Below are 72089 nucleotides of genomic sequence, written 5' to 3'. Positions count from 1 at the left end.
CCTGTCTGTTACTGTATATAGTCTAGTGGGAGGAGGTTACCTGTCTGTTACTGTATATAGTCTAGTGGGAGGACCTGTCTGTTACTGTATATAGTCTAGTGGGAGGTTCTGTCTGTTACTGTATATAGTCTAGTGGGAGGACCTGTCTGTTACTGTATATAGTCTAGTGGGAGGTTCTGTCTGTTACTGTATATAGTCTAGTGGGAGGACCTGTCTGTTACTGTATATAGTCTAGTGGGAGGACCTGTCTGTTACTGTATATAGTCTAGTGGGAGGTTCTGTCTGTTACTGTATATAGTCTAGTGGGAGGTTCTGTCTGTTACTGTATATAGTCTAGTGGGAGGACCTGTCTGTTACTGTATATAGTCTAGTGGGAGGACCTGTCTGTTACTGTATATAGTCTAGTGGGAGGACCTGTCTGTTACTGTATATAGTCTAGTGGGAGGTTCTGTCTGTTACTGTATATAGTCTAGTGGGAGGACCTGTCTGTTACTGTATATAGTCTCTGTTACTGTGGGAGGGGACCTGTCTGTTACTGTATATAGTCTAGTGGGAGGACCTGTCTGTTACTGTATATAGTCTAGTGGGAGGACCTGTCTGTTACTGTATATAGTCTAGTGGGAGGACCTGTCTGTTACTGTATATAGTCTAGTGGGAGGTTCTGTCTGTTACTGTATATAGTCTAGTGGGAGGACCTGTCTGTTACTGTATATAGTCTAGTGGGAGGACCTGTCTGTTACTGTATATAGACTAGTGGGAGGACCTGTCTGTTACTGTATATAGTCTAGTGGGAGGACCTGTCTGTTACTGTATATAGTCTAGTGGGAGGACCTGTCTGTTACTGTATATAGTCTAGTGGGAGGTTCTGTCTGTTACTGTATATAGTCTAGTGGGAGGTTCTGTCTGTTACTGTATATAGTCTAGTGGGAGGTTCTGTCTGTTACTGTATATAGTCTAGTGGGAGGTTCTGTCTGTTACTGTATATAGTCTAGTGGGAGGACCTGTCTGTTACTGTATATAGTCTAGTGGGAGGTTCAGTCTGTTACTGTATATAGTCTGGTGGGAGGACCTGTCTGTTACTGTATATAGTCTAGTGGGAGGACCTGTCTGTTACTGTATATAGTCTAGTGGGAGGTTCTGTCTGTTACTGTATATAGTCTGGTGGGAGGACCTGTCTGTTACTGTATATAGTCTAGTGGGAGGACCTGTCTGTTACTGTATCTAGTCTAGTGGGAGGTTCTGTCTGTTACTGTATATAGTCTAGTGGGAGGTTCTGTCTGTTACTGTATATAGTCTAGTGGGAGGTTCTGTCTGTTACTGTATATAGTCTAGTGGGAGGTTCTGTCTGTTACTGTATATAGTCTGGTGGGAGGACCTGTCTGTTACTGTATATAGTCTAGTGGGAGGTTCTGTCTGTTACTGTATATAGTCTAGTGGGAGGTTCTGTCTGTTACTGTATATAGTCTAGTGGGAGGACCTGTCTGTTACTGTATATAGTCTAGTGGGAGGACCTGTCTGTTACTGTATATAGTCTAGTGGGAGGACCTGTCTGTTACTGTATATAGTCTAGTGGGAGGTTCTGTCTGTTACTGTATATAGTCTAGTGGGAGGTTCTGTCTGTTACTGTATATAGTCTAGTGGGAGGTTCTGTCTGTTACTGTATATAGTCTAGTGGGAGGTTCTGTCTGTTACTGTATATAGTCTAGTGGGAGGTTCTGTCTGTTACTGTATATAGTCTAGTGGGAGGACCTGTCTGTTACTGTATATAGTCTAGTGGGAGGTTCTGTCTGTTACTGTATATAGTCTAGTGGGAGGTTCTGTCTGTTACTGTATATAGTCTAGTGGGAGGACCTGTCTGTTACTGTATATAGTCTAGTGGGAGGTTCTGTCTGTTACTGTATATAGTCTAGTGGGAGGACCTGTCTGTTACTGTATATAGTCTAGTGGGAGGTTCTGTCTGTTACTGTATATAGTCTAGTGGGAGGTTCTGTCTGTTACTGTATATAGTCTAGTGGGAGGACCTGTCTGTTACTGTATATAGTCTAGTGGGAGGACCTGTCTGTCTTTTACTGTATATAGTCTAGTGGGAGGTTCTGTCTGTTACTGTATATAGTCTGTGGGAGGTTCTGTCTGTTACTGTATATAGTCTATAGTGGGAGGACCTGTCTGTTACTGTATATAGTCTAGTGGGAGGTTCTGTCTGTTACTGTATATAGTCTAGTGGGAGGTTCTGTCTGTTACTGTATATAGTCTAGTGGGAGGTTCTGTCTGTTACTGTATATAGTCTAGTGGGAGGACCTGTCTGTTACTGTATATAGTCTAGTGGGAGGTTCTGTCTGTTACTGTATATAGTCTAGTGGGAGGTTCTGTCTGTTACTGTATATAGTCTAGTGGGAGGACCTGTCTGTTACTGTATATAGTCTAGTGGGAGGACCTGTCTGTTACTGTATATAGTCTAGTGGGAGGACCTGTCTGTTACTGTATATAGTCTAGTGGGAGGTTCTGTCTGTTACTGTATGAAAGTCTAGTGGGAGGTTCTGTCTGTTACTGTATATAGTCTAGTGGGAGGTTCTGTCTGTTACTGTATATAGTCTAGTGGGAGGTTCTGTCTGTTACTGTATATAGTCTAGTGGGAGTGTTCTGTCTGTTACTGTATATAGTCTAGTCTAAAATATAATGGGAGGACCTGTCTGTTACTGTATATAGTCTAGTGGGAGGACCTGTCCAATGTATATAGTCTAGTGGGAGGTTCTGTCTGTTACTGTATAATAAATCTTTTCCCTCTAGTGGGAGGTTCTGTCTGTTACTGTATATAGTCTAGTGGGAGGTTCTGTCTGTTACTGTATATAGTCTAGTGGGAGGACCTGTCTGTTACTGTATATAGTCTAGTGGGAGGTTCTGTCTGTTACTGTATATAGTCTAGTGGGAGGTTCTGTCTGTTACTGTATATAGTCTAGTGGGAGGTTCTGTCTGTTACTGTATATAGTCTAGTGGGAGGTTCTGTCTGTTACTGTATATAGTCTAGTGGGAGGTTCTGTCTGTTACTGTATATAGTCTAGTGGGAGGACCTGTCTGTTACTGTATATAGTCTAGTGGGAGGTTCTGTCTGTTACTGTATATAGTCTAGTGGGAGGTTCTGTCTGTTACTGTATATAGTCTAGTGGGAGGACCTGTCTGTTACTGTATATAGTCTAGTGGGAGGACCTGTCTGTTACTGTATATAGTCTAGTGGGAGGACCTGTCTGTTACTGTATATAGTCTAGTGGGAGGTTCTGTCTGTTACTGTATATAGTCTAGTGGGAGGACCTGTCTGTTACTGTATATAGTCTAGTGGGAGGTTCTGTCTGTTACTGTATATAGTCTAGTGGGAGGTTCTGTCTGTTACTGTATATAGTCTAGTCTAGTGGGAGGTTCTGTCTGTTACTGTATATAGTCTAGTGGGAGGACCTGTCTTTACTGTATATAGACTAGTGGGAGGTTCTGTCTGTTACTGTATATAGTCTAGTGGGAGGACCTGTCTGTTACTGTATATAGTCTAGTGGGAGGACCTGTCTGTTACTGTATATAGTCTAGTGGGAGGTTCTGTCTGTTACTGTATATAGTCTAGTGGGAGGTTCTGTCTGTTACTGTATATAGTCTAGTGGGAGGTTCTGTCTGTTACTGTATATAGTCTAGTGGGAGGTTCTGTCTGTTACTGTATATAGTCTAGTGGGAGGACCTGTCTGTCTTACTGTATATAGTCTAGTGGGAGGACCTGTCTGTTACTGTATATAGTCTAGTGGGAGGACCTGTCTGTTACTGTATCTAGTCTAGTGGGAGGTTCTGTCTGTTACTGTATATAGTCTAGTGGGAGGTTCTGTCTGTTACTGTATATAGTCTAGTGGGAGGTTCTGTCTGTTACTGTATATAGTCTAGTGGGAGGTTCAGTCTGTTACTGTATATAGACTAGTGGGAGGACCTGTCTTTTACTGTATATAGACTAGTGGGAGGTTCTGTCTGTTACTGTATATAGTCTAGTGGGAGGACCTGTCTGTTACTGTATATAGTCTAGTGGGAGGACCTGTCTGTTACTGTATATAGTCTAGTGGGAGGTTCTGTCTGTTACTGTATATAGTCTAGTGGGAGGACCTGTCTGTTACTGTATATAGACTAGTGGGAGGTTCTGTCTGTTACTGTATATAGTCTAGTGGGAGGTTCTGTCTGTTACTGTATATAGTCTAGTGGGAGGTTCTGTCTGTTACTGTATATAGTCTAGTGGGAGGTTCTGTCTGTTACTGTATATAGTCTAGTGGGAGGTTCTGTCTGTTACTGTATATAGACTAGTGGGAGGACCTGTCTGTTACTGTATATAGTCTAGTGGGAGGTTCTGTCTGTTACTGTATATAGTCTAGTGGGAGGTTCTGTCTGTTACTGTATATAGTCTAGTGGGAGGTTCTGTCTGTTACTGTATATAGTCTAGTGGGAGGTTCTGTCTGTTACTGTATATAGTCTAGTGGGAGGACCTGTCTGTTACTGTATATAGTCTAGTGGGAGGTTCTGTCTGTTACTGTCTATAGTCTAGTGGGAGGGCCTGTCTGTTACTGTATATAGTCTAGTGGGAGGTTCTGTCTGTTACTGTATATAGTCTAGTGGGAGGTTCTGTCTGTTACTGTATATAGTCTAGTGGGAGGTTCTGTCTGTTACTGTATATAGTCTAGTGGGAGCTTCTGTCTGTTACTGTATATAGTCTAGTGGGAGCTTCTGTCTGTTACTGTATATAGACTAGTCTAGTGGGAAGACCTGTCTGTTACTGTATATAGACTAGTCTAGTGGGAAGACCTGTCTGTTACTGTATATAGACTAGTCTAGTGGGAAGACCTGTCTGTTACTGTATATAGACTAGTCTAGTGGGAAGACCTGTCTGTTACTGTATATAGACTAGTCTAGTGGGAAGACCTGTCTGTTACTGTATATAGACTAGTCTAGTGGGAGGACCTGTCTGTTACTGTATATAGACTAGTCTAGTGGGAAGACCTGTCTGTTACTGTATATAGACTAGTCTAGTGGGAGGACCTGTCTGTTACTGTATATAGACTAGTCTAGTGGGAAGACCTGTCTGTTACTGTATATAGTCTAGTCTAGTGGGAGGACCTGTCTGTTACTGTATATAGACTAGTCTAGTGGGAGGACCTGTCTGTTACTGTATATAGTCTAGTCTAGTGGGAGGACCTGTCTGTTACTGTATATAGTCTAGTGGGAGGACCTGTCTGTTACTGTATATAGACTAGTCTAGTGGGAAGACCTGTCTGTTACTGTATATAGACTAGTCTAGTGGGAAGACCCGTCTGTCTTTGTCTGTCTGTCTGTCTGTGTCTTCCTCTAACCTATGATGTCATTGTGTTCATCCAGTGGGCGGGGGCAGTGACCTACGGTTGTGGACTGTGAACGGCGATCTGATTGGCCACGCCACTGTCGTGAGATCATCTGCTCTGTGGCGTTCTCCAATCAGCCGGAGGGAGTGTCTGTCAACGTCATTACAGGGGACTGGAGAACGGCGTGGTCAGTGAGCAGCTTCCCAGTCTGTCTCTCTCTGTGTGTACGAGTCTCTCTCTCTGTGTGTCTGTCTCTCTCTGTGTGTACGAGTCTGTCTCTCTTTGTGTACGCTGAGTCTCTCTCTCTCTGTGTGTGTACGAGTCTCTCTCTCTGTGTGTACGAGTCTGTCTCTCTCTGTGTGTACGAGTCTGTCTCTCTCTGTGTGTACGAGTCTCTCTCTCTCTGTGTGTACGAGTCTCTCTGTGTGTACGAGTCTCTGTGTGTACGAGTCTCTCTCTCTCTGTGTGTACGAGTCTCTCTCTCTGTGTGTACGAGTCTCTCTCTCTCTGTGTGCGAGTCTCTCTCTCTCTGTGTGTACGAGTCTCTCTCTCTCTGTTTGTGCGAGTCTCTCTCTCTCTCTCTGTGTGTGCGAGTCTCTCTCTCTGTGTGTGCGAGTCTGTCGCTCTCTGTGTGTGCGAGTCTGTCGCTCTCTGTGTGTGCGAGTCTGTCGCTCTCTGTGTGTGCGAGTCTGTCGCTCTCTGTGTGTGCGAGTCTGTCTCTCTGTGTGTGCGAGTCTGTCGCTCTCTGTGTGTGCGAGTCTGTGTGTACGCTCTCTGTGTGTGCGAGTCTGTCGCTCTCTGTGTGTGCGAGTCTGTCTCTGTGTGTGCGAGTCTGTCTCTGTGTGTGCGAGTCTGTCTCTGTGTGTGCGAGTCTGTCTCTCTGTGTGTGCGAGTCTGTCTCTGTCTGTGTGTGCGAGTCTGTCTCTGTGTGTGCGAGTCTGTCTCTGTGTGTGCGAGTCTGTCTCTCTCTGTGTGTCTCTTTTCTATAATAATCTCCTCGTGTTCAGAGCCTTCAGACAGTATTCACACCCCTCGACTTGTCCTCATTTTTGTTGTTACAAAATGTAAATTATGTTATTTCAAGTTAAAAACTGAAATGTCTTGAGTCAATAAGTATTTAACTTCTTTGTTATGACAAGCCTACATAAGTTCAGGGAGTCACAATGTGTTAACAAGTCACATAATAAGTGTCGTGGACTTGGTGTGCAACACTAGTGTTTAAAATGATTTCTGAATGACTACACATCTCTCACGTACAAGTATCTGTAAGGTCCCTCAGTCCAGCAAAGACCCAGAGGTTTTCCAATACCTCGCAAAGAAGGGCACCTATTGGTAGATGGGTAAACATAAAAAGCAGACATTTAATATCCCTTTGAGCCTGGTGAAGTTATTAATTACACTTTAGATGGTGTATCAATACACCCAGTCACTGCAAAGATACAGGCGCCCTGCTTAACTCTCAGTTGCCGGAGAGGAAGGAAACCTCTCAGGGATTTTCACCATGAGGCCAATGGTGACTTTAAAACAGTTACAGACTTTAATGGCTGTGATAGGAGAAAACTGAGGATGGATCAACAACATTGTAGTTACTCCACAATACCAACCTTAATGACAGAGTTTAATGGCCGTGATGGGAGAAAACTGAGGATGGATCAACAATATGACAGAGTGAAAAGAAGGAAACCTACATAATATATAATGTAATATATATATATATATATATAATACAAATATTCCAAAACATGCATCCTGCTTGCAGTAAGGCATTTAATTAAAACTGCAGAAAATGTTAATTTCTTAACTTATGTCCGGGAATTCAGAGTATTATGTTTGAGGTAAATCCAATACATCACTGAGTACCACTCTCCATATCTTCAAGCATAGTGGTGGCTGCATCATGTTATGGGTATGCTTGTAATCGTTAAGGACTGGGGAGTTTTTCAAGATTTAAATAAACTGAATAGAACTAAGCACAGGCAAAATCCTAGAATACCTGGTTCAAGCTGCTTTCTACCAGACACTGAGATTAATTCACCGTTCAGCAGGACCAGAACCTAAAGCACAAGGCCAAATATAAAGCGGCAGAGTTAGTTTTGACTTAAATCAACTTGAAAATCTATGACAATACCTGAAAATATCTCTCGCAATGATCAACAACCAATTTGACAGAGCTTGAAGAATGTTGCACAATACAGGTGTGAAAAGCTGTTAGACTTACCCAGAAAGACTCTCAGCTCTTAGAGCCTTACCCAGAAAGACTCACAGCTCTTAGAGCCTTACCCAGAAAGACTCACAGCTCTTAGAGCCTTACCCAGAAAGACTCACAGCTCTTAGAGCCTTACCCAGAAAGACTCACAGCTCTTAGAGCTTTACCCAGAAAGACTCACAGCTCTTAGAGCCTTACCCAGAAAGACTCACAGCTCTTAGAGCTTTACCCAGAAAGACTCACAGCTCTTAGAGCCTTGCAGAAAGACTCACAGCTCTTAGAGCCTTACCCAGAAAGACTCACAGCTCTTAGAGCCTTACCCAGAAAGACTCTCAGCTCTTTACTTTACCAATACTTCCTGAAGGAACTGTAGTCTACCCACACTGTCTCTGTTGGCTACACTGTCTCTGTTGGCTAGAGAGAACGTACCAATACTTCCTGAAGGAACTGTAGTCTACCCACACTGTCTCTGTTGGCTAGAGAGAAACGTACCAATAGAAGGAACTGTACTACCCACAGCTCTGTTGGCTAGAGAGAACGTACCCAGAAGGAACTGTAGTCTACCCACACTGTCTCTGTTGGCTAGAGAGAACTTACTTCCTGAAGGAACTGTAGTCTCCCACACTGTCTCTGTTGGCTAGAGAGAACGTTACTTCCTGAAGGAACTGTACTCCCACAGCTCTGTAGAGCCTTACTTCCTGAAGGAACTGACTCACAGCTCTTAGAGAACGTTACCTTCCTGAAAGACTCACACTGTCTCTGTTGGCTAGAGAGAACGTACTTACTTCCTGAAGGAACTGTAGTCTACTCACAGCTCTGTTGGCTAGAGCCTTACTTCCTGAAAACTGACTCACACTGCTCTGTTTAGAGCCTTACTTCCTGAAGGAACTGACTCACAGCTCTTAGAGAACGAACTGTAGTCTTACACCTCTGTTGGCTAGAAAGACTCACACTGTCTCTTAGAGAACTTACTTCCTGAAGGAACTGACTCACACTGTCTCTGTTGGCTAGAGCCTTACCCTGAAGGAACTGACTACCCACACTGCTCTGTAGAGCCTTAATACTTCCTGAAGGAACTGTAGACTCTCAGCTCTTCTACTGTTAGAGAGAACGTACAATACTTCCTGAAGGAACTGTAGTCTACCCACACTGTCTCTGTTGGCTAGAGAGAACGTACCAATACTTCCTGAAGGAACTGTAGTCTACCCACACTGTCTCTGTTGGCTAGAGAGAACGTACCAATACTTCCTGAAGGAACTGTAGTCTACCCACACTGTCTCTGTTGGCTAGAGAGAACGTACCAATACTTCCTGAAGGAACTGTAGTCTACCCACACTGTCTCTGTTGGCTAGAGAGAACGTACCAATACTTCCTGAAGGAACTGTAGTCTACCCACACTGTCTCTGTTGGCTAGAGAGAACGTACCAATACTTCCTGAAGGAACTGTAGTCTACCCACACTGTCTCTGTTGGCTAGAGAGAACGTACCAATACTTCCTGAAGGAACTGGAGGTAGTCTACCCACACTGTCTCTGTTGGCTAGAGAGAACGCACCAATACTTCCTGAAGGAACTGTAGTCTACCCACACTGTCTCTGTTGGCTAGAGAGAACGTACCAATACTTCCTGAAGGAACTGTAGTCTACCCACACTGTCTCTGTTGGCTAGAGAGAACGTACCAATACTTCCTGAAGGAACTGTAGTCTACCCACACTGTCTCTGTTGGCTAGAGAGAACGTACCAATACTTCCTGAAGGAACTGTAGTCTACCCACACTGTCTCTGTTGGCTAGAGAGAACGTACCAATACTTCCTGAAGGAACTGTAGTCTAGTCTATCTACACTGTCTCTGTCTCTGGCTAGAGAGAACGTACCAATACTTCCTGAAGGAACTGTAGTCTACCCACACTGTCTCTGTTGGCTAGAGAGAACGTACCAATACTTCCTGAAGGAACTGTAGTCTACCCACACTGTCTCTGTTGGCTAGAGAGAACGTACCAATACTTCCTGAAGGAACTGTAGTCTACCCACACTGTCTCTGTTGCCTAGAGAGAACGTACCAATACTTCCTGAAGGAACTGGAGGTAGTCTACCCACACTGTCACTGTTGGCTAGAGAGAACGTACCAATACTTCCTGAAGGAACTGTAGTCTACCCACACTGTCTCTGTTGGCTAGAGAGAACGTACCAATACTTCCTGAAGGAACTGTAGTCTACCCACACTGTCTCTGTTGGCTAGAGAGAACGTACCAATACTTCCTGAAGGAACTGTAGTCTACCCACACTGTCTCTGTTGGCTAGAGAGAACGTACCAATACTTCCTGAAGGAACTGTAGTCTACCCACACTGTCTCTGTTGGCTAGAGAGAACGTACCAATACTTCCTGAAGGAACTGTAGTCTACCTACACTGTCTCTGTTGGCTAGAGAGAACGTACCAATACTTCCTGAAGGAACTGTAGTCTACCCACTGTCTCTGTTGCCTAGAGAGAACGTACCAATACTTCCTGAAGGAACTGTTCTACCCACACTGTCTCTGTTGGCTAGAGAGAACGTACCAATACTTCCTGAAGGAACTGTAGTCTACCCACACTGTCTCTGTTGGCTAGAGAGAACGTACCAATTCTTCCCGAAGGAACTGTAGTCTACCCACACTGTCTCTGTTGGCTCGAGAGAACGAACCAAGACCAGAGTGAGAACATTCATTATAAACGGAAAACATTTGAGATGGAATCCCATTTTAACTTGTATTTTTTATTCGGTACATTGGAATGCAAATTATTTACTTAAAAATCATACAATGTGATTTTTGTTTTAGATTCCGTCTCTCACAGTTGAAGTGTACTTGTGATAAAAAATTACAGACCTCTACATGCTTTGTAAGTAGGAAACCCTGCAGAATCGTCGGCGTATCAAATACTTGTTCTCCTCACTGTATGTGTTTCTGTTCACTACGTCATCACAGCCTTGTATCTGCAACAAATCAACATGATGAAAAAAACGTCTCTTCTGGGAAAATGCTCATATTGTTTATATGTTTTAATATGCTCATGGAATAACTGTCGCCGATTGGCTGGAAACCTGGGTAGTGACATAAAGATGTTCTGAATACGAATGGGTGTGGCTTCCTGAATAAATGTTACATAACAAATGTTTTAATATGCTCATGGAATAACTGTCGCCGATTGGCTGGAAACCTGGTTATGACATAAAGATGTTCTGAATATGAATGGGTGTGGCTTCCTGAATAAATGTTACATAACAAAGGGCCTCCTCCTTTTTCATCATTCAGGCTGTGGAGCACGTGGGACTTGAAGCCAGTGAGAGAGATCACCTTCCCCAAGTCGAACAAGCCTATCATCAGCCTGACATATTCATGTGACGGTCATCACCTCTACACAGCTAACAGCGAGGGGACGGTCATGGCCTGGTGTAGGAGAGACCAGCAGAGGATGAAACTGCCCATGTTCTACAGTTTCCTCTCGAGCTACGCTGCCAGCTGACAGACTAGGGCCTTGAACGACTACACTACCCACAATCCTCCTGAGAGACATGATTACAATACCCATAGTCCTTTTCCGACGCATGGCCCCAGACTACCCTGAGAGACCGCATGAGGGACAGAACTACAATACCCACAGTCCTCTACTCTTATGGCAGCCCCCCAGACCTGCTGGCATGTTGAGTCAGAACTACAATACCCATAGTTATCTTCTGACACATTGCTCCAGACTACCCTGGGACAAAACTACAATAACCACAGTTCTCCGGGCGGACAGAACAGCCTGAACCAGTCAGTCCCCTTCTCTGCCCAGAGGCAGACATGTCAACATGCTGCAGACGACCAATCGAAGCCCTCAGATCAGACCCTAAGACCCACCTCCTGTAATCTACAGCCATTTCCGTGCGAGCAGACGAGCGGCTGTTAACATGAAGCTAAGATATGATTTTAAAGAGATCTAGATATAAATTTCTTTGCTTTTGGAATGTTTTGGTTTTGTTGTCATGGTAATAATGTTCCTTCCTTCTGAAATGTGTTGCTGATGACTTGATTGGTTGTTTGGACTGTCCTGGTGAGCTGCTGCTGCTACATAACATCTGACCAATCCCAAGTCAGACCAGAGTGCTGAAGGCCCCGCCTCTGCTAGTGTCTGACCAATCCAAAGCCAGAGGAGAGGGTTGAAGACCCGTCTCTTCTCGACGGCCAACGCATGTGTCTCTCTGCATGAGTCACCTGACTGACGGCTTTTATTCCTGAGAGACCAGGACAAGCTGCAGTCACACTGCATATCTGTCACCTACCTGGTCCTGTGGGGACTGAGATACCCTTCCTGTCCACTCTGAACTCTAGACTACGTAAACCAGCGAGGGGGATCTGGGATGACGTGGATTGTGTTGCCTGTAATGTCCTGGTCTGTGCCCTAAAGGCCTCTTCTTGCATGCTGGAATTAAGGAGACTGCGATGGATGGATGGATGGATCGATGGATGGATGGATGGATGGATGGATGGATGGGTGCAGGTGCGTGTGTGGGTGGGTGTGTGATAGCTTGAAAGCACTAACTACATTGTGTTCCTGCCTTGTATCAATCCTGTTTCCTGCCTTGTATCAATCCTGTTTCCTGCCTTGTATCAATCCTGTTTCTTGTGTCATTTTGTTTTCACTCTTTGTTTTTGCATTGGCTTCCTTAAGGTGTTGTTGTTATTTCTTATTATCAATGAAAGCTGAGAATGATTTGCTGTTGAGTTTTGTCCTTGTGTTTACTGGTCTGAAACGGTTCCCTCTCCAATGCACTGCAGCCATCAACTGATTCTTACAGCCATCAACTGATTCTTACAGCCATCAACTGATTCTTACAGCCATCAACTGATTCTTACAGCCATCAACTGATTCTTACAGCCATCAACTGATTCTTACAGCCATCTACTGATTCTTACAGCCATCAACTGATTCTTACAGCCATCAACTGATTCTTACAGCCATCTACTGATTCTTACAGCCATCAACTGATTCTTACAGCCATCTACTGATTCTTACAGCCATCAACTGATTCTTACAGCCATCAACTGATTCTTACAGCCATCAACTGATTCTTACAGCCATCAACTGATTCTTACAGCCATCAACTGATTCTTACAGCCATCTACTGATTCTTACAGCCATCTACTGATTCTTACAGCCATCAACTGATTCTTACAGCCATCAACTGATTCTTACAGCCATCAACTGATTCTTACAGCCATCTACTGATTCTTACAGCCATCTACTGATTCTTACAGCCATCTACTGATTCTTACAGCCATCAACTGATTCTTACAGCCATCAACTGATTCTTACAGCCATCTACTGATTCTTACAGCCATCAACTGATTCTTACAGCCATCTACTGATTCTTACAGCCATCTACTGATTCTTACAGCCATCTACTGATTCTTACAGCCATCAACTGATTCTTACAGCCATCTACTGTGTCGTACAGGGAGAGAGAGAGCAGTGTAGTCTGTCCTCTGAGCTCTCCTCTCCTCTCACAGCCATGTTAAAGTAGTGGCTTGATCCAGACAGCGGTGTAGTCTGTCCCCTGATCTCTCCTCTAGTCTCCCACTCTAGCTCCTGCTGCCAGGATTACAGACCTCTGGGGAGCTGCTGCAACATCCCAGGAGACATCAAAACACCCTGGTAATTAGCAAGTAATTGAATGAGTGTATATCTCCACTACTACACAATCAGAGAGAGGAGAGGCACGAGAGTGAGAGAGGCACGAGAGGGAGAGAGAGGCACGAGAGGGGCACGAGAGGGAGAGGCACGAGAGGGAGAGCGAGGCAATTTCATTAAACCCCCCACCCCCTTTAATAAAGGAATATCCCCTGTGCACTGATGTTAGAGATGTTAGTTCTGTTTGTTGTGCCAGAACTTCTGGGGTTTTCCACCCCTCCTCTCCCAGCAGACCGACAGGGGGGTTGAGGACAGACAGTTAATGCAACAGGGAGATGCCACGGGGTTGTTGATTATCATCAGCACACTCCCTCTATATGACACTTGGGACAGGAGTCACCTCCACCTGGCCAGTCTTGACACCACTGCCTGTGGCAGCCCCTCCCCAGTTCTTCCGGACCCACCTCTCCAAGCCCAGGTACACCCCCAACATTTTAAACCCTTCACAACCCCACTGCAAACCCCATCTCCCCATGCCCCACATAACAGAGCTTTGGTCTTGACCCAGTTTACATTAGCTGACGAAGCTCCTTGTACACCTTCAGACTAGCCTCTAGTGCATATCCCTGACCATCACAGAAACCTCATCTGCATACCCTGACACTGCCATGCCTGTCACCACACCCATGCCTGTCACCACACCCATGCCTGTCCAGCACACTCCCTGCCATCTCTTGCGTAGCAGGCCCAAAAAAGGCTCAATGGCTAGTGTATATAACTGCCCTGATAGAGGGCATCCTTCTCTAATGCCCCGTCTCACCCAGACTGGCCTACTGAGCCCCCCCCCTCCCACCATTACCATACATGACGCCCCAACATACATCTTCACACAGGTCAACAACCTTTCCCCCAAACCCAAACATCACATTAAACAGATACTCATGGTCCACTCTATCAAAAGCCAACTCTTGGACTAAATAGACCAGTCCAGAGTTAACATTAGAAACTCTTGATAATCACATTTTATTGGTCACATACACATAGCAGATGTAATTGGTCCATATTTAACAGATGTTATTGGTCCATATTTATCAGATGTTATTGGTCCATACACATATTTAACAGATGTTATTGGTCCATATTTAACAGATGTTATTGGTCCATATTTAACAGATGTTATTGGTCCATACACATATTTAACAGATGTTATTGGTCCATATTTAGCAGATGTTATTGGTCCATACACATATTTAACAGATGTTATTGGTCCATACACATATTTAGCAGATGTTATTGGTCCATACACATATTTAACAGATGTTATTGGTCCATACACATATTTAACAGATGTTATTGGTCCATACACATATTTAACAGATGTTATTGGTCCATACACATATTTAACAGATGTTATTGGTCCATACACATATTTAGCAGATGTTATTGGTCCATACACATATTTAGCAGATGTTATTGGTCCATATTTAGCAGATGTTATTGGTCCATATTTAACAGATGTCATTGGTCCATATTTAACAGATGTTATTGGTCCATATTTAACAGATGTTATTGGTCCATACACATATTTAACAGATGTTATTGGTCCATACACATATTTAACAGATGTTATTGGTCCATACACATATTTAGCAGATGTTATTGGTCCATATTTAGCAGATGTTATTGGTCCATATTTAACAGATGTTATTGGTCCATATTTAACAGATGTTATTGGTCCATATTTAACAGATGTTATTGGTCCATACACATATTTAACAGATGTTATTGGTCCATACACATATTTAACAGATGTTATTGGTCCATATTTAGCAGATGTTATTGGTCCATATTTAGCAGATGTTATTGGTCCATATTTAACAGATGTTATTGGTCCATATTTAACAGATGTTATTGGTCCATATTTAACAGATGTTATTGGTCCATATTTAACAGATGTTATTGGTCCATATTTAACAGATGTTATTGGTCCATATTTAACAGATGTTATTGGTCCATACACATATTTAGCAGATGTTATTGGTCCATACACATATTTAACAGATGTTATTGGTCCATACACATATTTAACAGATGTTATTGGTCCATACACATATTTAGCAGATGTTATTGGTCAATATTTAGCAGATGTTATTGGTCAATATTTAACAGATGTTATTGGTCCATATTTAACAGATGTTATTGGTCCATACACATATTTAACAGATGTTATTGGTCCATACACATATTTAACAGATGTTATTGGTCCATATTTAGCAGATGTTATTGGTCCATATTTAGCAGATGTTATTGGTCCATATTTAACAGATGTTATTGGTCCATATTTAACAGATGTTATTGGTCCATACACATATTTAACAGATGTTATTGGTCCATACACATATTTAACAGATGTTATTGGTCCATATTTAACAGATGTTATTGGTCCATACACATATTTAACAGATGTTATTGGTCCATACACATATTTAACAGATGTTATTGGTCCATATTTAACAGATGTTATTGGTCCATACACATATTTAACAGATGTTATTGGTCCATATTTATCAGATGTTATTGGTCCATATTTAACAGATGTTATTGGTCCATATTTAACAGATGTTATTGGTCCATATTTAACAGATGTTATTGGTCCATACACATATTTAACAGATGTTATTGGTCCATATTTAACAGATGTTATTGGTCCATATTTAACAGATGTTATTGGTCCATACACATATTTAACAGATGTTATTGGTCCATACACATATTTAACAGATGTTATTGGTCCATATTTAACAGATGTTATTGGTCCATACACAATTTTAACAGATGTTATTGGTCCATATTTAACAGATGTTATTGGTCCATACACATTTAACAGATGTTATTGGTCCATACACATATTTAACAGGGGCACTGCGTTCATCCACCTCTGGCCTGCTCGCCTCCCTACCACTGAGGAAGTACAGTTCCCGCTCAGCCCAGTCAAAACTGTTCGCTGCTCTGGCCCCCCAATGGTGGAACAAACTCCCTCACGACGCCAGGACAGCGGAGTCAATCACCACCTTCCGGAGACACCTGAAACCCCACCTCTTTAAGGAATACCTAGGATAGGATAAGTAATCCTTCTCACCCCCTAAAAGATTTAGATGCACTATTGTAAAGTGGCTGTTCCACTGATGTCATAAGGTGAATGCACTAATTTGTAAGTCGCCTGATAAGAGCGTCTGCTAAATGACTTAAATGTTATTGGTCCATACACATATTTAACAGATGTAATTGGTCCATATTTAACAGATGTTATTGGTCCATATTTAACAGATGTTATTGGTCCATACACATATTTAACAGATGTTATTGGTCCATATTTAACAGATGTTATTGGTCCATACACATATTTAGCAGATGTTATTGGTCCATACACATATTTAGCAGATGTTATTGGTCCATATTTAGCAGATGTTATTGGTCCATACACATATTTAACAGATGTTATTGGTCCATATACATATTTAACAGATGTTATTGGTCCATATTTAGCAGATGTTATTGGTCCATATTTAGCAGATGTTATTGGTCCATATTTAACAGATGTTATTGGTCACATACACATATTTAGCAGATGTTATTAGTCACATATTTAGCAGATGTTATTAGTCACATATTTAACAGATGTTATTGGTCACATACACATATTTAAGAGATGTTATTGGTCACATACACATATTTAAGAGATGTTATTGGTCACATACACATATTTAGCAGATGTTATCAGTCACATATTTAGCAGATGTTATTGGTCCATACACATATTTAACAGATGTTATTGGTCCATATTTAACAGATGTTATTGGTCCATACACATATTTAACAGATGTTATTGGTCCATATTTAACAGATGTTATTGGTCCATATTTAACAGATGTTATTGGTCCACATTTAACAGATGTTATTGGTCCATATTTAGCAGATGTTATTGGTCCATACACATATTTAACAGATGTTATTGGTCCATACACATATTTAGCAGATGTTATTGGTCCATACACATATTTAACAGATGTTATTGGTCCATACACATATTTAGCAGATGTTATTGGTCCATACACATTTAACAGATGTTATTGGTCCATACACATATTTAACAGGGGCACTGCGTCATCCACCTCTGGCCTGCTCGCCTCCCTACCACTGAGGAAGTACAGTTCCCGCTCAGCCCAGTCAAAACTGTTCGCTGCTCTGGCCCCCAATGGTGGAACAAACTCCCTCACGACGCCAGGACAGCGGAGTCAATCACCACCTTCCGGAGACACCTGAAACCCCACCTCTTTAAGGAATACCTAGGATAGGATAAGTAATCCTTCTCACCCCCTAAAAGATTTAGATGCACTATTGTAAAGTGGCTGTTCCACTGGATGTCATAAGGTGAATGCACCAATTTGTAAGTCGCTCTGGATAAGAGCGTCTGCTAAATGACTTAAATGTTATTGGTCCATACACATATTTAACAGATGTAATTGGTCCATATTTAACAGATGTTATTGGTCCATATTTAACAGATGTTATTGGTCCATACACATATTTAACAGATGTTATTGGTCCATATTTAACAGATGTTATTGGTCCATACACATATTTAGCAGATGTTATTGGTCCATACACATATTTAGCAGATGTTATTGGTCCATATTTAGCAGATGTTATTGGTCCATACACATATTTAACAGATGTTATTGGTCCATATACATATTTAACAGATGTTATTGGTCCATATTTAGCAGATGTTATTGGTCCATATTTAGCAGATGTTATTGGTCCATATTTAACAGATGTTATTGGTCACATACACATATTTAGCAGATGTTATTAGTCACATATTTAGCAGATGTTATTAGTCACATATTTAACAGATGTTATTGGTCACATACACATATTTAAGAGATGTTATTGGTCACATACACATATTTAAGAGATGTTATTGGTCACATACACATATTTAGCAGATGTTATCAGTCACATATTTAGCAGATGTTATTGGTCCATACACATATTTAACAGATGTTATTGGTCCATATTTAACAGATGTTATTGGTCCATACACATATTTAACAGATGTTATTGGTCCATATTTAACAGATGTTATTGGTCCATATTTAACAGATGTTATTGGTCCATACACATATTTAACAGATGTTATTGGTCCATACACATATTTAGCAGATGTTATTGGTCCATACACATATTTAACAGATGTTATTGGTCCATACACATATTTAGCAGATGTTATTGCGGGTGTAGAGAAATGCCATCTTACGTCGTCATGTCCCTGATTTGAAGAACAGGTGGTCCCTGATTGAAGAACAGGTGGTCCCTGATTGAAGAACAGGTGGTCCCTGATTGAAGAACAGGTGGTCCCTGATTGAAGAACAGGTGGTCCCTGATTTGAAGAACAGGTGGTCCCTGATTTGAAGAACAGGTGGTCCCTGATTGAAGAACAGGTGGTCCCTGATTGAAGAACAGGTGGTCCCTGATTGAAGAACAGGTGGTCCCTGATTTGAAGAACAGGTGGTCCCTGATTTGAAGAACAGGTGGTCCCTGATTTGAAGAACAGGTGGTCCCTGATTTGAAGAACAGGTGGTCCCTGATTTGAAGAACAGGTGGTCCCTGATTTGAAGAACAGGTGGTCCCTGATTTGAAGAACAGGTGGTCCCTGATTTGAAGAACAGGTGGTCCCTGATTTGAAGAACAGGTGGTCCCTGATTTGAAGAACAGGTGGTCCCTGATTGAAGAACCCGGCACACAATACATCTGGTCCTTGTGTACTATAGAGTCCAGATAGGACTTCAGTCTATTAGCGAGGTCATTGGTAAATCTTGTAGTCCGAACAGAGCAATGCCACAGGCCTCCAGTCTTAAGTTCACACATGTCCCCTTTCTTGGGCAGGAAAGTCAGAGCCTCCTACACCAACGCACAAACGCAACAGGCAAAAGACATTCTGTCCAAATTTTTTATAAAACTCCACTGGAGTCCATCGACCCCCGGTGCACGACCGGGGGACATCTGGGTTACGGCCTCTGCCAGTTCATGGGACAACAGAGGAATGTCCATTTCATCCCTCTGTGCCAGAGAGAGCTTAGGGAGTTCTGCAAACAAGACCTCAGCACACATAGGATCACACAGTTCTGCCCTATACAACTCAGTATGGAAGTCCACAGTCTGCTCCCCCATCTCCCCCACCACAGAGGTCCCCCGCCCATCAGACAGCCACATCTCCCCCACCACAGAGGTCCCCCGCCCATCAGACAGCCACATCTCCTCCACCACAGAGGTCCCCCGCCCATCAGACAGCCACATCTCCCCCACCACAGAGGTCCCCCGCCCATCAGACAGCCACATCTCCCCCACCACAGAGGTCCCCCGCCCATCAGACAGCCACATCACCCCCACCACAGAGGTCCCCGCCCATCAGACAGCCACATCTCCCCCACCACAGAGGTCCCCCGCCCATCAGACAGCCACATCTCCCCCACCACAGAGGTCACCACAGAGGTCACCACAGAGGTCACCCGCCCATCAGACAGCCACATCTCCCCCACCACAGAGGTCCCCCGCCCATCAGACAGCCACATCTCCCCCACCACAGAGGTCCCCCGCCCATCAGACAGCCACATCTCCCCCACCACAGAGGTCCCCCGCCATCAGACAGCCACATCTCCCCACCACAGAGGTCCCCAGCCCATCAGACAGCCACATCTCCCCCACCACAGAGGTCCCCACAGACAGTCTCCCCACCACAGAGGTCACCCGCCCATCAGACAGCCACATCTCCCCACCACAGAGGTCCCCCGCCCATCAGACAGCCACATCTCCCCACCACAGAGGTCACCCGCCCATCAGACAGCCACATCTCCCCCACCACAGAGGTCCCCCGCCCATCAGACAGCCACATCTACCCCACCACAGAGGTCCCCCGCCCATCAGACAGCCACATCTCCTCCACCACAGAGGTCCCCCCCCATCAGACAGCTACATCTCCCCCACCACAGAGGTCCCCCGCCCATCAGACAGCCACATCTCCCCCACCAGACACCAGAGGTCCCCCGCCATCAGACAGCCACATCTCCCCACCACAGAGGTCCCCCGCCCATCAGACAGCCACATCTCCCCACCACACAGAGGTCCCCCGCCCATCAGACAGCCACATCTCCCCCACCACAGAGGTCCCCCGCCCATCAGACAGCCACATCTCCCCCACCACAGAGGTCCCCCGCCCATCAGACAGCCACATACCCCCCACCACAGAGGTCCCCCGCCCATCAGACAGCCACATCTCCCCCACCACAGAGGTCCCCCGCCCATCAGACAGCCACATCTCCCCTACCACAGAGGTCCCCCGCCCATCAGACAGCCACATCTCCCCCACCACAGAGGTCCCCCGCCCATCAGACAGCCACATCTCCCCCACCACAGAGGTCCCCCGCCCATCAGACAGCCACATCTCCCCCAGAGGTCACCACAGAGGTCCCCCGCCCATCAGACAGCCACATCTCCCCCACCACAGAGGTCCCCCGCCCATCAGACAGCCACATCTACCCCACCACAGAGGTCCCCCGCCCATCAGACAGCCACATCTCCTCCACCACAGAGGTCCCCCGCCCATCAGACAGCCACATCTCCCCCACCACAGAGGTCCCCCGCCATCAGACAGCCACATCTCCCCCACCACATCAGACAGCCACATCTCCCCCACCACAGAGGTCCCCGCCCATCAGACAGCCACATCTCCCCCACCACAGAGGTCCCCCGCCCATCAGACAGCCACATCTCCCCACCAGAGGTCATCAGACAGCCACATCTCCCCCACCACAGAGGTCCCCCCCCCATCAGACAGCCACATCTCCCCCACCACAGAGGTCCCCCGCCCATCAGACAGCCACATCACCCCCACCACAGAGGTCCCCCGCCCATCAGACAGCCACATCTCCCCACCACAGAGGTCCCCGCCATCAGACAGCCACATCTCCCCCACCACAGAGGTCCCCCGCCCATCAGACAGCCACATCTCCCCACCACAGAGGTCCCCATCAGACAGCCACATCTCCCCCACCACAGAGGTCCCCCGCCCATCAGACAGCCACATCTCCCCCACCACAGAGGTCCCCCCCGCCATCAGACAGCCACATCTCCCCCACCACAGAGGTCCCCCGCCCATCAGACAGCCACATCTCCCCACCACAGAGGTCCCCCGCCCATCAGACAGCCACATCTCCCCCACCACAGAGGTCCCCCGCCATCAGACAGCCACATCTCCCCCACCACAGAGGTCCCCGCCATCAGACAGCCACATCTCCCCACCACAGAGGTCCCCCGCCATCAGACAGCCACATCTCCCCCACCACAGAGGTCCCCATCAGAGGTCACCCCACAGAGGTCCCCGCCCATCAGACAGCCACATCTCCCCACCACAGAGGTCCCCCGCCCATCAGACAGCCACATCTCCCCACCACAGAGGTCCCCCGCCCATCAGACAGCCACATCTCCCCACCACAGAGGTCCCCCGCCATCAGACAGCCACATCTCCCCACCACAGAGGTCCCCCGCCCATCAGACAGCCACATCTCCCCCACCACAGAGGTCACCACAGAGGTCCACCGCCCATCAGGCAGCTACATCTCCCCCACCACAGAGGTCCCCCGCCCATCAGACAGCCACATCTCCCCCACCAGAGGTCTCCCGCCATCAGACAGCCACATCTCCCCACCACAGAGGTCCCCCGCCCATCAGACAGCCACATCTCCCCACCACAGAGGTCCCCCGCCCATCAGACAGCCACATCACCCCACCACAGAGGTCCCCCGCCCATCAGACAGCCACATCTCCCCCACCACAGAGGTCCCCAGAGGTCCACCGCCCATCAGACAGCCACATCTCCCCCACCACAGAGGTCCCCCGCCCATCAGACAGCCACATCTCCCCACCACAGAGGTCTCCCGCCATCAGACAGCCACATCTCCCCCACCACAGAGGTCCCCCGCCCATCAGACAGCCACATCTCCCCCACCACAGAGGTCCCCCGCCATCAGACAGCCACATCTCCCCACCACAGAGGTCCCCCGCCCATCAGACAGCCACATCTCCCCACCACAGAGGTCCCCGCCCATCAGACAGCCACATCTCCCCCACCACAGAGGTCCCCCGCCCATCAGACAGCCACATCTCCCCACCACAGAGGTCACCACAGAGGTCCACCGCCCATCAGACAGCCACATCTCCCCACCACAGAGGTCCCCCGCCCATCAGACAGCCACATCTCCCCACCACAGAGGTCCCCCGCCCATCAGACAGCCACATCTCCCCCACCACAGAGGTCCCGCCATCAGACAGCCACATCTCCCCCACCACAGAGGTCCCCCGCCATCAGACAGCCACATCTCCCCCACCACCAGAGGTCCCCCGCCCATCAGACAGCCACATCTCCCCCACCACAGAGGTCCCCCGCCCATCAGACAGCCACATCTCCCCCCCCAGAGGTCCCCCGCCATCAGACAGCCACATCTCCCCCACCACAGAGGTCCCCCCGCCATCAGACAGCCACATCTCCTCCACCACAGAGGTCCCCCGCCCATCAGACAGCCACATCACCCCCACCACAGAGGTCCCCCGCCCATCAGACAGCCACATCTCCCCCACCACAGAGGTCCCCCGCCCATCAGACAGCCACATCTCCCCCACCACAGAGGTCCCCCGCCATCAGACAGCCACATCTCCCCACCCACAGAGGTCCCCCGCCCATCAGACAGCCACATCTCCCCCACCACAGAGGTCCCCCGCCATCAGACACCACATCTCACCACAGAGGTCCCCCGCCCATCAGACAGCCACATCTCCCCACCCCAGAGGTCCCCCGCCATCAGACAGCCACATCTACCCCACCACAGAGGTCCCCCGCCCATCAGACAGCCACATCTCCTCCACCACAGAGGTCCCCCGCCATCAGACAGCCACATCTCCCCCACCACAGAGGTCCCCCGCCATCAGACAGCCACATCTCCCCACCACAGAGGTCACCACAGAGGTCCACCGCCCATCAGACAGCTACATCTCCCCCACCACAGAGGTCCCCCGCCCATCAGACAGCCACATCTCCCCCACCAGAGGTCCCCCGCCATCAGACAGCCACATCTCCCCCACCACAGAGGTCCCCCCGCCATCAGACAGCCACATCTCCTCCACCACAGAGGTCCCCCGCCCATCAGACAGCCACATCACCCCCACCACAGAGGTCCCCCGCCCATCAGACAGCCACATCTCCCCACCACAGAGGTCCCCCGCCCATCAGACAGCCACATCTCCCCCACCACAGAGGTCCCCCGCCCATCAGACAGCCACATCTCCCCACCACAGAGGTCCCCAGAGGTCCCCCGCCCATCAGACAGCCACATCTCCCCACCACAGAGGTCCCCCGCCCATCAGACAGCCACATCTCCCCACCACAGAGGTCCCCCGCCCATCAGACAGCCACATCTCCCCCACCACAGAGGTCACCACAGAGGTCCCCGCCCATCAGACAGCCACATCTCCCCCACCACAGAGGTCCCCCGCCCATCAGACAGCCACATCACCCCCACCACAGAGGTCCCCCGCCCATCAGACAGCCACATCACCCCCACCACAGAGGTCCCCCGCCCATCAGACAGCCACATCACCCCCACCACAGAGGTCCCCCGCCCATCAGACAGCCACATCACCCCCACCACAGAGGTCCCCCGCCCATCAGACAGCCACATCCCCCGCCCACAGACCCACATCTCCCCACCACAGAGGTCCCCCGCCATCAGACAGCCACATCTCCCCACCACAGAGGTCCCCCGCCCATCAGACAGCCACATCTCCCCACCACAGAGGTCCCCCGCCATCAGACAGCCACATCTCCCCCACCACAGAGGTCCCCCGCCCATCAGACAGCCACATCTCCCCACCACAGAGGTCCCCCGCCATCAGACAGCCACATCACCCCCACCAGAGGTCTCCCGCCATCAGACAGCCACATCTCCCCCACCACAGAGGTCCCCCGCCATCAGACAGCCACATCTCCTCCACCACAGAGGTCCCCCGCCCATCAGACAGCCACATCTCCCCCACCACAGAGGTCCCCCGCCATCAGACAGCCACATCTCCCCCACCACAGAGGTCCCCCGCCCATCAGACAGCCACATCTCCCCCACCACAGAGGTCCCCCGCCCATCAGACAGCCACATCTCCCCCACCACAGAGGTCCCCCGCCCATCAGACAGCCACATCTCCCCCACCACAGAGGTCCCCGCCCATCAGACAGCCACATCTCCCCACCACAGAGGTCCCCCGCCCATCAGACAGCCACATCTCCCCCACCACAGAGGTCCCCGCCCATCAGACAGCCACATCTCCCCCACCACAGAGGTCCCCCGCCCATCAGACTGTACACACTCCATAGAGATAAATATGTACACTCCACAGAGAGAAATATGTACACTCCACAGTACACATGGTCCCATTCTCTACTGATCAGTATTTGTATACCTGTTCCATGCTCTTCCTTGACGTGGCTCCTGAACTGGAACCTAATGTGTGTAACATGGTTCCTAAGGCATCGTTAGCAGGTGTAACATGGTTCCTAAGGCATCATTAGCAGGTGTAACATGGTTCCTAAGGCATCGTTAGCAGGTGCAACATGGTTCCTAAGGCATCGTTAGCAGGTGTAACATGGTTCCTAAGGCATCGTTAGCAGGTGCAACATGGTTCCTAAGGCATCGTTAGCAGGTGCAACATGGTTCCTAAGGCATCGTTAGCAGGTGTAACATGGTTCCTAAGGCATCGTTAGCAGGTGTAACATGGTTCCTAAGGCATCGTTAGCAGGTGCAACATGGTTCCTAAGGCATCGTTAGCAGGTGCAACATGGTTCCTAAGGCATCGTTAGCAGGTGCAACATGGTTCCTAAGGCATCGTTAGCAGGTGTAACATGGTTCCTAAGGCATCGTTAGCAGGTGCAACATGGTTCCTAAGGCATCGTTAGCAGGTGCAACATGGTTCCTAAGGCATCGTTAGCAGGTGTAACATGGTTCCTAAGGCATCGTTAGCAGGTGTAACATGGTTCCTAAGGCATCGTTAGCAGGTGCAACATGGTTCCTAAGGCATCGTTAGCAGGTGCAACATGGTTCCTAAGGCATCGTTAGCAGGTGCAACATGGTTCCTAAGGCATCGTTAGCAGGTGTAACATGGTTCCTAAGGCATCGTTAGCAGGCGCAACATGGTTCCTAAGGCATCGTTAGCAGGTGTAACATGGTTCCTAAGGCATCGTTAGCAGGTGCAACATGGTTCCTAAGGCATCGTTAGCAGGTGCAACATGGTTCCTAAGGCATCGTTAGCAGGTGTAACATGGTTCCTAAGGCATCGTTAGCAGGTGTAACATGGTTCCTAAGGCATCGTTAGCAGGTGCAACATGGTTCCTAAGGCATCGTTAGCAGGTGCAACATGGTTCCTAAGGCATCGTTAGCAGGTGCAACATGGTTCCTAAGGCATCGTTAGCAGGTGCAACATGGTTCCTAAGGCATCGTTAGCAGGTGTAACATTGTATGAATTATGTATTTTGATTTTTAAAAAGGCAATATGACTAAGAAAAAATAGCAGGTGTAACATGGTTCCAACAGAGTCCTTCCCTATATGGTACACTACTAACAGAGTCCTTCCCTATATGGTACACTACTTAGCAGGTGTAACATTTCCTAAGGTACACTACTAACAGAGTCCTTCCCTATTCCTACAGGCACTAACAGAGTCCTTCCTATATGGTACACTACTAACAGAGTCCTTCCCTATATGGTTCACTACTAACAGGTCCTTCCCTATATGGTACAGGTACAACAGAGTTTCCCTATATGGTACACTAGGTGCAACAGGTTTCCTATATGGTACACTACTAACAGGTCCTTCCTAAGGTACAGCAGGTGTAACATTGAGTTTCCCTATATGGTACAAAGGCACTAACAGAGTCCTTCCCTATATGGTACACTACTAACAGAGTCCTTCCCTATATGGTACACTACTAACAGAGTCCTTCCCTATATGGTACACTACTAACAGAGTCCTTCCCTATGGTACACTACTAACAGAGTCCTTCCCTATATGGTACACTACTAACAGAGTCCTTCCCTATATGGTACACTACTAACAGAGTCCTTCCCTATATGGTACACTACTAACAGAGTCCTTCCCTATATGGTACACTACTAACAGAGTCCTTCCCTATATGGTACACTACTAACAGAGTCCTTCCCTATATGGTACACTACTAACAGAGTCCTTCCCTATATGGTACACTACTAACAGAGTCCTTCCCTATATGGTACACTACTAACAGAGTCCTTCCCTATATGGTACACTACTAACAGAGTCCTTCCCTATATGGTACACTACTAACAGAGTCCTTCCCTATATGGTACACTACTAACAGAGTCCTTCCCTATATGGTACACTACTAACAGAGTCCTTCCCTATATGGTACACTACTAACAGAGTCCTTCCCTATATGGTACACTACTAACAGAGTCCTTCCCTATATGGTACACTACTAACAGAGTCCTTCCCTATATGGTACACTACTAACAGAGTCCTTCCCTATATGGTACACTACTAACAGAGTCCTGGTCAACAGTAGTAGAAATGGTAGTATAAGTGGTAGCAGCTGTCCCTATATGGTAGTAGTAGTAGTAGTAGAGTGGTTCCCTTATGGTAGCAGCTGTAACAGAGTCCTTCCTGTAGTAGAAGTGGTACAGTAGCAGCTGTAGTAGAGTCCTTATATATGGTGGTAGTAGCAGCTGAGTCCTAGTGGTGGTAGTAGCTGTAGTAACAGAGTCCTTCCTGTAGTATGGTAGTACAGCTAGTAGAGTGGTAGTATAAGTGGTAGTAGCAGCTGTAGTAGAGTGGTAGTAGTAGCAGCTGTAGTAGAGTCCTTCCAGCTGTAGTAGAAGTGGTAGTTGTAGCAGCTGTAGTAGAAGTGGTAGTAGTAGCAGCTGTAGTAGAAATGGTAGTAGCAGTAGTAGAGTGTAGTAGTAGCAGCTGTAGTAGCAGCTGTAGTAGTGGTAGTAGTAGCAGCTGTAGTAGAAGTGGTAGTAGTAGCAGCTGTAGTAGAAGTGGTAGTAGTAGAAGTGGTAGTAGTAGAAGTGGTAGTAGTAGAAGTGGTAGTAGTAGAAGTGGTAGTAGTAGAAGTGGTAGTAGTAGAAGTGGTAGTAGCAGCTGTAGTAGAAGTGGTAGTAGCAGCTGTAGTAGAAGTGGTAGTAGTAGTAGCTGTAGTAGTGGTAGTAGTATTAGTGGTAGTAGTAGCAGCTGTAGTAGAAGTGGTAGTAGTATAATTAGCAGTAGATGTGGTAGTAGTAGCAGAAGTGGTAGCAGTATTAGTAGAAGTAGCAGCAGCTGAGCAGTAGTAGCAACAGTAGAAGTGGTAGTAGTAGAAGTGGTAGCAGTAGTAGTATAATTAGCAGTAGATTTCGTAGTAGATGTGGCAGTAGTAGCAACAGTAGAAGTGGTAGTAGTAGAAGTCGTAGCAGTAGTAGTATAATTAGCAGTAGATTTCGTAGTAGATGTGGTAGTAGTAGCAACAGTAGAAGTGGTAGAAGTGGTAGTAGTATAATTATCAGTAGAAGTGGTAGTAGTAGCAGAGTGGTAGTATTAGAAGTAGCAGCAGCTGAAGTAGTAGCACAGTAGAGTAGTAGTAGCAGTAGTAGTATAATTAGCAGTAGATTTCGTAGTAGATGTGGTAGTAGTAGCAGTAGCAGTTGTATTAGCAGTAAAAGTGGTAGTAGTAGCAGTAGCAGAAGTGGTATTAGTAGACAAAGTAGTAGAAGTAGCAGTGGTATTATCAGTAGAAGTGGTAGCAGCAGTAAAAGTGGTAGCAGTAGCAGTTGTATTATCAGTAAAAGTGGTAGTAGTAGCAGTAGCAGAAGTGGTATTATCAGTAGAAGTGGTAGCAGCAGTAGAAGTGGTAGTACTAGTAGCATCAGTAGTAGTATTAGCAGCAGTAGAAGTGGTAGTACTAGTAGCATCAGTAGTAGTATTAGCAGCAGTAGCAGGACCTAAGCTTTGGATTTCACATGACTGGGCAGGGGCGCAGCCATGGATGGGCCTGGGAGGGCATGGGCCCACCCACTGGGGAGCCAGGCCCAGCCAATCAGAATGAGTTTCTCTACAAAAGGTTTTTATTGTAGACAGAAATACTCCTCAGCACCCCCTCAGACGATACCACAGGTGAAGAAGCCAGATGTGGAGGACCTGGGCTGGCGTTGTTACATTTGCTCTATGGTTTTAAGGCCAATTGGACATTCTGTAAAACAATTTTGGAGGCGATTTATGGTAGAGAAATTAACATTCAATTCTCTGGCAACAACTCTGGTTGACATTCCTGCAGTGAGCATGCCAATTGCACACTCCCTCAAACTGCACATTTTAGAGTGGTATTTTATTGTCCCCAGCGCAAGGTGCACCTGTGTAATGATCATGCTGTTTAATCAGTTTCTTGATATGCCACACCTGTCAGGTGGATGGAATATCTTGGTGAAGGAGAAATGCTCACTAACAGGATGTGGAGAAATGCTCACTAACAGGATGTGGAGAAATGCTCACTAACAGGATGTGGAGAAATGCTCACTAACAGGATGTGGAGAAATGCTCACTGACAGGATGTGGAGAAATGCTCACTGACAGGATGTGGAGAAATGCTCACTGACAGGATGTGGAGAAATGCTCACTAACAGGATGTGGAGAAATGCTCACTGACAGGATGTGGAGAAATGCTCACTGACAGGATGTGGAGAAATGCTCACTGACAGGATGTGGAGAAATGCTCACTGACAGGATGTGGAGAAATGCTCACTAACAGGATGTGGAGAAATGCTCACTGACAGGATGTGGAGAAATGCTCACTGACAGGATGTGGAGAAATGCTCACTGACAGGATGTGGAGAAATGCTCACTGACAGGATGTGGAGAAATGCTCACTGACAGGATGTGGAGAAATGCTCACTGACAGGATGTGGAGAAATGCTCACTGACAGGATGTGGAGAAATGCTCACTGACAGGATGTGGAGAAATGCTCACTAACAGGATGTGGAGAAATGCTCACTGACAGGATGTGGAGAAATGCTCACTAACAGGATGTGGAGAAATGCTCACTAACAGGATGTGGAGAAATGCTCACTAACAGGATGTGGAGAAATGCTCACTGACAGGATGTGGAGAAATGCTCACTGACAGGATGTGGAGAAATGCTCACTGACAGGATGTGGAGAAATGCTCACTGACAGGATGTGGAGAAATGCTCACTGACAGGATGTGGAGAAATGCTCACTGACAGGACGTGGAGAAATGCTCACTGACAGGACGTGGAGAAATGCTCACTGACAGGATGTGGAGAACTGCTCACTGACAGGATGTGGAGAACTGCTCACTAACAGGATGTGGAGAACTGCTCACTAACAGGATGTGGAGAAATGCTCACTAACAGGATGTGGAGAAATGCTCACTAACAGGATGTGGAGAACTGCTCACTAACAGGATGTCAACACATTTCGCATGTGGAACCTTTCTGGGATCTTTTATTTCATCTCATGAAACCAACACTTTTCATTTTGCGTTTATACATATTTTTTCAGTGTATTTTAAATGCTATACTGATATTAAATGTAGCAATTACATGACAAGGTAAAAACATTTCCACCACTTTCATTGACAATAATTACATTTTCCCCATATTCTTGATAAATAATGTTATTAAACTCACTGGATAGAGACCACATCATCAACCATAATGGCGCGGCTAATAGCGCTATATTAAAAACACTGTTATTGAAGATAGATTGTTAAGAGATTAAATTATTAAAATGTAAATTCATTATAATTTCTACCTGGTTTAAGTCGTTTAACTTAAGGCTGGATTATTCCTATTTATTTAATTCAGACACCCATCGCAACCTGCCGACCCACCCATCGCAACCTGCCGACCCACCCATCGCAACCTGCCGACCCACCCATCGCAACCTGCCGACCCGCCGTTCGCAACCTGCCGACCCGCCGTTCGCAACCTGCCGACCCACCGTTCGCAACCTGCCGACCCGCAACCTGCCGACCCACCGTTCGTAACCTGCCGACCCACCGTTCGTAACCTGCCGACCCACCGTCCGCAACCTGCCGACCCGCCGTTCGCAACCTGCCGACCCACCGTTCGTAACCTGCCGACCCACCGTTCATAACCTGCCGACCCACCGCGCTTCTGCCGACCCACCGTGCGAAACCTGCCGACCCACCGACCCACCGTTCGCAACCTGCCGACCCACCCACCGTCCGCAACCTGCCGACCCACCGTTCGCAACCTGCCGACCCACCGTTCGCAACCTGCCGACCCACCGTCCGCAACCTGCCGACCCACCGTTCGCAACCTGCCGACCCACCGTTCGCAACCTGCCGACCCACCGACCCACCGTTCGCAACCTGCCGACCCACCGTTCGCAACCTGCCGACCCACCGTTCGCAACCTGCCGACCCACCGTCCGCAACCTGCCGACCCACAACCTCCGCAAACCTGCCGACCCGCCGTCCGCAACCTGCCGACCCGCCCTGCCGACCCACCGTCCCTGCCGAAACCTGCCGACCCACCGTCCTGCCGAACCTGCCGACCCACCGTCCCTGCAACCTGCCGACCCACCGTCCGCAACCTGCCGACCCGCCGTCCGCCGAACCTGCCTGACCCACCGTTCGCAACCTGCCCTGACCCACCGACCCACCCTGTTAGCAACCTGCCTGACCCACCGAACCCACCCCACCGTTAGCAACCTGCCGACCCACCAACCCACCGACCCACCGTTAGCAACCTGCCGACCCACCGTTCGCAACCTGCCGACCCGCCGTCCGCAACCTGCCGACCCACCGTTCGCTGCAGTGGACCATCAACCTGCAGCGTATCAGACCTATTCAAAATAATTAAACCCCCCTTTCTGACCACCAGACTTCTAACAAGCGTCCTAAATGGCAACCTGTTCCCTATATAGTGCACTATAATTTAGTATATAGGGTGCCATTTGGTATGCACTTCACATATTATTATTATTATTATTATTATTATTATTATTATTATTATTTTTATTATTATTATTATTATTATTATTATTATTATTATTATGAATGGGAGTAAGGGGTGGTTTTATCTGATTGTTGTGTACGTTTTGTGGCCTCTGATTCAGCGAGTTTCCTATGCCGTTCCCTTTCCAAGAAGGACCGACATGAGAAACCCGTGATGATGTCAAAGCGGATCAAACCGGGATTCCGCTCCCGTCCCCAGCGCGCTCTGCTCTGTTGCTCTACAGCAATACTGAGGCAAATAGAAAATGCGGCAGGTGCCATTTTCACACGCATGGGTGCAGAGTACTAATAGTTGAGGAAATATGGACGGTGTTAAATTTAGGTGTTTCATCCACAATACAGTACAAGCAAACACAGCACATTTCCTTGTCATAGCGAGGTCTCCCCTCTGCTGCTTAATTCTCTGCTCTCCAGATCCAGCTGCTCTCCTACTGATGGGGCTCTGACAGTACAGACGGACCCAACGCGACCGCGACACAACCATCCCTCCTAAAACGGAATATGCGTAAACGCACGGCACATTTTGGGGAGAGACGCCGCACAGTCACAGCAAGCGACTAATGAGACAATAGCCTATTTCTCACCATCAACCTAAAATACATATCGTGCTTCGTGGTCGGTCTGGAACGTTCCGGGGTTTCCTTTTCGAGAGCGTTCGTCCCCCCGGTGTGATATTTGACAGGTCTCTTTGTTGGGTGGAGTCAAGTCCGGAATTCTCGATATCGGAATCATCACTGGCATCATTTCAGGTGGGTGAAACAAATCGCGTTCTTTACGCTGTTTTCATGGTTATACTCCTACACGCGTTACGACATGTTCAAATATTGCATGTGAATTTTGAAATGTTAATGATGAGATATGACTGGGGTTATCGCTTATTGGCCTTAAAGTATTATAGAATCATTGTAGGCTAAGGAAGGGCGAGTGGCTGTTACTTTCTGGCAGAACATAACCCATATTACCATGTTGATAACCATTTTCAGCGCCCCAGCCGCACGGTTAGATATGTCGAATGAGTCCCATAATAAGCCCTATAATTAAACCTATGTTTAGTGTTTATAGTGTCCGGATATAAATGTGTGTGGGGTTATCAAACCGTAGATGATGGCCGGGTCTGAAACAACGTTATCGGTTACCACCGGGTTGGGCGCACCCACAATGGAAAATAATTACATTCAATCACCTAGTAGCCTAGTCTCTCTCTAGTATCCAACCCCGGCCGCGGCAATACTGGGCCGTGAAGGCCCTCTAAAAAAGACCTATACATTATACTGAATAGACAGAAGGCTCCACCTCAAAATATCTGGCCTTTATTTCCAAATTTGAATAGAGAAAAGAGTCCACTAAGAAGGTATATGGAGCAGCGGGGGCTCGGTGAGGGTGAGCTTGAATGTACTGTAATGGTAGGATGGGCTGTTTCCCAGTCACGAGGGTGAGCTGAATGTACTGTAATGGTAGGATGGGCTTTTTCCCAGTCATGAAGGTGAGCTGAATGTACTGTAATGGTAGGATGGGCTGTTTCCCAGTCATGAGGGTGAGCTGAATGTACTGTAATGGTAGGATGGGCTGTTTCCCCAGTCATGATGGTGATGAACGGGTCTGTAATGGTAGGATGGGCTTTTTCCCAGTCATGAAGGTGAGCTGAATGTACTGTAACGGTAGGATGGGCTGTTTCCCAGTCATGAGGGTGAGCTGAATGTACTGTAATGGTAGGATGGACTGTTTCCCAGTCATGAGGGTGAGCTGAATGTACTGTAATGGTAGGATGGGCTGTTTCCCAGTCATGAGGGTGAGCTGAATGTACTGTAATGGTAGGATGGACTGTTTCCCAGTCATGAGGCTGAGCTGAATGTACTGTAATGGTAGGATGGGCTGTTTCCCAGTCATGAGGGTGAGCTGAATGTACTGTAATGGTAGGATGGACTGTTTCCCAGTCATGAGGCTGAGCTGAATGTACTGTAATGGTAGGATGGACTGTTTCCCAGTCATGAGGGTGAGCTGAATGTACTGTAATGGTAGGATGGACTGTTTCCCAGTCATGAGGGTGAGCTGAATGTACTGTAATGGTAGGATGGACTGTTTCCCAGTCATGAGGGTGAGCTGAATGTACTGTAATGGTAGGATGGACTGTTTCCCAGTCATGAGGGTGAGCTGAATGTACTGTAATGGTAGGATGGGCTGTTTCCCAGTCATGAGGGTGAGCTGAATGTACTGTAATGGTAGGATGGACTGTTTCCCAGTCATGAGGGTGAGCTGAATGTACTGTAATGGTAGGATGGACTGTTTCCCAGTCATGAGGGTGAGCTGAATGTACTGTAATGGTAGGATGGGCTGTTTCCCAGTCATGATGGTGAGCTGAATGTACTGTAATGGTAGGATGGGCTGTTTCCCAGTCATGATGGTGAAGAACAGGTCTGTAATGGTAGGATGGGCTGTTTCCCTAGTCATGATGGTGATGAACAGGTCTGTAATGGTAGGATGCGCTGTTTCCCCAGTCAATATGGTGATGAATGGGTCTGTAATGGTAGGATGGGCTGTTTCCCAGTCATGAGTGTGATGAACAGGTCTGTAATGGTAGGATGGGCTGTTTCCCAGTCATGATGGTGAAGAACAGGTCTGTAATGGTAGGATGGGCTGCTCTGTAGGCAGCCCATCTTTCTGATGGGGATGCAGGATTCCCCATTAAGCCAGTATTTTCCAGTGTCTTCCTCACTAAACACTAGCAGCAGAAACATCAATCACTGGGATTGTGAGACTGTGGGAGTGATGTTATTATTTATTGGATTTACCCTCTGACTAACAATCTTTACTATGCATTTAGGAATAACTCAATGTGGGATGCAGACAGTCAGGCAGACCTGCAGACACTCCTGTTTCTTTCCTATCGCTCAGTCAATGATATCACATGATGATATTCCTATCGCTCAGTCAACGTCAATCACATGGTAACATGGCTTGAACAACAGTAGGGGAATACCGGTCTGTCACTAAATACATTTCCAATATGTACAGCCATAGCAGTTATTTCGGTCTTGAAACAGGCTACGAATGTCAGTCCTCTTGGCTCCATGTCTTTTGAGCTTCTTCTACACAACTGAACATGACAAGATAATCAACCGACTCTTAGGAACTTTCTGAAGATGATAAGATATTCAACCGACTCTTAGGAACTTTCTGAAGATGATAAGATATTCAACCGACTCTTAGGATGTTTTATGGTTCTGGCTTCATCAGTCATATTTCTACTCAACCCCATGATTATAGTCAACACCTTGGCAATGTTCCTCAGGTGGTTTGGTCACAATCCTAATGTGTGATTGGAAGTTGAGTTCAGAATCTAAAATATCACCTAGGTTTTTTATACCAGGTGTTTTATCTTTAACACACACACACACACACAGACACACACACACACAGACACACACGTGGGGGGGACGGGACACATGCACACAAACGTACATGCCACCCCCCCCAAGCCTCTTGACCCAACGTCTCTTTGTGCTCCTATCCCAGGTCACCATCATGAAGGACAGTGTGGTCAACAACAGCACAGCCAGCATCTCCCACGCCAGGAAAGCTGTGGAACAACTCAAGATGGAGGCTTGTATGGACAGGATAAAGGTAAGCAAGTTTGGGTTAGAACTTATACAGCACATTACAGACATGGAAAGCAACGCAATGTGCTATGAAGATAAAAACATCGATATTTACTACACAACAAACATAAGAGGATAAAAAAACTAAAGTGACACAAACTGAACAACTAAAAATCAGCCTGAGGAAAAGCAAAGCTAAAAATGTGTTTAAAGATCTCTTGTCCACAGTTTCAGGATCTCTGGCAGGCTGGGGGCATAGTAACTAGAGGCTGGGGGCATAGTAACTAGAGGCTGGGGGCATAGTAACTAGAGGCTGGGGGCATGGTAACTAGAGGCTGGGGGCATGGTAACTAGAGGCTGGGGGCATGGTAACTAGAGGCTGGGGGCATGGTAACTAGAGGCTGGGGGCATGGTAACTAGAGGCTGGGGGCATGGTAACTAGAGGCTGGGGGCATGGTAACTAGAGGCTGGGGGCATGGTAACTAGAGGCTGGGGGCATGGTAACTAGAGGCTGGGGGCATGGTAACTAGAGGCTGGGGGCATGGTAACTAGAGGCTGGGGGCATGGTAACTAGAGGCTGTCTCTCTATGCCTCATGGTCCTAGGTTTTGGGGTAGTTTAAAGGCTGTCTCTCCATGCCTCATGGTCCTAGGTTTTGGGATAGTTTAAAGGCTGTCTCTCTATGCCTCATGGTCCTAGGTTTTGGGGTAGTTTAAAGGCTGTCTCTCTATGCCTCATGGTCTTAGGTTTTGGGGTAGTTTAAAGGCTGTCTCTCCATGCCTCATGGTCCTAGGTTTTGGGGTAGTTTAAAGGCTGTCTCTCCATGCCTTATGGCCCTAGGTTTTGGGGTAGTTTAAAGGCTGTCTCTCCATGCCTTATGGTCCTAGGTTTTGGGGTAGTTTAAAGGCTGTCTCTCTATGCCTCATGGTCTTAGGTTTTGGGGTAGTTTAAAGGCTGTCTCTCCATGCCTCATGGTCCTAGGTTTTGGGGTAGTTTAAAGGCTGTCTCTCCATGCGTTATGGTCCTAGGTTTTGGGGTAGTTTAAAGGCTGTCTCTCTATGCCTCATGGTCTTAGGTTTTGGGGTAGTTTAAAGGCTGTCTCTCCATGCCTCATGGTCCTAGGTTTTGGGGTAGTTTAAAGGCTGTCTCTCCATGCCTTATGGTCCTAGGTTTTGGGGTAGTTTAAAGGCTGTCTCTCTATGCCTCATGGTCTTAGGTTTTGGGGTAGTTTAAAGGCTGTCTCTCCATGCCTCATGGTCCTAGGTTTTGGGGTAGTTTAAAGGCTGTCTCTCCATGCCTTATGGTCCTAGGTTTTGGGGTAGTTTAAAGGCTGTCTCTCTATGCCTCATGGTCTTAGGTTTTGGGGTAGTTTAAAGGCTGTCTCTCCATGCCTCATGGTCCTAGGTTTTGGGGTAGTTTAAAGGCTGTCTCTCCATGCCTCATGGTCTTAGGTTTTGGGGTAGTTTAAAGGCTGTCTCTCCATGCCTCATGGTCCTAGGTTTTGGGATAGTTAAAAGGCCAGAGGATCTGAGGGACCTACTGGGTACATAACATAAAGCATGTCTGATATGTATTGAGCTGCACAATGGTGGATTGATTTAAAAACCAATAGTGGAATCCTAAAATGAATTCTAACACTCTCAGGCAGCCATTACACCAGTGTAATGTGTCCTCTCCATCTGGTCTTGGTCAGTACTCATGCTGCAGCTTTCTGTATGTTTTGCAGTTGACCAATGGCTTTCTTGGGTAGACCAGACAGGAGAGCATGACAGAAGTCAAGCCTGCCTGTAATAAAAGCATGGATGAGTCTCTCTGTATCAGCCTGAGAGAGAAACGGCTGCATCTTGGCAATGTTCCTCAGGTGGTTTGGTCACAATCCTAATGTGTGATTGGAAATTGAGTTCAGAATCTAAAATAACACCTAGGTTTTCTAACCTGGTGTTTAATCTTTATTGCCTGTGAATTAAAATGTGCGTCCAGATTCTCTGTCTGTGTTTTGGCTCCAATAAAAAGTACCTCGGTCTTGTCTTGATTTAGTTGGAGGAAGTTGTGAGCCATCCAGGTGTCTAAATCACTAATACAATCAAATAATTTATCTGTGGAGCTTAAATCCTCTGCTGATTTAGAAATGTAAAGTTGTGCATCGTCTGAGTTGCATTGAAAATCAATTGTGCTTTCTGATAATGCTGCCATGGGGTAACATATATTGAAATATATACTACTATATGTATATATATTAACTGAACAGAACTGGACCCAAAATCAAACCTTTTGTAACACCACGTGATATGTACTTTCTCTGTGTTATGTTTACCAAGGGTGACACTCTCAGGATCCATTACTAAATCATTAGGGATCCATTACTAAATCATTAGGGATCCGTTACTAAATCATTAGGGATCCGTTACTAAATCATTAGGGATCCGTTACTAAATCACTAGGGATCCATGACTAAATCATTAGGGATCCGTTACTAAATCACTAGGGATCCATTACTAAATCATTAGGGATCCGTTACTAAATCATTAGGGATCCGTTACTAAATCATTAGGGATCCGTTACTAAATCACTAGGGATCCATGACTAAATCATTAGGGATCCGTTACTAAATCACTAGGGATCTGTTAGTAAATCATTAGGGATCCATTACTAAATCATTAGGGATCCATTACTAAATCATTAGGGATCCGTTACTAAATCATTGGGGATCCGTTACTAAATCATGAGGGATCCGTTACTAAATCATTAGGGATCCGTTACTAAATCATTAGGGATCCGTTACTAAATCATTAGGTTCCGTTACTAAATCATTAGGGATCCGTTACTAAATCATTAGGGATCCGTTACTAAATCATTAGGGATCCGTTACTAAATCACTAGGGATCCATTACTAAATCATTAGGGATCCGTTACTAAATCATTAGGGATCCGTTACTAAATCATTAGGGATCCATTACTAAATCATTAGGGATCCATTACTAAATCATTAGGGATCCTTTACTAAATCATTAGGGATCCTTTACTAAATCACTAGGGATCCTTTACTAAATCATTAGGGATCCGTTACTAAATCATTAGGGATCCGTTACTAAATCATTAGGGATCCGTTACTAAATCATTAGGGATCCATTACTAAATCATTAGGGATCCATTACTAAATCATTAGGGATCCATTACTAAATCATTGCGGATCCATTACTAAATCATTAGGGATCCGTTACTAAATCATTAGGGATCCGTTACTAAATCATTAGGGATCTGTTACTAAATCATTAGGGATCCGTTACTAAATCATTAGGGATCCGTTACTAAATCATTAGGGATCCGTTACTAAATCATTAGGGATCCATTACTAAATCATTAGGGATCCATTACTAAATCATTAGGGATCCATTACTAAATCATTGCGGATCCATTACTAAATCATTAGGGATCCGTTACTAAATCATTAGGGATCCGTTACTAAATCATTAGGGATCCGTTACTAAATCATTAGGGATCCGTTACTAAATCATTAGGGATCCGTTACTAAATCATTAGGGATCCGTTACTAAATCATTAGGGATCCGTTACTAAATCATTAGGGATCCATTACTAAATCATTAGGGATCCTTTACTAAATCATTAGGGATCCATTACTAAATCATTAGGGATCCATTACTAAATCATTAGGGATCCTTTACTAAATCATTAGGGATCCATTACTAAATCATTAGGGATCCATTACTAAATCATTAGGGATCCATTACTAAATCATTAGGGATCCATTACTAAATCACTAGGGATCAGTGTTGGGATCCATTACTATGCCACTAGGGATCAGTGTTGGGATCCGTTACTATGTCATTAGGGATCAGTTACTATATCACTAGGGATCCATTACTATGTCACTAGGGATCAGTTACTATACCACTAGGGATCAGTGTTGGGATCCGTTACTATGTCACTAGGGATCAGTTACTATATCACTAGGGATCAGTTACTATATCACTAGGGGTCAGTTACTACACCACTAGGGATCAGTTACTATATCACTAGGGATCAGTTACTATATCACTAGGGGTCAGTTACTATACCACTAGGGATCAGTTACTATATCATGAGGGATCAGTTATTATTATTATTATTACTATACCACTAGGGATCAGTGTTGGGATCCGTTACTATGTCACTAGGGATCAGTTACTATATCACTAGGGATCAGTTACTATACCACTAGGGATCAGTTACTATATCACTAGGGATCAGTTACTATATCACTAGGGATCAGTTACTATACCACTAGGGATCAGTTACTATATCACTAGGGATCAATTACTATATCATGAGGGATCAGTTACTATATCACTAGGGATCAATTACTATATCACAAGGATCAGTTACTATATCACTAGGGATCAGTTACTATATCACTAGGGATCAGTTACTATATCACTAGGGATCAGTTACTATATCACTAGGGATCAGTTACTATACCACTAGGGATCAATTACTATATCACTAGGGATCAGTTACTATATCACTAGGGATCAATTACTGTACCACTAGGGATCAGTTACTATACCACTAGGGATCAGTTACTATACCACTAGGGATCAGTTACTATACCACTAGGGATCAGTTACTATACCACTAGGGATCAGTTACTATACCACTAGGGATCAGTTACTATACCACTAGGGATCAGTTACTATACCACTAGGGATCAGTTACTATACCACTAGGGATCAGTTACTATATCACTAGGGATCAGTTACTATATCACTAGGGATCAGTTACTATACCACTAGGGATCAGTTACTATATCCCTAGGGATCAGTTACTATACCACTAGGGATCAGTTACTATACCACTAGGGATCAGTTACTATACCACTAGGGATCAGTTACTATATCACTAGGGATCAGTTACTATATCACGAGGGATCAGTTACTATATCACTAGGGATCAGTTACTAAATCATTAGGGATCCGTTACTAAATCATTAGGGATCCGTTACTAAACCATTAGGGATCCGTTACTAATCATTAGGGATCCGTTACTAATCATTAGGGATCCGTTACTAAATCATTAGGGATCCGTTACTAAATCATTAGGGATCTGTTACTAAATCATTAGGGATCCGTTACTAAATCATTAGGGATCCGTTACTAAATCATTAGGGATCCGTTACTAAATCATTAGGGATCCGTTACTAAATCATTAGGGATCCGTTACTAAATCATTAGGGATCCGTTACTAAATCATTAGGGATCCGTTACTAAATCATTAGGGATCCGTTACTAAATCATTAGGGATCCGTTACTAAATCATTAGGGATCCGTTACTAAATCATTAGGGATCCGTTACTAAATCATTAGGGATCCGTTACTAAATCATTAGGGATCCGTTACTAAATCATTAGGGATCCGTTACTAAATCATTAGGCATCCGTTACTAAATCATTAGGGATCCGTTACTAAATCATTAGGGATCCGTTACTAAATCATTAGGGATCCGTTACTAAATCATTAGGGATCCGTTACTAAATCATTAGGGATCCGTTACTAAATCATTAGGGATCCGTTACTAAATCATTAGGGATCCGTTACTAAATCACTAGGGATCCGTTACTAAATCATTAGGGATCCGTTACTAAATCACTAGGGATCCATTACTAAATCATTAGGGATCCGTTACTAAATCACTAGGGATCCATTACTAAATCACTAGGGATCCGTTATTGTATCATTAGGGATCCGTTATTGTATCATTAGGGATCCGTTACTGTATCACTAGGGATCAGTTACTATATCACTAGGGATCAGTTACTATATCACTAGGGATCAGTTACTATATCACTAGGGATCAGTTACTATACCACTAGGGATCAGTTACTATATCACTAGGGATCAGTTACTATATCACTAGGGATCAGTTACTATATCACTAGGGATCAGTTACTATATCACTAGGGATCAGTTACTATATCACTAGGGATCAGTTACTATATCACTAGGGATCAGTTACTATACCACTAGGGATCAATTACTATATCACTAGGGATCAGTTACTATATCACTAGGGATCAATTACTGTACCACTAGGGATCAGTTACTATACCACTAGGGATCAGTTACTATACCACTAGGGATCAGTTACTATACCACTAGGGATCAGTTACTATACCACTAGGGATCAGTTACTATACCACTAGGGATCAGTTACTATACCACTAGGGATCAGTTACTATACCACTAGGGATCAGTTACTATACCACTAGGGATCAGTTACTATATCACTAGGGATCAGTTACTATATCACTAGGGATCAGTTACTATACCACTAGGGATCAGTTACTATATCCCTAGGGATCAGTTACTATACCACTAGGGATCAGTTACTATACCACTAGGGATCAGTTACTATACCACTAGGGATCAATTACTATACCACTAGGGATCAGTTACTATATCACGAGGGATCAGTTACTATATCACTAGGGATCAGTTACTATATCACTAGGGATCAGTTACTAAATCATTAGGGATCCGTTACTAAATCATTAGGGATCCGTTACTAATCATTAGGGATCCGTTACTAATCATTAGGGATCCGTTACTAAATCATTAGGGATCCGTTACTAAATCATTAGGGATCCGTTACTAAATCATTAGGGATCCGTTACTAAATCATTAGGGATCCGTTACTAAATCATTAGGGATCCGTTACTAAATCATTAGGGATCCGTTACTAAATCATTAGGGATCCGTTACTAAATCATTAGGGATCCGTTACTAAATCATTAGGGATCCGTTACTAAATCACTAGGGATCCATTACTAAATCATTAGGGATCCGTTACTAAATCACTAGGGATCTGTTACTAAATCATTAGGGATCCGTTACTAAATCATTAGGCATCCGTTACTAAATCATTAGGGATCCGTTACTAAATCATTAGGGATCCGTTACTAAATCATTAGGGATCCGCTACTAAATCATTAGGGATCCGTTACTAAATCATTAGGGATCCGTTACTAAATCATTAGGGATCCGTTACTAAATCACTAGGGATCCGTTACTAAATCATTAGGGATCCGTTACTAAATCACTAGGGATCCATTACTAAATCATTAGGGATCCGTTACTAAATCATTAGGGATCCATTACTATGTCACTAGGGATCCGTTATTGTATCATTAGGGATCCGTTATTGTATCATTAGGGATCCGTTACTATATCACTAGGGATCAGTTACTATACCACTAGGGATCAGTTACTATATCACTAGGGATCAGTTACTATATCACTAGGGATCAGTTACTATATCACTAGGGATCAGTTACTATATCATGAGGGATCAGTTACTATATCACTAGGGATCAGTTTCTATACCACTAGGGATCAATTACTATACCACTTGGGATCAGTTACTATATCACTAGGGATCAGTTACTATATCACTAGGGATCAGTTACTATACCACTAGGGATCAGTTACTATACCACTAGGGATCAGTTACTATATCAGTAGGGATCAGTTACTATATCACGAGGGATCAGTTACTACATCACTAGGGATCAGTTACTACATCACTAGGGATCAGTTACTACACCACTAGGGATCAGTTACTATATCACTAGGGATCAGTTACTATATCACTAGGGATCAGTTACTATACCACTAGGGATCAGTGTTGGGATCCGTTACTATGTCACTAGGGATCAGTTACTATATCACTAGGGATCCATTACTATGTCACTAGGGATCCGTTAGTATATCACTATGGATCATTTACTATACCACTAGGGATCAGTTACTATCACTAGGGATCAGTTACTATATCACTAGGGGTCAGTTACTATACCACTAGGGATCAGTTACTATACCACTAGGGATCAGTTACTATACCACTAGGGATCAGTTACTATACCACTAGGGATCAGTTACTATACCACTAGGGATCAGTTACTATATCACTAGGGATCAGTTACTATACCACTAGGGATCAGTTACTATCACTAGGGATCAGTTACTATATCACTAGGGATCAGTTACTATACCACTAGGGATCAGTTACTATATCACTAGGGATCAGTTACTATATCACTAGGGATCAGTTACTATATCACTAGGGATCAGTTACTGTACCACTAGGGATCAGTTACTATACCACTAGGGATCAGTTACTATATCACTAGGGATCAGTTACTATATCACTAGGGATCAGTTACTATATCACTAGGGATCAGTTACTATACCACTAGGGATCAGTTACTATATCACTAGGGATCAATTACTATACCACTAGGGATCAATTACTATACCACTAGGGATCAGTTACTATATCACTAGGGATCAGTTACTATATCACGAGGGATCAGTTACTATATCACGAGGGATCAGTTAATATACCACTAGGGATCAGTTACTATACCACTAGGGATCAGTTACTATACCACTAGGGATCAGTTACTATACCACTAGGGATCAGTTACTATACCACTAGGGATCAGTTACTATACCACTAGGGATCAGTTACTATATCACTAGGGATCAGTTACTATATCACTAGGGATCAGTTACTATACCACTAGGGATCAGTTACTATACCACTAGGGATCAGTTACTATACCACTAGGGATCAGTTACTATACCACTAGGGATCAGTTACTATATCACTAGGGATCAGTTACTATATCACTAGGGATCAGTTACTATACCACTAGGGATCAGTTACTATATCACTAGGGATCAGTTACTATATCACTAGGGATCAGTTACTATATCACTAGGGATCAGTTACTATACCACTAGGGATCAGTTACTATATCACTAGGGATCAGTTACTATACCACTAGGGATCAGTTACTATACCACTAGGGATCAGTTACTATATCACTAGGGATCAGTTACTATATCACGAGGGATCAGTTACTATATCACTAGGGATCAGTTACTATATCACGAGGGATCAGTTACTATATCACGAGGGATCAGTTACTATATCACGAGGGATCAGTTACTATACCACTAGGGATCAATTACTATATCACTAGGGATCAATTACTATACCACTAGGGATCAATTACTATACCACTAGGGATCAGTTACTATATCACTAGGGATCAGTTACTATATCACTAGGGATCAGTTACTATACCACTAGGGATCAGTTATTATATCACTAGGGATCAGTTACTATACCACTAGGGATCAGTTACTATACCACTAGGGATCAGTTACTATATCACTAGGGATCAGTTACTATATCACGAGGGATCAGTTACTATATCACTAGGGATCAGTTACTATATCACTAGGGATCAGTTACTATACTACTAGGGATCAGTTACTATATCGCTAGGGATCAGTTACTATATCGCTAGGGATCAGTTACTATACCACTAGGGATCAGTTACTATACCACTAGGGATCAGTTACTATACCACTAGGGATCAATTACTATACCACTAGGGATCAATTACTATACCACTAGGGATCAGTTACTATATCACTAGGGATCAGTTACTATATCACTAGGGATCAGTTACTATATCACTAGGGATCAGTTACTATACCACTAGGGATCAGTTATTATATCACTAGGGATCAGTTACTATACCACTAGGGATCAGTTACTATACCACTAGGGATCAGTTACTATACCACTAGGGATCAGTTACTATATCACGAGGGATCAGTTACTATATCACGAGGGATCCGTTACTATATCACTAGGGATCAGTTACTATACCACTAGGGATCAATTACTATACCACTAGGGATCAGTTACTATATCACTAGGGATCAGTTACTATATCACGAGGGATCAGTTACTATATCACGAGGGATCAGTTACTATACCACTAGGGATCAGTTACTATACCACTAGGGATCAGTTACTATATCACTAGGGATCAGTTACTATATCACTAGGGATCAGTTACTATATCACTAGGGATCAGTTACTATATCACTAGGGATCAGTTACTATATCACTAGGGATCAGTTACTATATCACTAGGGATCAGTTACTATATCACTAGGGATCAGTTACTATACCACTAGGGATCAGTACTATACCACTAGGGATCAGTACTATATCACTAGGGATCAATTACTATACCACTAGGGATCAGTTACTATATCACTAGGGATCAGTTACTATATCACTAGGGATCAGTTACTATATCACTAGGGATCAGTTACTATATCACTAGGGATCAGTTACTATATCACTAGGGATCAGTTACTATATCACTAGGGATCAGTTACTATACCACTAGGGATCAGTTACTATACCACTAGGGATCAGTTACTATATCACGAGGGATCAGTTACTATACCACTAGGGATCAGTTACTATATCACGAGGGATCAGTTACTATATCATGAGGGATCAGTTACTATATCACGAGGGATCAGTTACTATATCACTAGGGATCAGTTACTATACCACTAGGGATCAGTTACTATACCACTAGGGATCAATTACTATATCACTAGGGATCAATTACTATACCACTAGGGATCAGTTACTATATCACTAGGGATCAGTTACTATACCACTAGGGATCAGTTATTATATCACTAGGGATCAGTACTATATCACTAGGGATCAATTACTATATCACTAGGGATCAATTACTATATCACTAGGGATCAGTTACTATATCATGAGGGATCAGTTACTATATCACTAGGGATCAGTTACTATATCATGAGGGATCAGTTACTATATCACTAGGGATCAGTTACTATATCACTAGGGATCAGTTACTATACCACTAGGGATCAGTGTTGGGATCCGTTACTATGTCACTAGGGATCAGTTACTATATCACTAGGGATCCATTACTATGTCACTAGGGATCAGTTAGTATATCACTATGGATCATTTACTATACCACTAGGGATCAGTTACTATCACTAGGGATCAGTTACTATATCACTAGGGGTCAGTTACTATACCACTAGGGATCAGTTACTATACCACTAGGGATCAGTTACTATACTACTAGGGATCAGTTACTATACCACTAGGGATCAGTTACTATACCACTAGGGATCAGTTACTATATCACTAGGGATCAGTTACTATACCACTAGGGATCAGTTACTATATCACTAGGGATCAGTTACTATATCACTAGGGATCAGTTACTATATCACTAGGGATCAGTTACTATACCACTAGGGATCAGTTATTATATCACTAGGGATCAGTTACTATACCACTAGGGATCAGTTACTATACCACTAGGGATCAATTACTATACCACTAGGGATCAGTTACTATATCACTAGGGATCAGTTACTATATCACTAGGGATCAGTTACTATATCACTAGGGATCAGTTACTATATCACTAGGGATCAGTTACTATATCACTAGGGATCAGTTACTATATCACTAGGGATCAGTTACTATACCACTAGGGATCAGTTATTATATCACTAGGGATCAGTTACTATACCACTAGGGATCAGTTACTATACCACTAGGGATCAGTTACTATATCACGAGGGATCAGTTACTATATCACGAGGGATCAGTTACTATATCACTAGGGATCAGTTACTATATCATGAGGGATCAGTTACTATATCACTAGGGATCAGTTACTATACCACTAGGGATCAGTTACTATACCACTAGGGATCAATTACTATATCACTAGGGATCAATTACTATACCACTAGGGATCAATTACTATACCACTAGGGATCAGTTACTATACCACTAGGGATCAGTTACTATATCACTAGGGATCAGTTACTATACCACTAGGGATCAGTTATTATATCACTAGGGATCAGTTACTATACCACTAGGGATCAGTTACTATACCACTAGGGATCAGTTACTATATCACGAGGGATCAGTTACTATATCACTAGGGATCAGTTACTATATCACTAGGGATCAGTTACTATACTACTAGGGATCAGTTACTATATCACTAGGGATCAGTTACTATATCGCTAGGGATCAGTTACTATACCACTAGGGATCAGTTACTATACCACTAGGGATCAGTTACTATACCACTAGGGATCAGTTACTATATCACTAGGGATCAGTTACTATACCACTAGGGATCAGTTACTATACCACTAGGGATCAGTTACTATATCACTAGGGATCAGTTACTATATCACTAGGGATCAGTTACTATACCACTAGGGATCAGTTACTATACCACTAGGGATCAGTTACTATACCACTAGGGATCAGTTACTACACCACTAGGGATCAGTTACTACATCACTAGGGATCAGTTACTACACCACTAGGGATCAGTTACTACACCACTAGGGATCAGTTACTACATCACTAGGGATCAGTTACTATATCACTAGGGATCAGTTACTATATCACTAGGGATCAGTTACTATATCACTAGGGATCAGTTACTATACCACTAGGGACCAGTTACTATATCACTAGGGATCCATTACTATGTCACTAGGGATCAGATACTATACCACTAGGGATCAGTGTTGGGATCCGTTACTATGTCACTAGGGATCAGTTACTATATCACTAGGGATCCATTACTATGTCATTAGGGATCAGTTACTATATCACTATGGATCAGTTACTATACCACTAGGGATCAGTTACTATCACTAGGGATCAGTTACTATATCACTAGCGGTCAGTTACTATACCACTAGGGATCAGTTACTATACCACTAGGGATCAGTTACTATATCACTAGGGATCAGTTACTATATCACTATGGATCAGTTACTATACCACTAGGGATCAGTTACTATCACTAGGGATCAGTTACTATATCACTAGCGGTCAGTTACTATACCACTAGGGATCAGTTATTATATCACTAGGGATCAGTTACTATACCACTAGGGATCAGTTACTATACCACTAGGGATCAGTTACTATACCACTAGGGATCAGTTACTATACCACTAGGGATCAGTTACTATACCACTAGGGATCAGTTACTATACCACTAGGGATCAGTTACTATATCACTAGGGATCAGTTACTATACTACTAGGGATCAGTTACTATACTACTAGGGATCAGTTACTATATCACTAGGGATCAGTTACTATACCACTAGGGATCAGTGTTGGGATCCGTTACTATGTCACTAGGGATCAGTTACTATATCACTAGGGATACATTACTATGTCATTGGGGATCAGTTACTATATCACTATGGATCAGTTACTATACCACTAGGGATCAGTTACTATCACTAGGGATCAGTTACTATATCACTAGCGGTCAGTTACTATATCACTAGCGGTCAGTTACTATACCACTAGCGGTCAGTTACTGTACCACTAGGGATCAGTTACTATACCACTAGGGATCAGTTACTATATCACTAGGGATCAGTTACTATATCACTAGGGATCAGTTACTATACCACTAGGGATCAGTTACTATATCACTAGGGATCAGTTACTATATCATGAGGGATCAGTTATATCACTAGGGATCAGTTACTATACCACTAGGGATCAGTTACTATATCACTAGGGATCAATTACTATACCACTAGGGATCAATTACTATACTACTAGGGATCAGTTGCTATACCACTAGGGATCAGTTACTATACCACTAGGGATCAGTTACTATATCACTAGGGATCAGTTACTATATCACTAGGGATCAGTTACTATATCACTAGGGATCAGTTACTATACCACTAGGGATCAGTTACTATATCACTAGGGATCAGTTACTATACCACTAGGGCTCAGTTACTACACCACGAGGGATCAGTTACTATATCACTAGGGATCAGTTACTATACCACTAGGGATCAGTTACTATACCACTAGGGATCAGTTACTATACCACTAGGGATCAGTTACTATACCACTAGGGATCAGTTACTATACCACTAGGGATCAGTTACTATACCACTAGGGGTGGTATGTGTGTCTGATTGAAGGATCCCTGGTCTTTATACAGATGGTTCAGCCTCTCTATGTCTGATTGAAGGATCTCTTGTCAAATCACACAGGGAATTGTGATCTGTGCTCATGAGCAGTTCTCCACCTCCATCACGAGGCTCTGCTGTAATTACAGACAGACAGTCTGGGATCCTCTCCCTCTATAATGAGGGCTCTACTGTAATTACAGACAGCCTTAACCACCCTGAATGCTCTCCTCTTGACACCAAGATAATGTTTTGGGGAAAATGCGAATGAAAGTTTAGTAGAACAGGAAGTAACAACCATTATCAGACGCTGTTGGTGGATCTGTAGCTGTGTGTAGCAGATGGCTGAGGCCTCCACATTTACCCAGAGCCCCAGTCTTCCCTGAAATACAGCTGGTTCTCCTCTCTCCCTTGCAGAACTATAACCCTCCTCGAACCTCCTGTCCAGTGGACTATAACCCTCCTCTAACCTCCTGTCCAGTGGACTATAACCCTCCTCTAACCTCCTGTCCAGTGGACTATAACCCTCCTCTAACCTCCTGTCCAGTGGACTATAACCCTCCTCTAACCTCCTGTCCAGTGGACTATAACCTCTAACCTCCTGTCCAGTGGACTATAACCCTCCTCTAACCTCCTGTCCAGTGGACTATAACCCTCCTCTAACCTCCTGTCCAGTGGACTATAACCCTCCTCTAACCTCCTGTCCAGTGGACTATAACCCTTCTCTAACCTCCTGTCCAGTGGACTATAACCCTCCTCTAACCTCCTGTCCAGTGGACTATAACCCTCCTCTAACCTCCTGTCTAGTGGACTATAACCCTCCTCTAAGCTCCTGTCCAGTGGACTATAACCCTCCTCTAACCTCCTGTCCAGTGGACTATAACCCTCCTCTAACCTCCTGTCCAGTGGACTATAACCCTCCTCTAACCTCCTGTCCAGTGGACTATAACCCTCCTCTAACCTCCTGTCCAGTGGACTATAACCCTCCTCTAACCTCCTGTCCAGTGGACTATAACCCTCCTCTAACCTCCTGTCCAGTGGACTATAACCCTCCTCTAACCTCCTGTCCAGTGGACTATAACCCTCCTCTAACCTCCTGTCCAGTGGACTATAACCCTCCTCTAACCTCCTGTCCAGTGGACTATAACCCTCCTCTCACCTCCTGTCCAGTGGACTATAACCCTCCTCTAACCTCCAGTCCAGTGGACTATAACCCTCCTCTAACCTCCAGTCCAGTGGACTATAACCCTCCTCTAACCTCCTGTCCAGTGGACTATAACCCTCCTCTCACCTCCTGTCCAGTAGACTATAACCCTCCTCTAACCTCCTGTCCAGTGGACTATAACCTCTAACCTCCTGTCCAGTAGACTATAACCCTCCTCTAACCTCCTGTCCAGTGGACTATAACCCTCCTCTAACCTCCTGTCCAGTGGACTATAACCCTCCTCTAACCTCCTGTCCAGTGGACTATAACCCTCCTCTAACCTCCTGTCCAGTAGACTATAACCCTCCTCTAACCTCCTGTCCAGTGGACTATAACCCTCCTCTAACCTCCTGTCCAGTGGACTATAACCCTCCTCTAACCTCCTGTCCAGTGGACTATAACCCTCCTCTAACCTCCTGTCCAGTGGACTATAACCCTCCTCTAACCTCCTGTCCAGTAGACTATAACCCTCCTCTAACCTCCTGTCCAGTGGACTATAACCCTCCTCTAACCTCCAGTCCAGTGGACTATAACCCTCCTCTAACCTCCTGTCTAGTGGACTATAACCCTCCTCTAACCTCCTGTCCAGTGGACTATAACCCTCCTCTAACCTCCTGTCCAGTGGACTATAACCCTCCTCTAACCTCCTGTCCAGTGGACTATAACCCTCCTCTAACCTCCTGTCCAGTGGACTATAACCTCCTCCAACCTCCTGTCCAGTGGACTATAACCCTCCTCTAACCTCCTGTCCAGTGGACTATAACCTCTAACCTCCTGTCCAGTGGACTATAACCTCTAACCTCCTGTCCAGTGGACTATAACCCTCCTCTAACCTCCTGTCCAGTGGACTATAACCCTCCTCTAACCTCCTGTCCAGTAGACTATAACCCTCCTCTAACCTCCTGTCCAGTGGCCTATAACCCTCCTCTAACCTCCTGTCCAGTGGACTATAACCCTCCTCTAACCTCCTGTCCAGTGGACTATAACCCTCCTCTAACCTCCTGTCCAGTGGACTATAACCCTCCTCTAACCTCCTGTCCAGTGGACTATAACCCTCCTCTAACCTCCTGTCCAGTGGACTATAACCTCTAACCTCCTGTCCAGTGGACTATAACCCTCCTCTAACCTCCTGTCCAGTGGACTATAACCCTCCTCTAACCTCCTGTCCAGTGGACTATAACCCTCCTCTAACCTCCTGTCCAGTGGACTATAACCCTCCTCTAACCTCCTGTCCAGTGGACTATAACCCTCCTCTAACCTCCTGTCTAGTGGACTATAACCTCCTCTAACCTCCTATCCAGTGGACTATAACCCTCCTCTAACCTCCTGTCCAGTGGACTATAACCCTCCTCTAACCTCCTGTCCAGTGGACTATAACCCTCCTCTAACCTCCTGTCCAGTGGACTATAACCCTCCTCTAACCTCCTGTCTAGTGGACTGTAACCTCTAACCTCCTGTCCAGTGGACTATAACCCTCCTCTAACCTCCTGTCTAGTGGACTGTAACCTCTAAACTCCTGTCCAGTGGACTATAACCCTCCTCTAACCTCCTATCCAGTGGACTATAACCCTCCTCTAACCTCCTGTCCAGTGGACTATAACCCTCCTCTCACCTCCTGTCCAGTGGACTATAACCCTCCTCTAACCTCCTGTCTAGTGGACTGTACCCCTAACCTCCTGTCCAGTGGACTATAACCCTCCTCTAACCTCCTGTCTAGTGGACTGTAACCTCTAACCTCCTGTCCAGTGGACTATAACCCTCCTCTAACCTCCTGTCCAGTGGACTATAACCCTCCTCTAACCTCCTGTCCAGTGGACTATAACCCTCCTCTAACCTCCTGTCCAGTGGACTATAACCCTCCTCTAACCTCCTGTCCAGTAGACTATAACCTCTAACCTCCTGTCCAGTGGACTATAACCCTCCTCTAACCTCCTGTCCAGTGGACTATAACCCTCCTCTAACCTCCTGTCCAGTGGACTATAACCCTCCTCTAACCTCCTGTCCAGTGGACTATAACCCTCCTCTAACCTCCTGTCCAGTGGACTATAACCTCTAACCTCCTGTCCAGTGGACTGTAACTCTAACCTCCTGTCCAGTGGACTATAACCCTCCTCTAACCTCCTGTCCAGTGGACTATAACCTCTAACCTCCTGGCCAGTGGACTATAACCCTCCTCTAACCTCCTGTCCAGTGGACTATAACCTCTAACCTCCTGTCCAGTGGACTATAACCCTCCTCTAACCTCCTGTCCAGTGGACTATAACCCTCCTCTAACCTCCTGTCCAGTGGACTATAACCCTCCTCTAACCTCCTGTCCAGTGGACTATAACCCTCCTCTAACCTCCTGTCCAGTGGACTATAACCCTCCTCTAACCTCCTGTCCAGTGGACTATAACCCTCCTCTAACCTCCTGTCCAGTGGACTATAACCCTCCTCTAACCTCCTGTCCAGTGGACTATAACCTCTAACCTCCTGTCCAGTGGACTATAACCTCTAACCTCCTGTCCAGTGGACTATAACCCTCCTCTAACCTCCTGTCCAGTGGACTATAACCCTCCTCTAACCTCCTGTCCAGTGGACTATAACCCTCCTCTAACCTCCTGTCCAGTGGACTATAACCCTCCTCTAACCTCCTGTCCAGTGGACTATAACCCTCCTCTAACCTCCTGTCCAGTGGACTATAACCCTCCTCTAACCTCCTGTCCAGTGGACTATAACCCTCCTCTAACCTCCTGTCCAGTAGACTATAACCCTCCTCTAACCTCCTGTCCAGTGGACTATAACCCTCCTCTAACCTCCTGTCCAGTGGACTATAACCCTCCTCTAACCTCCTGTCCAGTGGACTATAACCCTCCTCTAACCTCCTGTCCAGTGGACTATAACCCTCCTCTAACCTCCTGTCCAGTGGACTATAACCCTCCTCTAACCTCCTGTCCAGTGGACTATAACCCTCCTCTAACCTCCTGTCCAGTGGACTATAACCCTCCTCTAACCTCCAGTCCAGTGGACTATAACCTCTAACCTCCTGTCCAGTGGACTATAACCCTCCTCTAACCTCCTGTCCAGTGGACTATAACCCTCCTCTAACCTCCTGTCCAGTGGACTATAACCCTCCTCTAACCTCCTGTCCAGTGGACTATAACCCTCCTCTAACCTCCAGTCCAGTGGACTATAACCTCTAACCTCCTGTCCAGTGGACTATAACCCTCCTCTAACCTCCTGTCCAGTGGACTATAACCCTCCTCTAACCTCCTGTCCAGTGGACTATAACCCTCCTCTAACCTCCTGTCCAGTGGACTATAACCCTCCTCTAACCTCCTGTCCAGTGGACTATAACCCTCCTCTAACCTCCTGTCCAGTAGACTATAACCCTCCTCTAACCTCCTGTCCAGTGGACTATAACCCTCCTCTAACCTCCTGTCCAGTGGACTATAACCCTCCTCTAACCTCCTGTCCAGTGGACTATAACCCTCCTCTAACCTCCAGTCCAGTGGACTATAACCTCTAACCTCCAGTCCAGTGGACTATAACCCTCCTCTAACCTCCTGTCCAGTGGACTATAACCCTCCTCTAACCTCCTGTCTAGTGGACTATAACCCTCCTCTAACCTCCTGTCCAGTGGACTATAACCCTCCTCTAACCTCCTGTCCAGTGGACTATAACCCTCCTCTAACCTCCTGTCCAGTGGACTATAACCCTCCTCTAACCTCCTGTCCAGTGGACTATAACCCTCCTCTAACCTCCTGTCCAGTGGACTATAACCCTCCTCTAACCTCCTGTCCAGTGGACTATAACCCTCCTCTAACCTCCAGTCCAGTGGACTATAACCTCTAACCTCCTGTCCAGTGGACTATAACCCTCCTCTAACCTCCTGTCCAGTGGACTATAACCCTCCTCTAACCTCCTGTCCAGTGGACTATAACCCTCCTCTAACCTCCTGTCCAGTGGACTATAACCCTCCTCTAACCTCCTGTCCAGTGGACTATAACCCTCCTCTAACCTCCAGTCCAGTGGACTATAACCCTCCTCTAACCTCCTGTCCAGTGGACTATAACCCTCCTCTAACCTCCTGTCCAGTGGACTATAACCCTCCTCTAACCTCCTGTCCAGTGGACTATAACCTCTTCCCGCCCGTCCGATTGTATCTAACCTCTAACCTCCTGTCCAGTGGACTATAACCCTCCTCTAACCTCCTGTCCAGTGGACTATAACCCTCCTCTAACCTCCTGTCCAGTGGACTATAACCCTCCTCTAACCTCCTGTCCAGTGGACTATAACCCTCCTCTAACCTCCTGTCCAGTGGACTATAACCCTCCTCTAACCTCCTGTCCAGTGGACTATAACCCTCCTCTAACCTCCTGCCCAGTGGACTATAACCCTCCTCTAACCTCCTGTCTAGTGGACTGTAACCTCTAACCTCCTGTCTAGTGGACTGTAACCTCTAACCTCCTGTCCAGTGGACTATAACCCTCCTCTAACCTCCTGTCTAGTGGACTGTAACCTCTAACCTCCTGTCCAGTGGACTATAACCCTCCTCTAACCTCCTATCCAGTGGACTATAACCCTCCTCTAACCTCCTGTCCAGTGGACTATAACCCTCCTCTCACCTCCTGTCCAGTGGACTATAACCCTCCTCTAACCTCCTGTCTAGTGGACTGTAACCCCTAACCTCCTGTCCAGTGGACTATAACCCTCCTCTAACCTCCTGTCCAGTGGACTATAACCCTCCTCTAACCTCCTGTCCAGTGGACTATAACCCTCCTCTAACCTCCTGTCCAGTGGACTATAACCCTCCTCTAACCTCCTGTCCAGTGGACTATAACCCTCCTCTAACCTCCTGTCTAGTGGACTGTAACCTCTAACCTCCTGTCCAGTGGACTATAACCCTCCTCTAACCTCCTATCCAGTGGACTATAACCCTCCTCTAACCTCCTGTCCAGTGGACTATAACCCTCCTCTAACCTCCTGTCCAGTGGACTATAACCCTCCTCTAACCTCCTGTCTAGTGGACTGTAACCTCTAACCTCCTGTCCAGTGGACTATAACCCTCCTCTAACCTCCTGTCCAGTGGACTATAACCCTCCTCTAACCTCCTGTCCAGTGGACTATAACCCTCCTCTAACCTCCTGTCTAGTGGACTATAACCCTCCTCTAACCTCCTGTCCAGTGGACTATAACCCTCCTCTAACCTCCTGTCCAGTGGACTATAACCCTCCTCTAACCTCCTGTCCAGTGGACTATAACCCTCCTCTAACCTCCTGTCCAGTGGACTATAACCCTCCTCTAACCTCCAGTCCAGTGGACTATAACCTCTAACCTCCTGTCCAGTGGACTATAACCCTCCTCTAACCTCCTGTCCAGTGGACTATAACCCTCCTCTAACCTCCTGTCCAGTGGACTATAACCCTCCTCTAACCTCCTGTCCAGTGGACTATAACCCTCCTCTAACCTCCTGCCCAGTGGACTATAACCCTCCTCTAACCTCCTGTCTAGTGGACTGTAACCTCTAACCTCCTGTCTAGTGGACTGTAACCTCTAACCTCCTGTCCAGTGGACTATAACCCTCCTCTAACCTCCTGTCTAGTGGACTGTAACCTCTAACCTCCTGTCCAGTGGACTATAACCCTCCTCTAACCTCCTATCCAGTGGACTATAACCCTCCTCTAACCTCCTGTCCAGTGGACTATAACCTCCTCTCACCTCCTGTCCAGTGGACTATAACCCTCCTCTAACCTCCTGTCTAGTGGACTGTAACCCCTAACCTCCTGTCCAGTGGACTATAACCCTCCTCTAACCTCCTGTCCAGTGGACTATAACCCTCCTCTAACCTCCTGTCCAGTGGACTATAACCCTCCTCTAACCTCCTGTCCAGTGGACTATAACCCTCCTCCTCTAACCTCCTGTCCAGTGGACTATAACCTCTAACCTCCTGTCCAGTGGACTATAACCCTCCTCTAACCTCCTGTCCAGTAGACTATAACCCTCCTCTAACCTCCTGTCCAGTGGACTATAACCCTCCTCTAACCTCCTGTCCAGTGGACTATAACCCTCCTCTAACCTCCTGTCCAGTGGACTATAACCCTCCTCTAACCTCCTGTCCAGTGGACTGTAACCTCTAACCTCCTGTCCAGTGGACTATAACCCTCCTCTAACCTCCTGTCCAGTGGACTATAACCTCTAACCTCCTGGCCAGTGGACTATAACCCTCCTCTAACCTCCTGTCCAGTGGACTATAACCTCTAACCTCCTGTCCAGTGGACTATAACCCTCCTCTAACCTCCTGTCCAGTGGACTATAACCCTCCTCTAACCTCCTGTCCAGTGGACTATAACCCTCCTCTAACCTCCTGTCCAGTGGACTATAACCCTCCTCTAACCTCCTGTCCAGTGGACTATAACCCTCCTCTAACCTCCTGTCCAGTGGACTATAACCCTCCTCTAACCTCCTGTCCAGTGGACTATAACCCTCCTCTAACCTCCTGTCCAGTGGACTATAACCCTCCTCTAACCTCCTGTCCAGTGGACTATAACCCTCCTCTAACCTCCTGTCCAGTGGACTATAACCCTCCTCTAACCTCCTGTCCAGTGGACTATAACCCTCCTCTAACCTCCTGTCCAGTGGACTATAACCCTCCTCTAACCTCCTGTCCAGTGGACTATAACCCTCCTCTAACCTCCTGTCCAGTGGACTATAACCCTCCTCTAACCTCCTGTCCAGTGGACTATAACCCTCCTCTAACCTCCTGTCCAGTGGACTATAACCCTCCTCTAACCTCCTGTCCAGTGGACTATAACCCTCCTCTAACCTCCTGTCCAGTGGACTATAACCCTCCTCTAACCTCCTGTCCAGTAGACTATAACCTCTAACCTCCTGTCCAGTGGACTATAACCCTCCAACCTCCTGTCCAGTGGACTATAACCCTCCTCTAACCTCCTGTCCAGTGGACTATAACCCTCCTCTAACCTCCTGTCCAGTGGACTATAACCCTCCTCTAACCTCCTGTCTAGTGGACTGTAACCTCTAACCTCCTGTCCAGTGGACTATAACCTCTAACCTCCTGTCCAGTGGACTATAACCCTCCTCTAACCTCCTATCCAGTGGACTATAACCCTCCTCTAACCTCCTGTCCAGTGGACTATAACCCTCCTCTCACCTCCTGTCCAGTGGACTATAACCCTCCTCTAACCTCCTGTCTAGTGGACTGTAACCCCTAACCTCCTGTCCAGTGGACTATAACCCTCCTCTAACCTCCTGTCTAGTGGACTGTAACCTCTAACCTCCTGTCCAGTGGACTATAACCCTCCTCTAACCTCCTGTCCAGTGGACTATAACCCTCCTCTAACCTCCTGTCCAGTGGACTATAACCCTCCTCTAACCTCCTGTCCAGTGGACTATAACCCTCCTCTAACCTCCTGTCCAGTGGACTATAACCTCTAACCTCCTGTCCAGTGGACTATAACCCTCCTCTAACCTCCTGTCCAGTAGACTATAACCCTCCTCTAACCTCCTGTCCAGTGGACTATAACCCTCCTCTAACCTCCTGTCCAGTGGACTATAACCCTCCTCTAACCTCCTGTCCAGTGGACTATAACCCTCCTCTAACCTCCTGTCCAGTGGACTGTAACCTCTAACCTCCTGTCCAGTGGACTATAACCCTCCTCTAACCTCCAGTCCAGTGGACTATAACCTCTAACCTCCTGTCCAGTGGACGATAACCCTCCTCTAACCTCCTGTCCAGTGGACTATAACCTCTAACCTCCAGTCCAGTGGACTATAACCTCTAACCTCCTGTCCAGTGGACTATAACCCTCCTCTAACCTCCTGTCCAGTGGACTATAACCCTCCTCTAACCTCCTGTCCAGTGGACTATAACCCTCCTCTAACCTCCTGTCCAGTGGACTATAACCCTCCTCTAACCTCCTGTCCAGTGGACTATAACCCTCCTCTAACCTCCTGTCCAGTGGACTATAACCCTCCTCTAACCTCCTGTCCAGTGGACTATAACCCTCCTCTAACCTCCTGTCCAGTGGACTATAACCCTCCTCTAACCTCCTGTCCAGTGGACTATAACCTCTAACCTCCTGTCCAGTGGACTATAACCCTCCTCTAACCTCCTGTCCAGTGGACTATAACCCTCCTCTAACCTCCTGTCCAGTGGACTATAACCCTCCTCTAACCTCCTGTCCAGTGGACTATAACCCTCCTCTAACCTCCTGTCCAGTGGACTATAACCCTCCTCTAACCTCCTGTCCAGTGGACTATAACCCTCCTCTAACCTCCTGTCCAGTGGACTATAACCCTCCTCTAACCTCCAGTCCAGTGGACTATAACCTCTAACCTCCTGTCCAGTGGACTATAACCCTCCTCTAACCTCCTGTCCAGTGGACTATAACCCTCCTCTAACCTCCTGTCCAGTGGACTATAACCCTCCTCTAACCTCCTGTCCAGTGGACTATAACCCTCCTCTAACCTCCTGTCCAGTGGACTATAACCCTCCTCTAACCTCCAGTCCAGTGGACTATAACCTCTAACCTCCTGTCCAGTGGACTATAACCCTCCTCTAACCTCCTGTCCAGTGGACTATAACCCTCCTCTAACCTCCTGTCCAGTAGACTATAACCCTCCTCTAACCTCCAGTCCAGTGGACTATAACCTCTAACCTCCTGTCCAATGGACTATAACCCTCCTCTAACCTCCTGTCCAGTAGACTATAACCCTCCTCTAACCTCCTGTCCAGTGGACTATAACCCTCCTCTAACCTCCTGTCCAGTGGACTATAACCCTCCTCTAACCTCCTGTCCAGTGGACTATAACCCTCCTCTAACCTCCAGTCCAGTGGACTATAACCCTCCTCTAACCTCCAGTCCAGTGGACTATAACCTCTAACCTCCTGTCCAGTGGACTATAACCCTCCTCTAACCTCCTGTCCAGTGGACTATAACCCTCCTCTAACCTCCTGTCCAGTGGACTATAACCCTCCTCTAACCTCCTGTCCAGTGGACTATAACCCTCCTCTAACCTCCTGTCTAGTGGACTGTAACCTCTAACCTCCTGTCCAGTGGACTATAACCTCTAACCTCCTGTCCAGTGGACTATAACCCTCCTCTAACCTCCTGTCCAGTGGACTATAACCCTCCTCTAACCTCCTGTCCAGTGGACTATAACCCTCCTCTAACCTCCTGTCTAGTGGACTGTAACCTCTAACCTCCTGTCCAGTGGACTATAACCCTCCTCTAACCTCCTGTCCAGTGGACTATAACCCTCCTCTAACCTCCTGTCCAGTGGACTATAACCCTCCTCTAACCTCCTGTCCAGTGGACTATAACCCTCCTCTAACCTCCTGTCCAGTGGACTATAACCCTCCTCTAACCTCCTGTCCAGTGGACTATAACCCTCCTCTAACCTCCTGTCCAGTGGACTATAACCCTCCTCTAACCTCCAGTCCAGTGGACTATAACCTCTAACCTCCTGTCCAGTGGACTATAACCCTCCTCTAACCTCCTGTCCAGTGGACTATAACCCTCCTCTAACCTCCTGTCCAGTGGACTATAACCCTCCTCTAACCTCCTGTCCAGTGGACTATAACCCTCCTCTAACCTCCTGCCCAGTGGACTATAACCCTCCTCTAACCTCCTGTCTAGTGGACTGTAACCTCTAACCTCCTGTCTAGTGGACTGTAACCTCTAACCTCCTGTCCAGTGGACTATAACCCTCCTCTAACCTCCTGTCTAGTGGACTGTAACCTCTAACCTCCTGTCCAGTGGACTATAACCCTCCTCTAACCTCCTATCCAGTGGACTATAACCCTCCTCTAACCTCCTGTCCAGTGGACTATAACCCTCCTCTCACCTCCTGTCCAGTGGACTATAACCCTCCTCTAACCTCCTTTCTAGTGGACTATAACCCTCCTCTAACCTCCTGTCCAGTGGACTATAACCCTCCTCTAACCTCCTGTCCAGTGGACTATAACCCTCCTCTAACCTCCTGTCCAGTGGACTATAACCCTCCTCTAACCTCCTGTCCAGTGGACTATAACCCTCCTCTAACCTCCTGTCCAGTGGACTATAACCCTCCTCTAACCTCCTGTCTAGTGGACTGTAACCTCTAACCTCCTGTCCAGTGGACTATAACCTCTAACCTCCTGTCCAGTGGACTATAACCCTCCTCTAACCTCCTGTCCAGTGGACTATAACCCTCCTCTAACCTCCTGTCCAGTGGACTATAACCCTCCTCTAACCTCCTGTCTAGTGGACTGTAACCTCTAACCTCCTGTCCAGTGGACTATAACCTCCTCTAACCTCCTGTCCAGTGGACTATAACCCTCCTCTAACCTCCTATCCAGTGGACTATAACCCTCCTCTAACCTCCTGTCCAGTGGACTATAACCCTCCTCTCACCTCCTGTCCAGTGGACTATAACCCTCCTCTAACCTCCTGTCCAGTGGACTATAACCCTCCTCTAACCTCCTGTCCAGTGGACTATAACCCTCCTCTAACCTCCTGTCCAGTGGACTATAACCCTCCTCTAACCTCCTGTCCAGTGGACTATAACCCTCCTCTAACCTCCAGTCCAGTGGACTATAACCTCTAACCTCCTGTCCAGTGGACTATAACCCTCCTCTAACCTCCTGTCCAGTGGACTATAACCCTCCTCTAACCTCCTGTCCAGTGGACTATAACCCTCCTCTAACCTCCTGTCCAGTGGACTATAACCCTCCTCTAACCTCCTGCCCAGTGGACTATAACCCTCCTCTAACCTCCTGTCTAGTGGACTGTAACCTCTAACCTCCTGTCTAGTGGACTGTAACCTCTAACCTCCTGTCCAGTGGACTATAACCCTCCTCTAACCTCCTGTCTAGTGGACTGTAACCTCTAACCTCCTGTCCAGTGGACTATAACCCTCCTCTAACCTCCTATCCAGTGGACTATAACCCTCCTCTAACCTCCTGTCCAGTGGACTATAACCCTCCTCTCACCTCCTGTCCAGTGGACTATAACCCTCCTCTAACCTCCTGTCTAGTGGACTGTAACCCTCCAGTGGACTAACCTCCTGTCCAGTGGACTATAACCCTCCTCTAACCTCCTGTCCAGTGGACTATAACCCTCCTCTAACCTCCTGTCCAGTGGACTATAACCCTCCTCTAACCTCCTGTCCAGTGGACTATAACCCCTCCTCTAACCTCCTGTCCAGTGGACTATAACCTCTAACCTCCTGTCCAGTGGACTATAACCTCTAACCTCCTGTCCAGTGGACTATAACCTCTAACCTCCTGTCCAGTGGACTATAACCCTCCTCTAACCTCCTGTCCAGTGGACTATAACCCTCCTCTAACCTCCTGTCCAGTGGACTATAACCCTCCTCTAACCTCCTGTCCAGTGGACTATAACCTCCTCTAACCTCCTGTCCAGTGGACTATAACCCTCCTCTAACCTCCTGTCCAGTGGACTGTAACCTCTAACCTCCTGTCCAGTGGACTATAACCCTCCTCTAACCTCCTGTCCAGTGGACTATAACCTCTAACCTCCTGTCCAGTGGACTATAACCCTCCTCTAACCTCCTGGCCAGTGGACTATAACCCTCCTCTAACCTCCTGGCCAGTGGACTATAACCCTCCTCTAACCTCCTGTCCAGTGGACTATAACCCTCCTCTAACCTCCTGTCCAGTGGACTATAACCCTCCTCTAACCTCCTGTCCAGTGGACTATAACCCTCCTCTAACCTCCTGTCCAGTGGACTATAACCCTCCTCTAACCTCCTGTCCAGTGGACTATAACCCTCCTCTAACCTCCTGTCCAGTGGACTATAACCCTCCTCTAACCTCCTGTCCAGTGGACTATAACCCTCCTCTAACCTCCTGTCCAGTGGACTATAACCCTCCTCTAACCTCCTGTCCAGTGGACTATAACCCTCCTCTAACCTCCTGTCCAGTGGACTATAACCCTCCTCTAACCTCCTGTCCAGTGGACTATAACCCTCCTCTAACCTCCTGTCCAGTGGACTATAACCCTCCTCTAACCTCCTGTCCAGTGGACTATAACCCTCCTCTAACCTCCTGTCCAGTGGACTATAACCCTCCTCTAACCTCCTGTCCAGTGGACTATAACCCTCCTCTAACCTCCTGTCCAGTGGACTATAACCCTCCTCTAACCTCCTGTCCAGTGGACTATAACCCTCCTCTAACCTCCTGTCCAGTGGACTATAACCCTCCTCTAACCTCCTGTCCAGTAGACTATAACCTCTAACCTCCTGTCCAGTGGACTATAACCCTCCTCTAACCTCCTGTCCAGTGGACTATAACCTCTAACCTCCTAACCTCCTGTCCAGTGGACTATAACCCTCCTCTAACCTCCTGTCCAGTGGACTATAACCCTCCTCTAACCTCCTGTCCAGTGGACTATAACCCTCCTCTAACCTCCTGTCCAGTGGACTATAACCCTCCTCTAACCTCCTGTCCAGTGGACTATAACCCTCCTCTAACCTCCTGTCCAGTGGACTATAACCCTCCTCTAACCTCCTGTCCAGTGGACTATAACCCTCCTCTAACCTCCTGTCCAGTGGACTATAACCCTCCTCTAACCTCCTGTCCAGTGGACTATAACCCTCCTCTAACCTCCTGTCCAGTGGACTATAACCCTCCTCTAACCTCCTGTCCAGTGGACTATAACCCTCCTCTAACCTCCTGTCCAGTGGACTATAACCCTCCTCTAACCTCCTGTCCAGTGGACTATAACCCTCCTCTAACCTCCTGTCCAGTGGACTATAACCCTCCTCTAACCTCCTGTCCAGTGGACTATAACCCTCCTCTAACCTCCTGTCCAGTGGACTATAACCCTCCTCTAACCTCCTGTCCAGTGGACTATAACCCTCCTCTAACCTCCTGTCCAGTGGACTATAACCCTCCTCTAACCTCCTGTCCAGTGGACTATAACCCTCCTCTAACCTCCTGTCCAGTGGACTATAACCTCCTAACCTCCTGTCCAGTGGACTATAACCCTCCTCTAACCTCCTGTCCAGTGGACTATAACCCTCCTCTAACCTCCTGTCCAGTGGACTATAACCCTCCTCTAACCTCCTGTCCAGTGGACTATAACCCTCCTCTAACCTCCTGTCCAGTGGACTATAACCCTCCTCTAACCTCCTGTCCAGTGGACTATAACCCTCCTCTAACCTCCTGTCCAGTGGACTATAACCCTCCTCTAACCTCCTGTCCAGTGGACTATAACCCTCCTCTCACCTCCTGTCCAGTGGACTATAACCCTCCTCTAACCTCCTGTCCAGTGGACTATAACCCTCCTCTAACCTCCTGTCCAGTGGACTATAACCCTCCTCTAACCTCCTGTCCAGTGGACTATAACCCTCTCTAACCTCCTGTCCAGTGGACTATAACCCTCCTCTAACCTCCTGTCCAGTGGACTATAACCTCTAACCTCCTGTCCAGTGGACTATAACCCTCCTCTCACCTCCTGTCCAGTGGACTATAACCCTCCTCTCACCTCCTGTCCAGTGGACTATAACCCTCCTCTCACCTCCTGTCCAGTGGACTATAACCCTCCTCTAACCTCCTGTCCAGTGGACTATAACCCTCCTCTAACCTCCTGTCCAGTGGACTATAACCCTCCCTCCTGTCCAGTGGACTAACCCTCCTCTAACCTCCTGTCTAGTGGACTATAACCCTCCTCTAACCTCCTGTCCAGTGGACTATAACCCTCCTCTAACCTCCTGTCCAGTGGACTATAACCTCTAACCTCCTGTCCAGTGGACTATAACCCTCCTCTAACCTCCTGTCTAGTGGACTATAACCCTCCTCTAACCTCCTGTCCAGTGGACTATAACCCTCCTCTAACCTCCTGTCCAGTGGACTATAACCTCTAACCTCCTGTCCAGTGGACTATAACCCTCCTCTAACCTCCTGTCCAGTGGACGATAACCCTCCTCTAACCTCCTGTCCAGTGGACTATAACCCTCCTCTAACCTCCTGTCCAGTGGACTATAACCTCTAACCTCCTGTCCAGTGGACTATAACCCTCCTCTAACCTCCTGTCCAGTGGACTATAACCTCTAACCTCCTGTCCAGTAGACTATAACCCTCCTCTAACCTCCTGTCCAGTGGACTATAACCCTCCTCTAACCTCCTGTCCAGTGTATGTATGAAAACTAAAAGCAGTGTGGTTCGGCGTTAAGGCTCGGTGTTGGGGTTAGCAGTGTGGTTAATGTTAGGCGTTAAGGTTCGGCATTAGGGTTAGCAATGTGGTTAAGGTTCGGCATTAGGGTTAGCAATGTGGTTAAGGTTCGGCATTAGGGTTAGCAATGTGGTTAAGGTTCGGCATTAGGGTTAGCAATGTGGTTAAGGTTCGGCATTAGGGTTAGCAATGTGGTTAAGGTTCGGCATTAGGGTTAGCAGTGTGGTTAATGTTAGGCGTTAAGGTTCGGCATTAGGGTTAGCAATGTGGTTAAGGTTCGGCATTAGGGTTAGCAATGTGGTTAAGGTTCGGCATTAGGGTTAGCAATGTGGTTAAGGTTCGGCATTAGGGTTAGCAATGTGGTTAAGGTTCGGCATTAGGGTTAGCAATGTGGTTAAGGTTCGGCGTTAGGGTTAGCAGTGTGGTTAAGGTTCGGCGTTAGGGTTAGCAGTGTGGTTAATGTTAGGCGTTTGGGTTAGCATTGTGGTTAAGGTTAGGCGTTTGGGTTAGCAGTGTGGTTAAGGTTAGCAGTGTGGTTAAGGTTAGTTATTATGGTTAGCAGCGTGGTTAAGGTTTGGCGTAAGGGTTAGCAGTGTGGTTAGGGTTCGTTATTAGGGTTAGCAGTGTGGTTAAGGTTAGTTATTAGTGTTAGCAGTGTGGTTAAGGTTAGTTATTAGGGTTAGCAGTGCGGTTAAGGTTAGTTATTAGGGTTAGCAGTGTGGTTAAGGTTAGTTATTAGGGTTAGCCGTGTGGTTAAGGTTAGGCGTAAGGGTTAGCAGTGTGGTTAGGGTTAGTTATTAGAGTTAGCAGTGTGGTTAAGGTTAGTTGTTAGGGTTAGCAGTGTGGTCAAGGTTAGTTATTAGGGTTAGCCGTGTGGTTAAGGTTAGGGGTAAGGGTTAGTAGTGTGGTTAAGGTTAAGCGTAAGGGTTAGAAGTGTGGTTAGGGTTAGTTATTAGGGTTAGCAGTGTGGTTAAGGTTAGTTGTTAGGGTTAGCAGTGTGGTTAAGGTTAGTTATTAGGGTTAGCCGTGTGGTTTAGGTTAGTTATTCGGGTTAGCAGTGTGGTTAAGGTTAGTTATTAGGGTTAGCAGTGTGGTTAAGGTTAGTTATTAGGGTTAGCAGTGTGGTTAAGGTTAGTTATTAGGGTTAGCAGTGTGGTTAAGGTTAGTTATTAGGGTTAGCAGTGTGGTTAAGGTTAGTTATTAGGGTTAGCAGTGTGGTTAGGGTTAGTTATTAGGGTTAGCAGTGTGGTTAAGGTTAGTTATTAGGGTTAGCAGTGTGGTTAAGGTTAGTTATTAGGGTTAGCAGTGTGGTTAAGGTTAGGCGTAAGGGTTAGCAGTGTGGTTAATGTTAGTTATTAGGGTTAGCAGTGTGGTTAATGTTAGTTATTAGGGTTAACAGTGTGGTTAAGGTTAGTTATTAGGGTTAGCAGTGTGGTTAAGGTTAGTTATTAGGGTTAGCAGTGTGGTTAAGGTTAGTTATTAGGGTTAGCAGTGTGGTTAAGGTTAGTTATTAGGTTAAGTGTTAGTTATTAGGGTATTAGGGTTAGCAGTGTGGTTAAGGTTAGGCGTGTGGTTAAGGTTAGGGTTAGCAGTGTGGTTAATGTTAGTTATTAGGGTTAGCAGTGTGGTTAAGGTTAGTTATTAGGGTTAGCAGTGTGGTTAAGGTTAGTTATTAGGTTAGCAGTGTGGGTTAAATGTTAGTTATTAGGGTTAGCAGTGTGGTTAAGGTTAGTTATTAGGGTTAGCAGTGTGGTTAAGGTTAGGGTTATTAGGGTTAACAGTGTGGTTAAGGTTAGGGGTTAGCAGTGTGGTTAGGGGGTTAGCAGTGTGGTTAAGGTTAGTTATTAGGGTTAGCAGTGTGGTTAAGGTTAGTTATTAGGGTTAGCAGTGTGGTTAAGGTTAGTTATTAGGGTTAGCAGTGTGGTTAAGGTTAGTTATTAGGGTTAGCAGTGTGGTTAAGGTTAGTTATTAGGGTTAGCAGTGTGGTTAAGGTTAGTTATTAGGGTTAGCAGTGTGGTTAAGGTTAGTTATTAGGGTTAGCAGTGTGGTTAAGGTTAGTTATTAGGGTTAGCAGTGTGGTTAGGGTTAGTTATTAGGGTTAGCAGTGTGGTTAAGGTTAGTTATTAGGGTTAGCAGTGTGGTTAGGGTTATCACACCTGTTCCTTGCTATATCTTTAGCTATGATCTTTTAACATGGCAGATTCCTAACCATAATCCCCCCCCAGGTGTCCAAAGCAGCAGCGGACCTGATGGCGTATTGCGACGCCCACATACGTGAGGACCCCCTCATCGTGCCCGTGCCCGCCTCGGAGAACCCCTTCCGGGAGAAGAAGTTATTCTGCACCATCCTCTGATGCCCAGTAGGGGGCAGACCAGCCTTAGGCCGGGCCCTGGTTCAGGCATGGAATAACGCCTGGCGTCTCCTCTTCTGTCTTCACCGTACCTGAAGCTACAACACGCTGTGAACGTAACCAGGAAGTGACTGCCCTTTCAGCCTTGTAGTTTTTCAACTTTTAGAGATTTTTTTTTCTTTTTTCTAATGGTCTTCAAGTGCAAATAAAAAACATGTGAAAATGTTCTTCATTAAAAAAAAGCTTCATGAAAAGGCATCTGATAGAAGTAAATTCATCCACAAACACGAATATAATTACACGAATATAATTACACATATCACAAATGTTATGATATAATCTTGAAGCCCATAGAAAAGATGGGCACAGTAAAGTGGAAGTGATAATTCCTTTCACAGTGAACTAACTTTACTACCAACTGGCATAACATGTTACTGGCTACTGTTGAATTGAGGTTGCCAGGTACACCCTGTAGGTGTTGGTCAGCTCTGTCCCTAGGGGCTGAAGGGTTGGGTGGATTAGATACCTTCTAAATCTAGCAACCCTAGTGAGTTTAGTTGAGTGTAAAAGTCCGACTCCAGTTATTTGAGAACTTTTCCCTTTATTCCAAATATAAATACATTAAAGTACAACAACAAAAATGTTTAAAAGAAAAATGTAGTTTTTTTGTTTTTGTTTTTACACAATTGCAAAATTCAAGATGGTCTAATGCTGCACTCTGTTATCAGCCTGTCCCCTTGCTTGAGGAAACAATAGAGCAGTAATTGAGGACAAAAGAGAGAGCCCCCCCCCACCTACTGTCATGAGAATACCTGAAGCACCTTTCGAGATGTACCTTTTGTTAAGTAAATCATGTGATAGATGAGGTTCCAGGGAGGCTGGAGTGAGTCTTTAACGTCTCCTGTATCTTTGATAGGTTGGATATTAGTGTTTTGGTTTGTAAAAGTCTGGTAGCTGTCCTCAAAATGTGCAAGTTTTCCAGAAATCCTGGTTGGAAGATTCCTGGAATTATGAGGAGAAAACAGGAAATCAGTAATGCTCCAACAATGATTCCTGGAATTATGAGGAGAAAACAGGAAATCAGTAATGCTCCAACAATGATTCCTGGAATTATGAGGAGAAAACAGGAAATCAGTAATGCTCCAACAATGATTCCTGGAATTATGAGGAGAAAACAGGAAATCAGTAATGCTCCAACAATGATTCCTGGAATTATGAGGAGAAAACAGGAAATCAGTAATGCTCCAACAATGATTCCTGGAATTATGAGGAGAAAACAGGAAATCAGTAATGCTCCAACAATGATTCCTGGAATTATGAGGAGAAAACAGGAAATCAGTAATGCTCCAATAATGATTCCTGGAATTATGAGGAGAAAACAGGAAATCAGTAATGCTCCAATAATGATTCCTGGAATTATGAGGAGAAAACAGGAAATCAGTAATGCTCCAACAACGATTTCTGGTAAACCAGTGAATTTGGGTAAAGTTTCCATAATTTTGCAACCTTATTTGTTGGTTGTTAGAGAACAGCCTTAATTAGTGCTTTATGATGAGATGTTTTTATTATCAATGTGTATTTTCTGCTTATTATGCTGGATTATTTTATTTACATGCCTCAGGAAACAAACAAACACGGTGGTATTTTTTATTTGATATAGTCTTTAAAACTGAAATGCTCTTTGAGTGTATACCCATGGTGTGCATAAAGCACGTCAGTTCCCACTGTCCACCCCCCACCCCCTCACCTACCAATCTAACATCCTGCCATTTGACAGGTTGATTAAAGTTAGACAGGTTTATAACCTTTGCCATATTCTCTCATCAACACTCTGTTCTATTTTACTCTTTTCTGAATACATACTCAATACTCTAAACAATTGTGAGCTTTGACATTTAGGAAGAGTGTGGATGTTGTGAACATATTTATTCTGTTTTCGGCCTACAGGAAACCCTGTGCTTGAGTCCCTTCTGTTGATATCGTGTACCACATATTCCTTTCATTTACAGACAAATCCCCCTATTTTAACAGCTTTTTATACCAGCTCTTTTTGTATATCTGAGAGGGGTAGTGGGTGAAAAAACAAGGAGGAATAAAAACCCATCTAAAGACCTAGTTGCGATTCCTGCATTTTCACAGACCCTGTAACCAACATCCAGGTATCAGGTCTGTGTGAATGCTTCTCTGCTTTTTGTTACATCTGAAAAGGGTATAAGGGTATAAAACCCACCCACCTAGTCGTGATTCCTGCATTGTCTGTGCGAATGCTTTTCTGCTTTTTTTGTAGGTAAATTCATTAACACTTCCATTGTTTAACACCTCCCTAACTTGAAAAGCAACCAGCCCCCATGGTTTAACAACTCCCCACCCCTCCCAGTTTGCCAGTTACCCACTGATATGTATTAAAGGGGTGTACCTGCAGGAGAGTGGTCAATAAGGGGCTCATATAAACATGACCTTTTCTTTTTTACAGGTAATATACCACGTCTTCTGTCTGAAATGGGTAAAAGAGATGGAATAGTTGTTTCTCTATAGAGTGCACTATGGACAGCTGTCAACTCTGGGCCAACCCCTCTCATACACACCTGAGCCCCTGTTCACTATGTATGGTTAGACTCAGGTGTAACATCCAACGAGCAGTTATTCTAACCAGGCAACTAAAGATTAAGACACATTTTAAAGGCATTACACAGTATACAGTTATTATACTATATACATATTACATCTCACCCTTACTTACTCCTCGTGTCCCCCAGGGCTCTGTACTAGGTCCTCTTTAATGTCTCATTACTGGTGTCCCCCAGGGCTCTGTACTAGGTCCTCTTTAATGTCTCATTACTGGTGTCCCCCAGGGCTCTGTACTAGGTCCTCTTTAATGTCTCATTACTGGTGTCCCCCAGGGCTCAGTACTAGGTCCTCTTTAATGTCTCATTACTGGTGTCCCCCAGGGCTCAGTACTAGGTCCTATTTAATCGATCCTACATCAATCTGATGGCAAACCAGTCAGAACATAAACATTTTGCCCAAAGCCATCTGATAATATTGAACTTTACTATTTTTGACATAACTTTTCTATGTTTCTTATTTCATCGTTTTATTATAAAAACCACTTCATTTGTTTCCTGAGCCTGTTTCTTTTTCCTATCTATTTGTTGCCTGTTGTGTCCGGAGTGAGTGAATGAATGGTTGTGAATGGCACGTCTTTATACCTTACAGCCAACCAACCCAAGGCCTGCATGTTTCTCTCTATGCTCCATCCAGGTCTGGGATTGGTCAATTACGGAAACTTCGCCAGGATTCCAGATTTCCTGCTGATTTTTTCCAACTGGGATTTCTGGGAAAAACCTGGGAATTATGGGAAGGTTACCGGAAATGTCTGACAGTGTCCTCTTTTGCCGACAGGGTTCAAAGTATTTTAGAGGGTGCATCCGAAATGGCCCCTTATTTCCCATATTAGTGCACTACTTTAGACCAGGGCTCTGGTCAAAATAAGTGCACTATATAGGGAATAGTGGGCCATTTGGGACTAAGACAGAGTGTGCAGTGTACAGTCAGTGTGTAAGTCATCAGTGGACGTTGGAGGCCTATTCTCTACGACACTGTCAACCCAAAGGCTTTTATTTTGTTTGTAAAAGCACAATGTGTCAAAGCATTTCCTGTTCGTGGTGGTAGATGCCTATTTAGCACATTTTTTCAAAAACAAATACAAAAAATATTATTGTTATTATTAGTTGTATTTATTATTATTATTATTATTATTATTGTTGTTGTTGTAATATATCTGTGGCATAGCACTGACGATGACAACAACATGGTGTGTAGTGCTACTGATTGAGATTGTATGATACTTTAGGTTTAAACCATTTATAAAATGTGTGATTGATACTCCTGAGTATTTTTTTAACAAAAACTAATATAAGGGTCTGTTTACATGTAATATGATCCCTTTTTATGGTTCAGGTTTCACCTGCTTCAAACACTTTACATTCTGTAAAAAGGTTTCATCTGCTTCAAACACTTTACATTCTGTAAAAAGGTTTCATCTGCTTCAAACACTTTACATTCTGTAAAAAGGTTTCATCTGCTTCAAACACTTTACATTCTGTAAAAAGGTTTCACCTGCTTCAAACACTTTACATTCTGTAAAAAGGTTTCACCTGCTTCAAACACTTTACATTCTGTAAAAAGGTTTCACCTGCTTCAAACACTTTACATTCTGTAAAAAGGTTTCATCTGCTTCAAACACTTTACATTCTGTAAAAAGGTTTCACCTGCTTCAAACACTTTACATTCTGTAAAAAGGTTTCACCTGCTTCAAACACTTTACATTCTGTAAAAAGGTTTCACCTGCTTCAAACACTTTACATTCTGTAAAAAGGTTTCACCTGCTTCAAACACTTTACATTCTGTAAAAAGGTTTCACCTGCTTCAAACACTTTACATTCTGTAAAAAGGTTTCACCTGCTTCAAACACTTTACATTCTGTAAAAAGGTTTCATCTGCTTCAAACACTTTACATTCTGTAAAAAGGTTTCACCTGCTTCAAACACTTTACATTCTGTAAAAAGGTTTCACCTGCTTCAAACACTTTACATTCTGTAAAAAGGTTTCACCTGCTTCAAACACTTTACATTCTGTAAAAAGGTTTCATCTGCTTCAAACACTTTACATTCTGTAAAAAGGTTTCACCTGCTTCAAACACTTTACATTCTGTAAAAAGGTTTCATCTGCTTCAAACACTTTACATTCTGTAAAAAGGTTTCATTTGCTTCAAACACTTTACATTCTGTAAAAAGGTTATCTGCTTCAAACACTTTACATTCTGTAAAGAATCAAATTAAAATGGTTTTGTTTAGGCTTGCAAAATTCGAATAACTCTTTAAAAATTCTCACGTTTTCTCACGTTTTCCAGAAATACCGTTGTAAAATTTACAAAAGTAGGAGGGAATAAGCAGCAAATACAGACTTCACAAGGATTTCAGGAAAATCTGGGAATTTTTGGAAAGTTTCCAGAATTTTGCAACCTTGTTTTTGTTGTTGTTCTTGGTACTTTACAGTAGTAGCCTAGTGTTTCCTCATCATGCATCTTTCCTAGCCTGCGTACCAGTCTGTTTGTGCCATCCTGTGACACTCTTTGATACCCAAGCTACACAATTCCTTGAACCGTCCTAGAACAGTCACTGAAACCAGATATTGGACTTAACTCAGACTTTAGTTTGTGTTTGTGTGAACTCTTCAGGGTCTCAAATCCAACAGACCTCAGTTAAAGGGTGGTGCCAAATCTGAACATGAAACATGGGCTACGTCCCAAATGGCACCCTATTCCCTACAATAGTGCACTACCTTAGACCAGAGCCCTATGTAATGCCCTGGGTCCTGGTCAAAATAGTGCACTACTTTAGACCAGAGCCCTCTGTAATGCCCTTTGGGTCCTGGTTAAAATAGTGCACTACTTTAGACCAGAGCCCT

General features: G+C 45.6%; 2 protein-coding genes and 1 long non-coding RNA gene across 17 annotated transcripts in view; all 3 read left to right on the top strand.

Annotated features, from left to right (window-relative positions):
• lyst (lysosomal trafficking regulator) overlaps positions 1 to 12294 on the top strand; it is a 282509-nt gene extending 270215 nt beyond the window's left edge. Inside the window, 4 exon segments of the mRNA XM_052497067.1 lie at positions 5389 to 5442; positions 5445 to 5535; positions 6729 to 6737; positions 10845 to 12294. Coding sequence (XP_052353027.1) covers positions 5389 to 5442; positions 5445 to 5535; positions 6729 to 6737; positions 10845 to 11055 — 365 coding nt within the window. The 3' untranslated portion in view covers positions 11056 to 12294.
• Positions 12295 to 31570: 19276 nt separating this feature from the next.
• LOC118382553 (guanine nucleotide-binding protein G(I)/G(S)/G(O) subunit gamma-4) lies at positions 31571 to 69740 on the top strand. Its single transcript, XM_052496804.1, has 3 exons — positions 31571 to 32124; positions 34889 to 34996; positions 66495 to 69740. The coding sequence occupies exons 2-3, from the start codon at positions 34898 to 34900 to the stop codon at positions 66621 to 66623; spliced, it is 228 nt and encodes a 75-aa protein (XP_052352764.1). The 5' UTR covers positions 31571 to 32124; positions 34889 to 34897; the 3' UTR covers positions 66624 to 69740.
• Positions 64151 to 66350, top strand: LOC127915930 (uncharacterized). 15 transcript variants are annotated; one of them, XR_008092982.1, is made up of 7 exons: positions 64151 to 64469; positions 64514 to 64996; positions 65338 to 65461; positions 65524 to 65616; positions 65679 to 65783; positions 65884 to 65945; positions 66118 to 66350. It is a non-coding gene; the product is annotated as an uncharacterized LOC127915930 (long non-coding RNA). The 15 variants fall into 15 exon arrangements; XR_008092990.1 differs by lacking the exon at positions 65884 to 65945 and having other exon boundaries at positions 65586 to 65616; XR_008092992.1 differs by lacking the exon at positions 65884 to 65945 and having other exon boundaries at positions 65555 to 65616; positions 65710 to 65783.
• Positions 69741 to 72089: the final 2349 nt, after the last annotated feature.

This window comes from Oncorhynchus keta, chromosome 3 (genome assembly GCF_023373465.1).
Source record: "Oncorhynchus keta strain PuntledgeMale-10-30-2019 chromosome 3, Oket_V2, whole genome shotgun sequence".
NCBI lineage: Eukaryota > Metazoa > Chordata > Actinopteri > Salmoniformes > Salmonidae > Oncorhynchus > Oncorhynchus keta.
Note: the sequence above shows the minus strand (reverse complement) of the source record. Positions and strands in the feature narration are given on the sequence as shown.

Coding starts and splice junctions, on each gene's coding strand:
- LOC118382553 (XM_052496804.1), top strand. CDS start 34,898: ATGAAGGACAGTGTGGTCAACAACAGCACAGCCAGCATCTCCCACGCC. Junction 34,997..66,494: donor CTTGTATGGACAGGATAAAG/GTAAGCAAGTTT, acceptor ATCCCCCCCCAG/GTGTCCAAAGCAGCAGCGGA.